Source organism: Ursus maritimus, unplaced genomic scaffold (assembly GCF_017311325.1).
Source record: "Ursus maritimus isolate PB19 unplaced genomic scaffold, ASM1731132v1 scaffold_21, whole genome shotgun sequence".
NCBI classification, from domain to species: Eukaryota; Metazoa; Chordata; class Mammalia; order Carnivora; family Ursidae; genus Ursus; species Ursus maritimus.
In genome coordinates this window covers 14,099,614-14,171,702 of record NW_024424564.1, presented here as the reverse complement: position 1 = coordinate 14,171,702, position 72,089 = coordinate 14,099,614, and the positions used below count along the sequence as shown (strand labels likewise).

Below are 72,089 nucleotides of genomic sequence, written 5' to 3'. Positions count from 1 at the left end.
CCTTCATACTTTGTATCCCTACCTCTACGTCTGTTCTTTGTTGAGCTGGTCTGTTCTGTTTGCCAAATGGAATCATATAGTATCTACCCTGTTGGGTCTGGTTTCTTCTACTAAACAAAATGTATTTGAAATCACCCATGTTGTTCCATATATAATTTGTTAATTAACATTGCTAAGTATTATTCCATTGTTTGTCTATCCATTCAGCCATTGAAAAACATTTTCAGTTTTCAGTGATTATTAATAATTATACTGTAAGCATTTATGTATAGATTTTAGTGTAAAAATAAGTTTTTATTCTCTTGGACAAATACGTAGGAGTAGGATTGCTGGGTAATAGGACAAATATAAGAAATTTCAAAACTGTTTTTCAAAATGGTTTGTTCCATTTGCATTCCCACCAGCAAAGTATCAGAGTTCCAATGTTCTACAACCTTACCAGCACTTCTGGTTTTGTAACTTAATTTTTTGTTTTTGTTTTTGATGTTCTAATATTTGTGTAGTGGCATGTCAGTGTGGATTTAACTTATACTTCCCTAATAACAGGTGTTGTGCATCTTTTCATATGCCTTCTTCCCATCCAGATACCTTCTTGGTGTGTCTACTCCAATTTTGGGCCCATTTGGGGGGAAGTGGAGGTTGTTTGATTTTTAATTGCTAACTTAGAAATTCCTTATATATTCTAATACATGTCCTTTGGCAGATACTTGTTTTGCAAATTTTTTTTCTCCTATTCTGTGGCTTGTCTTTTTCTTCCTTCACAATGTATGTTACAGAGCAAAATTTTTAAATTATGTTAAGGTTAATGTATCAGGGTTTTTTTTTTCCTTTATAGATTGTGGTTTTGGTATCTTATACAATAACTCCTTTTGCCTAACATGGATAACTAAAATTATCTCCTGTTTTTCTTCTAGAAATTTTATTGTTTTTCTTGTAACATTTAGGTCTATGTTAATTCTTGTATAAAGTGCAAAGTATGGGTTAAGTTTCATTTTATTCCATTAACACAATTTGGAAAAAGAAAACGAAAAGGAAACCGATCTTCTCTATATTGTCTTTTCACCTCTGTAGAAAAATTCAGGTGACTATATTTGTTTGAATATATTTCTTTTTTTTAAAGATTTTATTTATTTATTGGACAGAGAGAGAGCACAAGCCAGTGGGGAGGGGCAGGCAGAGGGAGAAGAGAAGCAGACTTCCCACTGTGCAGGGAACCTGATGCAGGGCTTGATCCCAGGACCCTGGGATCATGACCTGAGCAGAAGACAGACACTTAACCAACTGAACCACCTAGGCACCCCGTTTGAATTTATTTCTAAAAACTCTATTCCAGGGGCACTTCTATTCTTGTGGCACCTGAGCTCAGTTGGTTAAGTGTCTGCCTTTAGCTTAGGTCATGATCTCAGGGTCCTGGTTATCTAGCCCTACATCAGACTCCCTGCTCAGCGGAAAGTCTGCTTCTCCCTCCCCCCCCAAATAAATAAATAAATAAATAAAAATCTTTAAATATAAAATAAAACCCATATTCTGCTTCACTAATCTATGAGTCTATCATTTCACCAACAGCATAATATCTTGATTACTGTAGCAGTAGAAGTATTTAAGCTAGGTAGTATCAGTCATTCAACTATATTCTTTATCAAATTGTTTTGCTATCCTATTTCTTTTGCCCTTCTATACAAATTTTAGAATCAGTCCCTCAATGTCTACAACAAAATCATGCTGAGGTTTTTATTAGAAGTTCATCGATATCATAATAATATTGAATTTCCAATCTATGAACACATTCTATCTACTTAAGTATTCCTTATCTTATTTCATCAGTGTTTTGTAGGTTTTAGCATGTGCGTCCTGCACACATTTTGCTAAATTTATATCTAAATATTTTATTCATTACTATTGGTATTTTAATGGTAATTTTTTTTAATTCCAAAGTTTTGGTTTTATATAGAAATAAAGCTATTAAATACTGACCTTGTATAATATGATATTGCCAATCTGACTTAGTTTTAGAAGCTGTTTTATAGATTTCTTTGTGGAGAGATTTTATTTGTACACAAACATGTTATCTATGAATACAAATGGTTTTATTTCTTCCTTTCTAATCTGAATAGGTTCTGCTGCCCTATATTCAAGTTCACTGATTCTTTCCTTCACTATGTCAAGTGTACTGATGAACCTGTTGGAAGGCATTCTTCACCTGTATTACTCTGTTTTCCATTTCTAGTATATACCTTTGATTCTTTCTTTATAGTTTTCATCTCTCTGCTGAAGTGAATTGATCTTGCATGTTGTCCATATTCTCCATAAAGCCTTTTATACATTAATCATAATTATTTTAAATTTCCTCTTGAATAGTTTGAATATCCATGTCATAGTTCTTACCTCTTGACAGTGTGTTGTCTTTGCTTGCTTTTCTGTGTGCCTCATAATTTTTTGTATTCAAAGCCCGATAATCTATACAGGGCAGTAGATACTGATGTGTAGTTTTTATGATTGAAATTGATATGCCTTTCCTTATTTTAGCTCTTAGTGAGAGAGATTGAGCCAATTCAATTAATCAGTGAGCAGAGGTGGGGTTTGTCATTGCTATTTTTACCCTCAGTGCACCACAGGCTCCAAATTCCTCTAGTGGCATCATCTGTTTAAGGTGGGGACTGGTTCAGAGAGAGGTCTTTCTCAGTATCTATTCTGTCCTCAACCCAAATCGTCCTTTTGCACGGTACCTTAGAGAAGATCTATGTTCATATAATTCTTTTAGCAGTATTACAAGGCAACTTTTTCCTCAACATCGATGTTGTGTGTGGAAGGGGTGTTTGGGGGCATGTGACGGTTCTCTGTTGTAGTAATTAAGCCTAAGTTTTAGGCAGATGCTGCATCTCTGGTTTTGGATAGTGTGGCCCTTTTCAGAGCTCCTGCTTCTCTCCCAGGGGTAGTCTGAGACCAGCAAGTATTCCTGTCCCTCCCCAAAAGTAGAGATCTTTATTTCTCTTGCCTTCTTCTAGACACAAAGGCTTTTCAACAATGTCCAAAGGAACTGTTTGTTGACTCTCCTCCTCTCCCTAATTTAAGGCTTTGTTCTATAGAGAAGGTGGAGTTTTGTACCTTTCCCCACACTGCCTCTTCCCCTACCACCATCCTGTACCATGAGAGGCATCTTGTTAGGAGTCTTGATGAATTTTGTTTGTGCACATGCTGTGACGTTTGTGGAGAAGAGCAAGTGAATTGATTTCCCTTACATTTGCACCCCCAGGAGCTTTATATTGTCTTCCTCTTCCATACTTGGTCTTTTCAAACATTGTTAATGTTTCAAATATTGTTAACAGTGTTAGTTGAATTCTTCTTCCTGCTGTCCTGCTGCCTCATTTCACGGAAGCAAGAGATGTCCTTGAAAGAGCTTGTCTTTCCTTAAATTTCAAGTGAGCTGGTTACTCTGCAATTGCAACTTTCTAATGGTTTAAAGAAAGTTGTGAATTTGTAGTTTGACCAACTTTTCATTGTTGTTTGAAGGGTGGAAGCAATGATATTGCTAGCTTTCTTAATTCCAAATTGAAGCCAGAAATCTCAATATTTGCTTTTTAAAATGTTAAAATACACAGACACACATGTCTAAAATTTTATTAGGCATTACTTGCATACCTTCTTAAACAATATTGTATTAATTAAAACAGATTTTTCCATTATTTTAGGATGTCTCTGGTGTCATGAGATCTTAAGACAATTGTCAAGGACAGGAAAAAAAAAAAAGGAACAAGTAAAGAGATTGATGTTACTCAGGCTATTGAAATAGAAGCCATGCATCAGATCCTAAAATCAGAGTGTCTTTGCAAAGTGGTTTTGTCCTGGGCTTTTTCTAGGGAAGATGATATCACTATATGATTATGAAAATAAGTGACCTAAGTCATTAAGTATCAAGATAACGATTTCTGAAAATATAATATTAGCTAAAACAGTAGCCAATGTTTTTTTTAAAGTACTACAATATGATCGAGTTTTAGGAAACTATTATATTTTCTGTATGGGTGCAAACATATTTAATAAAAGTATTTTTAAATGGCAGAGAAAGGATACATGCTAACTTTGATAGCTGTTTCCTCTGGAAAAGAAGACAAATGGATACAGGACTAATATGCATAGAAATATGCATAACATTTTATTTTTGAAAAATAAATCTAAATCTAAATCAGAAAAATAAATCTGGCAAATATGTGTTTGTATTTATCCATTTTCTATTTTTTTTAGAATTCGTAAATATTTTAACTTGCCTTCTTTTCTTCTTCCTCCTCCTTTTTTCTCCTCCTCTTCTCTTTCTTCTCCTCCTGCATTCTTCCTCCTCCTCCTCCTTCTTTCTTCTTTTTCTTCTTCTTCTTCCTCCTTCTCCTTCTTCCTCCTCGTCCTCCTTTTTCTTCAAAATGAATGTCATTCACCTGAGTCCCAGATGCCGAAATTAGCTAGCAGCACATATAGCATATATGGGAGTCAATCTTATTTCCAGGTGATGCTGTATCTGCCATGGGGCTTGTTAAGAGCAGGAGATATGAGAAGGGATCCAGAACCATTCCATACCCTAATATATGGGATAGGAAAGTAAGAAAGCTGCAGGCCTGAAGAATTTTAAGGGCTTTATAGACTGCTGTCAAATGGGCAACTCTCTCAGTTATAGGCCCACAAAATCACATAGGGAAAAAATGTTTAGATATGCACCTTAGGGCACAGATGAAAGTGAACTAAGCTACAGGTGAGCGACACTACAGGGCCTATTAATGAACTAATGCTTTAAGTAGATTCTCCATCTCTGTCTGCATTTTGGCATGCAATAGACACCACTGAATGAACTAATGCTTTAAGTAGATACTCCATCTCTGTCTGCATTTTGGCGTGCAATAGACACCACTGATACATAATCCTTCCAAGATGCGTTAGGTATCCTGGACTGCCAGTCCGTAGCTCAACTGTTTACAACAATGAACTCACATGGGTCAACAGTGTGCAAGGTATTTACATGTGATTTACTCTTAGAAGTTTCCTTTCTCAAATGGAAGGGAAAGTGGAGTTACAATTAGATGTAGTGGGACTATGTTGTGTGTGTGACTATCATCCATCATATGTGATACAATAAAAAAAGATACCTGACGCTTGACTGAGGGTGGGAGAGAGGACAATAAGCTGAAGCAAAGTGTGTACATAGAGTAACTGGACTCAAAGGCCTCAAGTATATCATGTTGTAACTACCATGTATGCATCTGAAATACAAAAAAAATTAATGTAATATTAGCATTCGTTCAAGAATTCCCATGCAACAACAACAAAGAAAAAAACCCCACGTGATTCAACTGTAAAGAAATATCAATGATGTTTTAGCACATAAACCTGAAAATCTATACAATTTAATGTTAGAAATTGTTAAATCAGGAGGGAAATTCTTACAATAATGTTTTTGCTCAAAACCCTTTTGAAACTCTTTGAGAATAAAGTGTTTGTTTTGCATATCCTCAGACTTCTAGTTTCTCTTTATAGAATGGATTTCTTTTTTGTTTTTATCTGTATCACTTGTTAATTATGAAACATTTTAGGCATACGGGAAAAATGGAGAATAAGATAAGAAACATCTATATACTCATTGCAGACTAGAAACCTCTTTAATTCCCAGACTCTACCAGATGTCATCAAAATCATGATTTGGGCATTTAGATTCCCATAGATTTCTTTTTCATAGTGATCGTGTGTGTGTGTGTGTGTGTGTGTGTGTGTGCGCATGTGGTGAGAGCATCTAAAATCTACTCTTTTAGCAAAGGCTTTTTAAAAAATAGCCAAATATTTTTTAGTATAACTTAGGTAAATAAACCAGGATACTGACAATCTTATGTTACTCAAAATCTCAGGTAGCAATTTCAAAAGGGTCCACGAAGTTTTGATAAATAGAAACAGTTCTGGAAAACATGTATTAATTACCATGTTGGCTATGCCAAAGGGCACACTTTTAAATGTATTTTTCGGTATATATATTAAAAAAAAAAGAAAAAACAGAGTTTAGAACTTCATGACCACATATCTACTATCTAAGAGTCCAACAGAACTGCAGACAAAATTTTAGAGTTTCTCTTTCAGTATTTTCTACCTTTAAAAGAGTCAAAGCTTGCTTTATACATTATACATAAACCAATACAGAGATACGCTGCACAATGATTCCATTGGTGAAATAAATTCTGAATTATTATATATTCTCATATTCAGATACTCCTCTTGGTATAAAACTTTATAACATTTTTCTGTAACATCAAAGGTTTAATTTCTGTGCTACCTGATATATTAAAAATAATGTATTCCTTCCTTCTTTTAATCCAACTTCCTGGAAAGAAAAAATTGGAATGTCTTAATATATTAACTTTCTATTAAAATGCATACAGATTTCTCAGATGTGGGGAACCAATTTGACAGCCTTATGAACTTTATATCTACCAAAATGCCTCCTCCTATTTGACATAATAGCTTTAGGAGCCTGAATACTAGGATTGGAAGGAATCTGTCAATATATATTTTTCCATTTGAGTCATTTCCCTGTGGAAATCTACTTGGATCAAAGAGAAAACTTCCCATTTTAATGAATTTATCATCACCTTATCTTGATGGTAAATAGCAGCCTCTGAAATGAGTTTAGCAGGAATTACACTTTTACCTTTGGTCTGTGGCCAATGTTATTGACAAAATGATAACTATGCTTTTATCGTTTATTTCTATCTTTAACAGAGATATTTGAAGCTAGTTGGAAAAGCCAAATTTCCAGTTCAAGTTCACTCTGCACCTCAGCATCATCCTTTCAGAGTTCACGGAGATTATAAATATAAGAAGACTATAGTCGTAATCTGTCTCAATCCATAGTTACGATTGGCAGAAGGAATGCATAAATCTCCTTCACCTTTCGATGGAAGATTTCCCTTCAAGGACATGTGAGAATAGTGCAGGCAGCCTCGAACTGCTCTTAAATGCCCCATGCCTGGACAATCTTCTGCCTGGTCAACCTGACTGAGAACAGAAGGAATGGCAAAAATATAAACAGAAAAAAATACTGGCAAAGTAACAAGACACCTTAAATAGAGTTCATAAGAAGAACCCTAACTTTCATAATGTTTATCATTGTTTTCAATTTTTTCTGTATATCTGGGTTATAATGGATTACAAAGTAAATCGTGAGTTCAGCAAAAGAGCAGAACTAGTTGATGTCTAACTTGTGCACACCACTTGGCAAGAGAAAGTATAAAATTCTATTGATGCCCAGACAAATGAATTATTTTAGTTTCCAAATACTTTAATGACCTCCATGTTTTTTAACGATTCTGCTTAGTAACATTCAAATAATTCTATCCAGTAATTTTTTAATCTCCAAAGTGTGAAATAGACTTTTTGGAAAAAAAAAAAAATCTCCTTGCCTAGTATATAGCAGACACAAATATTTTTATTGAATAAATAAATTTATAAATTAAAGAAGATTCTACAATCATTCAGGCACTTCTCTCAGTGGTAAATTCTATTTCTTGACAAAATATTTGTACTTAATATTTCAATTTCCATTAACTGAACCGTTAAAAATTACTTTCCTTGGGCCACAATCTTTAGTGTAGTCTGCTAATAAGAGGGTAACTAAGATACAATTAATGACAACAAGGAGTCCCCAGACTGTTATTAAAGGCACACCTCACATTACTATGTATAACCTTCTGCTTTATGATCTTTTTATTGTAATTAAGACCCTCCACGGTAATGACCAATTCTTACATTTACAACTTACAATTGTGCAATGAATGTAAAAGATGCTGATGTTGACCATGATGACAAGCTAGGTCAATTGGTGCCAAGTCAAAGCAATCAATAGTGTTAAGAAAGCATGATGGGCTGGTCACGAGGTGGAGAACCCCTAGCTTTTCTGGATGCATAATCAGATTCAGTAAATCCATATGCATCTCAATCAAGCAACTATTACCACAAGAGCATTTTTTCTTTTTACAATATTTAAGAAAAAACATAACACAATCTGGTAAGTGCTATACCAGTGCTTCCATAATCGTTATAAACGCACGGAGAGAAATAAATTCTGCAGGTGTTGAACAGAGAAGAATTTCAGAAAACACGTAAAGTGGTGATAGAATTCAAAACTAGCAGTGTTTGTCAAATACGGTAAAACCCAAGAGGAATTTCCACTAGCAAAAACATGTTATGGACGGACATAAAACAGCAGGACAGTAAGACTTGAGAAGTTACTGCACTAACCCCCACTGAATTCTGCTGTTTTAAAAACCCAGGTACTTCACTTGAAAGATCCTTCAAACTCTGTAGCACAGTATCTATGTTGCTCTGTTCGGACTAGCTACATAAGGCCATTAGTTGATCACTAACTTTTCCTCTACACTCCTTCAGTTACACTTCCCAATAGGGCAACATGGCCAACGGCAGAAATTACCAGATGATGGTGCGTTATAACCTGAGCTGTGATCTCAGCAGTAGGAAGGGTAGAAATACAAAAGCCAGGGGAGCACTTGGAGTTATGGCCATCTATGCTCCGTCTGATGTGGCAGGTACTCCAAACTACTCCAGACTGGACAAGGGTCACTTTCTGTCACACTGCTGCACAAATCATTTCTGAGAGCAAAATTTTTCCTCTTTGCCCAACACAGAAAAATCTGATAAATGACCTAACCTGAGAAATTTGCTTAAGGTCTGTGCACATCAACAATTCTCTCCTGATGAAAATCTTACAGGCTTTCAACAGCATCCAGACAGATGATGGTGGTGGAGGTCAGCGGGGTGGGATGGGCAGCTTGATAATGAGAATCCACTGATCTCATTCAGTGGCTACCAATAGACCAAATAGATGTCTCTTGTGTGGAGAAGAATAAAGAGTAACAACAGGGAGAAGAAAGGAAAAGAAATATAAGAAAAGAACTTGAATCCTGTGATAAGAGTTTGCCCTCAAAATACTAGCAAAAAAAAAAAAAAAAAAGCCAAAATGTAGTCTGAACAGAATATCCGTGGTGTGACCTCTAGCTAGGGCAAGTAAAGGAGACAGAAGCAGAGAAAGGAGGAAGGATGTTTGCGCTCTGGTGTGGGGCAGGGAGAGGAGTGGTGTGAGAACAGAGTGGGCCATTATTTATGTCTTTGTCACTGCGAGTGCTCTGAGTTCGTGTCTCAGAACTTTGTGCACAGTGTCTGGTATTGGATGGTACATGTTTGAGCCTCCGCCCCAGAGCCTGAAGCAAAACAGCAAAGAAATACTCCTGCGAGAGATAGGCACAGAGGTCCGTGCCACTTTCTGTCTCTTGCATTATGATAGAGGAATGATCCGTGATGCTCTCTGAGGAAAGCAGAATAACTCTGCATAACAAGTTGGGGTCAAAGCTTTGAGATAATAGTTGGAAACAAAGCTTCGTGAGAAGGCTGAGGCCATCTCAGGGAAAAAGAGAGGAAAAGTCTGTATTCCCTTAATTCCTGTATCTGTTACAGAAGTGTTATCAAGATTACCCGGGATAATATGCTTTGTTTTTAAGTGCCGTCCTTCAACAATGTGGTGATAATATCCAGTGGCTCTATAAAGGGAGACAAAAGAAATGTTAGAAAGTCAGGGCATAGGTGGGCGTGGCCAACAAGTCCATTCAAATTGAAAGGCTATGAAAGGTTTTGGGGGCCTTGGTCAATGTCTTACTTTACTTGATAACAGTGTACTTCTAACTTACATGCATGGAAATATCTCTTGGTAGAACTAAAATCGAAGGACCTAGGAACCTCATTTAAATATTGTTACATATACCTCAGTTTAGTCCGATAGGGAATCAAAAGGTGTGGGCAATCCTTGCCACTTGACTTAGGCACCTCATCTGCTCCCCTGGCTTCATGAAGGCATAGAGAAAAGGTACTGTATGCTGTTGACCTCTGATATCTGACTGTGGGAATAAGCAATTGACACAGTACGAACTTGAAGAAAGTGAAAGAACTGCAGAAAACCGAAAAAAAGTTGGCCAACATGATCAGCCGTACCCTCGAGATGAGCGATGATGCACAAGGGGAAGAACTTGGAAAATACCTGTGATGCGCCATAGATTTGATTCAAAAAGAAGGGAGTTTTAGAAAAGATTCAAACTTCTTCATGATTTCACTATTGCATTTTTTGTAAACAAGCATGTCTTGATTAGGCATGAACTGACCTGGATAGGAAAACTTCTCCAGAAGTCACTTATAAGAAATGTACTTAAAGAATCTTAAGGTCCACATGTAGAGGGGGAAAAAAGGGGGGGGGATTATCACAGAAATAATTAAAATAGAAGACAACTTTCCAGATTCCCAGGGTTTCCCACACGGTGATGTAAACATTCAACCTGCAAACCTAAAGATGAAGAATTTGCTGTTATTTGTTCAAAACCTGAACAGGTGATGGTAAGGCAAATAGAGAGAGAGTCATGTCATCAAGAGATTAGAGCAGGTGACTGTCAGCAGGACTTTGCAGGCAAAACTCTGATTATTATGATCGTTTAGAAGAAATACCTTGGACATCTAAATTTCTAACTTACAAATTTAGTGATAATGGGTTGCTGTGAAAAAAAAGTCCCCAGAAAATGAGGAAACATTGCATTCATCAGAGAGCCTGAGGATTTAGAAAATTTACCTTCGCTTGGTTTTTAAATGAGAACCAAAATCATAAAAACAATGCCTAATGTTACCAGATGACATTGTTCAAGAGAACATTGATCCTCTCAGTTTCCTCTAGAAAAAGATATCAGCTTTCTGATGATGTTCCAAAACAGAAACAAGCCTTAATAACAGATGCTGTTTTCTTCAGCTTCAAACAGGTTTCACAGCCAAATATTATGAACTGGTTTAGTCGTCTGTGGGGACCTGGAAATTGCAATAATAAAAAGGCAATGGAGATAATTTTACAACCTAGAACAGTAGCACTGATACATTCATATACTGGAGTACATTAATTTAGAAGAGAAGGTTTAAAATTCACATAATAAACATTAAACATTAATTCTTAATTGTTTAAAATGTGTAATGTAGCTATATTACTTATAAAATCTAAATAACTAGGTTACATTTAGTCCAGAATATGTGGAAAGAATCTGTTTATGTAAAAATTTGACTATCTATTTTAAATGTATGTATAAATATGTTTTTATATGTCAGGGTTTATGATATTTAGGATCATAGGAAAGAAGGCTTTCAACTGATTTGTCAGGTTTTGTGCAATGCTTTAAAAAATAGGAACAAATAGCTTACTGTTTTGATGAAGGAAGATCGTGTGGATATTCCGTATTTATCAGAGACAGAGGACATATGTAAAGCCACTTTTACAGATTTTAAAAATATATATTTGCATCCCCGTTATCAAGCATTTAAGGAAAGTGAGCAAGAGCTATAATAATATGAAAACGTGTATTGCCCTAATTGATCCCAAATGCATTACAATTAAGAGAAAGTGTACTTGACACATGTTTGCACATATACCCAAAATACAGGAGGAGGCAGGGTGGAAGGAAGAAAGGGGAGGAGGAAGAGAGGAATGAAGAGGGTATTATTTTGGATAGAATACTCAAGAGAGCTGAGTAAAATCCCTGACACAAATACTGACATTTCAGAACACCTAATATAGATTATGATATAGAAAGTAAATCCTAAGCATGATGAATATTATTACAAGGCCTGTGTACTGGAGCAACCATCGTTTGTATCGGGAAATCTTCCACATACCAAGTCAGCAAAAGAGACGCAGTGGCTCATGGGGGAACACCCTGCCGCACAAACGTTCCATGGCTATACTAATCATGGGTCTTGCGTATCTCCTAAACGTTTATCTACTTGACACTTGGATGCGTTATTTATCTTAAACTTTGTTTCCTGTTTACCTTTCCGTTTTCTGCATGCTAGTCTATTCTAAAGTTCATGTTAACCTGAAGGCACTTCCATTTTTAATTTCCACCATTTAATTAATGTGACTACGCACACGTGTGTGTGAGGTGTGGCTTAAATGTTAATAACATATACTGGTCTGCTTGCTCATGAATTACAATGTAATATTGTAATCTCTAGTGGTCAAAGTCAAATGCGGCTTGTGCCTTTTTTTTTTTTTTTTTTTTTGACCTGAGAGAAGACAGCGCAATGTGTACTTGGCAATTTTACATATTTGCTACAAATTCATCCAGACCTTGTAGAGTCCAGAAGAGCATGTTGAGCTGGAAAATGTGCTTTTGTTTGTTGGTTTGTTTCAATTTAGCTCTACAAAAGAGCTACATTTGCATTCAAGCATAATCTATATGAAACAATTTTTTTCAGTTAAACACTTTATGGATGCATGCACTATATTATCTGATCACTATAAAAATACCTCTTATTTTGTATTTGTTTTGGTTTGTGAGGGAATTTAATTACAAAAACAACAATAATTTTCACCCTTTAAATATTTTATTGACTGCCATGTAGTCCATAGTTGCTCAAGGCATGTCTTTTGAACTTGGAAATTTTCAGGTCAGTAGTTATATTTGTGTTGTTGTATGTAAGATTTAAGAAGAATATTTCTCTGAGATGCCTGGGTGGCTTAGTTGGTTAAGCATCTGCCTTAGGCTCAGATCATGATCCCAGGACGCTGGGATCGGGTCCCTCATCGGGAGAGCCTACTTCTCCCCCTCCCTCTGCCTGCCACTCCCCCTGCTTGTCCTCGTACTCTTTCTCTCTCTCTCTGACAAATAAATAAATAAATAAAATCTTTAAAAAAGAAAAATATTTCTCCTATTTTTATTAAAAATAATATATATATAACCATTAAATAAAAAAGGTATAAATTTAAGAAAGCACCTAGTTGTATCCTCTGTAGACTTAAAAGTTAAGAACCATAAATGGGCGTATGAAAGCTGACATGATAAAGGCAATTCAACTAAAATAAAAAGCTATGTAGCTAATTTACAGTTTTATTTAAAAACTACATAAAATAAGGAAAGAAATAGGTAAATACAAAAGTTAACAAAGAAATATATGTAATAGAAGCAGTAAATATAATAATTGATGCTGTAGAAAATGGAATAAGTAATGTGGACGGAAAAAATAGACATAATTTCCTCAAGCGCATAAAGACTAAAGACATGAAAACAGTGTCAGAAATAAAAACAGAAAATTGGTGTATTTAAAGATCAAAATCAGTAATCCAATTTGTGGTGGAGAAATACTTCCCCAAGCTGATATGGCCCATGATTTCAGATCAATAGATCTTCAGCTGTCTGAGATTTGGCCATATTATCATAGGAAATGAGCCACTAGAAAAAGCTTAGGGAATGCATAGCCTCCTGTGACCTTACACACACACACACACATACACACACACACACACAGCCAAAACAGGAATATTTTGATTTGCTAATAATTTAAATTGTTGCAATAATGCTCAGGAGTAAAACTAGCTGTTAGTTGGCTTTCTCCTTTATACTATTTTCATCCAATTTTGTCCTCATGTCATACGTGATCATTATAAAAGAGAGTGCAACTTCCTGTCTTTTTCTCAGTCCTCAAATACTTTCTCTGAGATTGGAATTATCTATCACCCGAAATATTGTTTGAAATTTCCCATAAAATACCTGAGGGCAAATCTTTAACAACCATTTTTAGTTTTTTCTAAGGTTATTGTTCTAGCCAGATTTCTTATTTTTTCCGGGGTCAATTTTGGCAATATATAGTTTTCTTCAAAATTGTTTCAGTTTAAAAATTTTTTGGTATAAAGTTGTATACAGGGTTCTCTGGAAATGTTATTTTAATCTCCTCTGGACCTGTACTCCTGACCTCTTTTTCTCATTCCACGTTTTTTTTCCCCTTTGTGCCTCCTCTCTTTAGTTAGCTTTTGATCAAATTTGCCAAAGGCTTGTCTATCTTATTGATCTTTTCAAAGAACCAGCTTTTCTCTTTATTCGTCAGTTCTGCCGTTTTTATTTACTTGTTTGTTATTTCATTAATTTCTAGTTTTATAATTTATTCCTTTTCTTCCACTGTTCAGAAATGTATTTCATTGTTCTTTCACTATCTTTTTGAATTGAGGGTTTAGTTTATTTCTTTCTACTCTTCTTGTTTTCTAATAATTATATTAAAGGCTGTGTTTTCCTCTGTCACTTTGATTCTTTAGTTTTATATACAGTATCTCCCATGGAATGTGGAGAAAGTAAAAGCATAGTGATTCCATACTTGAACGCTGGAGCTAAGCTGCTTGATTTCACATCCTAGCTCTACTACACATTACGTATGTGAAAATTGGTACATTATTTAAACTCCCTGTGTCTCTAAGTGGGATTAATAATAGTACTAATCTCAGAGGGTTTTGGGGGGGATTAAATATTTGCCTGTAGCTGACACATTTAGAATGGCATCTATATACTGTAAGCACACAATAAATAGTAGGCATTATTTCTAATGTTGACATGGTCATATAGAGCTAAGTAGTTAATGATCTGTACTTTATCTGTAAACCAGTTACTTAGGAGTATAAATCAGATTTTTAATTTTTTTCATAATTGAGGGATATTTTCAGTTTTTGTAATTAGTGCTTTATGATCGCTGAGTTTGACTTGTATATTATCAACTTTTTGCATGTTTGAGTCTCTTCTTAAACACAGGCACTTTTAGTGAATACTGTATCATACCAATTTAAAAAAAATTACATTTGTTTGTTTTGTTTTGAGGATCTGCTGAGGCAAACAACCCATCGCTTAATACCTAGCACATGTCATGTGAAAGTAAAATGTAGGAGGTTTTAGAAAAAGTGTGGTTAATCACTCCACAGTCTCTTACTAGCTCGAGGCATCATTCACCATAGTAATTTCTTGTTTGTGTCCTGGCTGAGGTTTACCTCTTCAATTTTATTTGTTGTCTAACTTTCAGGAACTAGTCATATCTTCTGGTCCAGTGAGAGAGCCTATGTCTGTTGGGTAAGTTTGTTTTCTTGTTATCTAAGTGTTATAGTGTTTCTAGAGGTTTGATACAGGAGGGTAAGAATGAAGTATGTGTTCAGCTCACTATCTTGAGACGAAGTTACAATATGTATCACTGAAATGCAAAACGTTTAAATAGAAATTCAACAGAAAAGTAAAAAGGTCAAAGATTTCTTAGGTATGCTAGCTTAGAAAAAGAAGAAAAGGTTATTAATACTAACCCCAAAAGAGAATTTGAATTAGAAATAGTAAACAAAACACTGTGGGTAAATTCTTACTTTTGTGGTACTATTATACAGATTTTAACTGTTGTAAAATAGTCTCCAAATTAAAAAATACCAAACACATAAGAGAAAAATATTCGAAATATGAGGAGGAGGTGACAGAAGTGTTTGTATTGATAGACTTCTCAGGGCCTAGGAGATCAAGTTGGTTAAAAAAATTGACTATAAAGTATTTGAGATAATGACTTATAAAAGAGCTTTCATGTATATTTATTAAACTTTGATTTTTTACAAAATCGATGATATGTTTGCAAGCCTCCATTGCTTAATTATAAAAGTTGATCATATATATTGTGACAGGAAGTTAATGCATTTAAAAAAGCAAAACATGCACAGCTGACAATATTGGACCAAACTAAAAAATAAAACCTATTACTAATAAATATTCGGTACCAGCCATTGAGGACAAATTTTACTACCTCTCTCCACAAATGCCAACTGATACAAATTTCTGAAGTATGAAATAAATAATTTACTATATTATTATTATATTATTATTTTTACTTGACTGCATGTAGTTTTTTCAATCTGTCAAAAAAATTTTGTTCCTTCATCTTATTTATTTATTTATTTATTTATTTATAATTAAGTAGTGTCTACTCTGCCAAAGTGTGATCAACAATCATTTTACCTGTTACCTCAGGAAGTATGTGTGGAAACCTTACTATAGGATTTTATATTGAGTCCAGTAACATTTTTGTTTTACCTGTAGTTCAGTGCCCTGCACAGTTGTCCAGCTTGCCCACTCTGTCTTCCAGTTCTGGATATCAGAAATCACAGTCACTAGTGGGTTTTTTTGTTTGTTTGTTTTTAGAGGAGGGGCAGAGGGAGAGGGAGAAAATTTTAAGCAGGTTCCATACCCAGCACAGAGCCCAATGCGGCGCTTGATCTCAGAACCCTGAGATCATAACCTGAGCCAAGATGAAGAGTCAGATGCCTAACGAACTGAGCCACCCAGGTGCTCCCACCATTGGGTTTTTAAATCCTATTTCCCAGCTCCTCTTTAGAGCATGCTTGCCTCATCATTACTAACTGTTATCGGTTACACATACTGTTTTAAGGAATTCCCCTACATATGCATTGTGGACAGTTTAGCAGGTAATTGATATTTCCTCTTACTCTGTCATAATCCAGAGTGACCGATCTACTAGTTGACCAGTAAAGAGGCAGCGCAGCATGCACAGCAGGTAAACAGCCTCTAGAGGGAGAGTGAATAACTAAACATGAATGCTGGCTCCCTAACTGCTTGGGAGAGTTAGCTAAATGTATGAAGATCCAGAATTCAAGCATAAATTGCAAAGAACAACAGTATGTTCCTGGTGATATAGTGCATAGATTGTACAAGCTAATATGCACAAAATCCCTAGCGTACGAGTGACTAGGATATAATAAAATTCAATAAAAATTAGCTAGTATCACTGTTAGTTACATTTAGCACTCAGCAGTAATATCAGATTCAAATATTTTCTAAGTAATAATATACACATAGACTCTTCTGTATGGAATGCATAAATCAATTTTTTTACTGTGATTCATGTTTTATCTTTTAGTATGTAGAGCAAAATATAGAGTCGTGGTTTTTAAAGCAGCGTTGCTACTTATAATTGGAACCTCATAGTCAGAATACATCCTCCGATTTATGCTTCTTTCTTCTTTGAACATTTCTAATCAGAACATTTCCTAGCTCCTCTTCTTAGTTCAGGCTCCATTTCTGAAAAAAGAAGAAGCAAAAGAAAGTTTTCATAGTACTATTCCCCTTTTCAAATATATATGCATATGATCAACTTCCATGAGTGTGTTTGTGTGTGGAGGTGTATGTTTCCGTGTGTGTAAAAATACTAAGGCAGACTTTCAGACTCCTTAGGTGTGAGGTGTGCTCCATGGATGGAAGTACCTGGAAATGTTAACAGGACCTCTCCATACTAAACACGTATTTTAAAACAGAATTGTCCGTTTATTTTTAACAACTAAATCATCTATTCGGACAAGTAACGGTGTTTGTTGATTTTTTTATAGAAATAGTCCATTTCATTAAAAAATTGACTGATTTAGTGAAAACTTTGCTATCACACAGACTCGTTCTCTGTGTAAAAGCTGATGCTGACTGTAAATGGTTAACGTTTTACATAAAAATAAGCAATATCTCTGTTTTTCAGTAGCAGAATCGGTTCTGTTCATGTCCATTGCATTTGCTAATGCTCTAATTGTTACATTGGTAAGACCTTTTCATCCATTGTCTTTCACAGGTACAACCATTTGTTGGGTTTTCAAGGCATATATTTAACTAAAAATTCAAATGATATTATAATATTCCCTGTATACTTCTAAAATATAAGATAAAAGGTAATAATATACAAATGATGTAAAAAGACAAAATACCAAACTCTTCTTGGGAAATAATATGGGATGGTTTTTTGCACAGTTAACCAAAATGAGTTCACAGAAACATATTGGATTTGGGTATTACCAGTCAGGGTTCGTTTAGAGCAGCAGAACCCCTGAGAGATAATAGATGGCTCTTCTTTCTGTGCCTGGTGCTCAAGTTTGAAGTCTACAAGGTACGCAGTTAGGAAAAGAAAATGGAAAGTAGAGACAATGAGGAAAGTAGGGACAAACTGGAACCTATGAGGCTGAACGGGAATATGCAAGGTTAGACTGAAAACCTCTTCTGCCTCTGACCACTTAGACGTCTGCAGCTTTGATGTGCTGTTCTGCGGGAGAAGCTAGCACCCTTCATCTCAGATAAACCTACCCGCTGATGGGGAATGGGAGAAGCCGAAAGAGAAAATCTAGCCAGCTTCGTAGGCCTGGTGTTTTCATTTTCTAGAGCTGCTTTAACAAAGGACCACAAACTAAGTGGCTTAAAACAACAGAAATTTATTATCTCACAGTTCTGGAGGCTAAGAATTAAAATCAAGGTGTCAGCAGGGACATGCTCTTTCAGGAGGCTCTAGGAGAGTCCTCTTTTCGTGTTTCTTTTAGCTTCCCTCGTGTTCTTGGCTTGAAGCTGTCTCACATCTGTGTCTCTGTTTTCATGTCTTTCTGTCCTCACATCTTATAAGGACATCACTATTATTGAATAGAACCCACTCTAATCTAGTATGTTGTGACCAAATTTGATTTTATTTGCAAAGACCTATTTCCAAATAGGTCAATTCACAGATCTCTCTCTGGGGGACATAATTCTACCTGCATACCTGGGTTCTTCTTGACACTGAACAGTAAGATAGCAATAAACCAACAACAATAGGTGAGTTACAACAGTGCCTCTATCCTCTTGAGTATAAAGGGATAGGACTGATTCTCCATTTTTTTTTCCCATCCAAATCTTGTGTGAAATGTAAAAGTTGGAATGGGCCAATTCCAGCTCAGAATTGTGTAAACTTTCTCCGCTGATCTGCAGTCTCCCCTCAGTCTTCTATCCATGGCATATACATATGCTTGGAACCGCAAATTGACGGAACAGCTTTTCATTTTAATTGCTTAGAAGCTATTTTCTCCTCCTCTGTCAAGCTCTGAAAAGCTCCTTGAAAATTCCTGGTGGTAGTAGTTTTGTATCCTTTACTCTGAAGGTTTATCTTTTAGGAATCTCAGCTTAATATGGAGTGTATCCTTTTGGAGTTCCCACTTTGTAAGACCCAAGATGTTGACTTCTGTTCTCTCTAACACTCAGGGCCATTAAATCAGAATTTTTGCCTATCCGTTGATTGGTAAATATCTTTAGTGCAAAAGTGACTTCAGGATTCTACTTACCTCTCCTGGTTCCTAATTTCCTTAAGTAGATTTATTGTCTTGCTAGATCTTTTATAGTTAAAATGATTTTAAAATGCCTATTATCTAACTATTTTGATATTTTCAGCAGAACAACTCCCAATAATAGAGCCCACCATTTTCCTAGAAATAAAAGTCCCAATCTTTTTTTTTAAATACTAGACAGCATGATGTTAATGTTTATATGAATATATACATATAAAATATTCTAATGATGTTTCAATAAAGAAGAAAAGGATCAGCCCAACAACCCATTAAAATGAGTAAAGGATATGAGTGGGAAATTCAGTCAAGAAATCACAAAAGGCTCATAAACATATAAAAGGAAAAGCGTAGACAATTAGCAAGCATAGCGAGCCTCATCTCGACTTGAAGTAGGACACATAAGAGAAACATAGAGACAGACACTCTGTTCAATGATGTCTTCCTGAGAGGATATTTAAGCTGCTTTTTAGCATTTTTATCCTAGGAACACCATACTCAACTCATAAATTAATGATTTAAGTGCCACATGTTTAAAACATTACATTCTTACTTTCCTGTTCTTCCATGTGTCTTTTTCTCTGAGAATCTTGCTCACACAGCACTCAGAACTGTGTCCTTCGGGCCATTTCACAACGATCTCATTTTGCATCTGCATTTCCAGAAGTAAGATGTTAAAGCACAATCCATATACACAAGTATTTTTAAATGATCACCAATAATTTGTTTCTAGAAAATAATCTATTTGACCTAACAGCTTGTATATCCAGTAATGGAAAAATTACAAAATAACCAGGGGAAATTTTTAATTTCTCTTCCTGGAAAATATAGAAAGGGATTAAACTGATTTATGAACAAAATTAATATATTTGGGTGCAGTTCAAGGCCAATTGTTATACTGACTTTCATATAAGAATTTAAGATGCTAGCAACTGATTTTTAAGGCTTTTCTCAATTTCCTTTTTCAAAACAAAATCAACTGCAAAAAAGAGATACATAATTCAAATATCACATAATTTAAACAACAGCCTGCCCAAATTTTGTTACCTGGGGCTGCCACATTTTGGGGTCTACCGTTAGTTTCATTATTCATATATCATTAATGATAATCCCATTTCACAGAGGATGGAGAAAAATTTCAGTAAAGGAATGGGGACTTTTTTAACTTTTAAATTCTTTTACTTCATTTTTAAAAATGACTTTGATTTTGTGCTGTTTGTCCATTAGCACATTTGCAATTAAAAGAAAAATCAATGTTACTTTTCATTCTAATCACTTACCAGGAGAAAATGTTTTTCTCTCTGGGTCTTTCTCCGTTTGTAAAATAGAGAGTTTCTACTAGATCTCTAAATTTTTGAAGACACCAAGACATAATGATTTAAATGAAGAAAAAATAATACTCAGTTGTTTATTACTTCTATCCCATGTATTCTTAACACCTATTAATAATTGCCACATATAAGGTATCTTCTGCCAGCCACCAATTATTTTCATTCCCCTTAACTTTCAGACACGCTAATTAAATTCCTTGGGTAACAAATACTCCAGTGGATCATGTTAGTGACAAGTTGGATGCTCGTTTAACCACTTCTATGTCTTCAACTTGGAATTTCATAATATAAAGGCGGTGATATATCAAAAAATTGATTTGGCCACTCAGCTGTCTGTAATATTTAATTTCTAGAAATGTCTTAGAAAGCAACAAAATAAATTGTGGGATTATTTTTGTTGTTGTTCCTGTGTATAGGAATTCTATTGATGGTGAATTTGTGTTTTTAGCTAATTGAATTAAAACTGAAGTCCATGGAAAAATGTGAGTGTACAGGTAAAAAGTTGTCATAATTTTACTCAAGCAATTATTTTCACCAAAGAACAGTTATGGATTAAAATTATCTCAGCAGTACATCTTCTGAGTACAAAAAAGAAATATCAAAATGCTTTATAGTATGCATTTTAACAATAGGCATTCTCGCTACACCCCTATCACTCTGCAGGGCAGAAAAACAATCTAAAAAGAGAGGGCTCATGAAAAAGGAAACATCTATTCTCCTGGTAAACAGTAACGCTAGGAAAAAAAGCTCAATATCAGGTCTAAAAAAATCACAGCTTAAAAGCAGCAACCAAGGTGTCAGTAAAGACGGTGTTACAATATGTGAGTGGCCAGGCAATTAACAATGGCGATGAAAGCAACACGGAAGGTATTCTTTTCTAGATAATTCAAATTTGAAAAGGCAATGCAGGATAGCTGATAAAAAGGTTTCATTGTAGCTTCAGAGTTCAGAGTTCAAAGGTTCACCAGTGAGGAATGGAAAATAGAATCAGGAATACTGAACTTTTTTAAAGATGCAACTGGTTTGGAGTACAATCACAATATGCAAGGCCGGAAAAAAAAAAGTTCAAAGAGAGGCTCTAATAAGGCTTGGGCCCTGAGGGGTGAATGTGTTCCACATAGAAGATATAGTCATTTCTACCCCACTTTTTTTTTTCTAAACCCAGCCTCTTTCCCTTAGGTTGTAGAAGTAAAATTTTATCACTGTGAAAAGTATTAAAAACATACTTCCATATTCCAGAGATGGTCCGCACAACTCTGCTCATTGATCTGGTTACCAAAAAATACATCTGTATGGCATAACCCTAACCCAGCAGCAAACACCGGGAGAAGGCAGAAGCTGGAGAGGTTCAGGGGCAAGAGAAAAACTCAATACATGTAATGCAGTTTGATCTCTACCTCCACCGTGAGTCGCAGTTCTATGGAGAAAAATCAGTTTATTCCCACGACTTGCAAGTATGGAAAGGACAGAGAACGAGTGTGACTTCAAGGGTATAATACCCAACACACTTTGCTATGCTTATGTAAGAAGAAGGAGAAATAAGGAATAAAATTTCATTATCTCATGAAGGCTATGGAGACATGCTAGACAAAAAACTTTGCAATTCTACCATTGTTACTGAGTAATTTCAAGAAATGTTACATAAACATGTTTGATTTGGGCCAGGGGGGCTGGGGAGTTTTGAAGCTATCAGCCACTCTTCTTTGAGAATCCTCTCCCCCTTTTTTGGCCTCAGACTTAAGTTTAAAATGTTACAAGTAGGGATGCCTGGGTGGCTCAGTCAATTAAGCATCTGCCTTTGGCTCAGGTCATGATCCCACGGGGCTCCCTGTTCAGTGGGGAGCCTGCTTCTCCCTCTGCCTGGCACTCCCCCTACTTTTGCTCTCTCTGACAAATAAATAAGTCAAATCTAAAAATAAAAATAAATTACGAATATTAGAATGCTTTTAGTTGCAAAAACAGAAAGCCTCAATTAAAAATGAGTTAACTAATGGGAAATGCATTACTGCACTGAAAAATAAGCCCAGAAGTTTGGCAGGTTCCAGGCACAATATGTCAGGGCTCTGGTGCTGCTATTCTCTAATTTTCATTGTTCTGCTCTCCCACATATTGACTTATTCTCAAGCTGAGAGCAAGCATCTGCATGAGGACAAAAGTTCCATTCAGACTCCTAAGCATAGATAAGCTTTCTATTTCTGTGACTCTTTCTTAGAAGTTGGGTTTTTTTTTTTTTTTTTAAACAGAACACTCCTCTTCACATCTGATTTTCAAATGTAAACCCATCCTTAAAACCAATTCCTACTAAGAAGAGTGGATTAGATTAATTGTTTCAAATAGAGTAGATGTTGGAGAGTTAATCCCAGTGACCATTACTACACATACAATGATTTGATCTTTTTTTTTTAAAGATTTTATTTATTTATTTGACAGAGATAGAGACAGCCAGCGAGAGAGGGAATACAAGCAGGGGGAGTGGGAGAGGAAGAAGCAGGCTCATAGCAGAGGAGCCTGATGTGGGGCTCGATCCCATAACGACGGGATCACGCCCTGAGCTGAAGGCAGACGCTTAACCGCTGTGCCACCCGGGCGCCCCACAATGATTTGATCTTAACTCTAGAAGAAAGTGAACATTTACTTTTGAAGATAAATCACACCATAGCTATACAGTATAACTGGATGACTTAAATTCAGTTTACCAAAAGATCAAGTTTGAGATGGCAGATTTTCTTGGTTGGTGAGCAAAAACCATTGCATGACCCTTTTCTGAAAGAACTTTTATCTATGGCATGCTGTTCCATCAATTTAGAACACTCTTCCACCCACTCTTTGTAATTCTCAATTCTTATACTCTGGGTATAGGCTTAAATGATATCCTCCTCCGGGGAGTTCTATGTGTGTAGGTCTCCCTCCTGCCTCAATATTCCAGCAAAGCATCTTTTTTATTTCCTTCATAACACTTACCATCCTTTCTAAATTATGTATTTATGTGATTACCTTTTTTAAAAAAAGATTTTATTTATTTGATGGGGAGAGAGCGCAAGCAGGGGGAGCGGCAAGCAGAGGGAGAGGGAGAAGCAGACTCCCCGCTGAGCAGAGAGTCAGACGCAGGGCTCAATCCCAGAACCCTGGGATCATGACTTGAGCTGAAGGCAGACCCTTAACTGACTTAACCACCCAGGGGCTCCATTGGATTACCTTTTTAGTATTTATTTTCCCAGTGAGGTGCCAGTTTCCATAGGAGCAGAAACTAGGTCTGTTTTGCTAACTGCTATGGAATAATTCATACCACTGTGTGTAGCACATAAGTAGGCACTAATTAAACATGTGTTGAAAGAAAAGAGTAAATAAATATATTTACGTATGCATACGTGCATAAATATATATGTATAAATATGAAGAGTCCATAACATAAACCTTTCCATAATAGAGATTTAGCATATTATAAAAAGACATTTTAAATAGAGTCCATTAAGATGGTCTTTAATGGTACTGAGGTAATTATCATTTCAGGGGAAAATCTTATTTCATACAAAAACAACAACATATTTTATGTGAATTCAATAACTGACCTTTAAAAAATAACTATAAAAGATAAGGACTAGAAGAAAATAAAATACAGTCTTTTATTCATCTTTAAGAGGGCAAATAAAATCTTTCTAAGCAAGCCATGCAACCCATAAGGTATCAAATATTAGATTGGTTGATTTAATCACATAAAAGCCTAAGTCTTATATGTAGTGAAAAACATAATAAAAATGTGAGTCTGTATTTGTAGTATTTATTATTCTAGGCTTTCTAAGTTCTGATTTTCAAGAATCAGGAAAGGCTGATGTTTTCCCCTACTTCCCAGCAAACAAGTGGGTCCACGTGTTTCATGGAAAGTGGTAGGAGACATTAGGATTCTTGGATCAGAGATGTAAAACAGGTGATTACTAACAGCAATGGCAAATCCAGACTATCAGCAACTTCACTGTATTTCTCCAACTCCCAAATCCCACAGGCAACATGAAGAAGGCCATAGAAACCTGAACATGCAGTGTGGTACATTACAGGAAAGGAACTCTAAGATTAGGGAACACAAATTGTTATAAAGGACAGTAAATATACTTGCCCTTTGCTCCAAAGGAATACACTATCTTTCTTCTCCTGGAAGCAAACCTACCCTTTGCTAAGAAGAAAGTTTCTCTCTCTCTCTTCCAAGGCTGCTGACTATACAGATGTCCTTGAAGTAGTAGTCCAGAACACAGGGCAATCAATGCCTCGCCCACAAAGCAAAGAAATGCAAGAGATCTTTGGAGAATGATCTCTAATACTTATCCTTCCACTAAACTTTCTTCCTTTGTTCTTACAGATCAGATTTTTGCTCACAGAATTCCCCTGAAACTGCCCTTGTTAAGATCACCAATGATTAAGATGATTGCATAATTTTTTTTGAAATGATGACACTTAAGAATAAAAGAAACATTATAAATTAACCAAGACAACAGGTACAAATTGGCATTGGGAGTGCCACAAGCACATGAGGATGGATAGTCACCCTGCCAAAATTCTTCATAGGTTAAAACCAATGGTCAACTTATTTCTTGTACTTTACTTGACAAATAACCATAGATCATTTAGTTTCATCTCTTATTTTTCTGGACACTATATTCTAGATTGTTACTGATTGTTCCTTCCCCGTATACTTTACTTTTATCAACAACATTACTGTAGAAGTCCAGGCTTCAGTCACTAATCCAATTTCCTTTTCTATTTTCCCTCTTTTCTTTGTGATCTCACCCAGTCTCATGGTTTAATATACTATCTATATATCATTGATGAATAAATTTATATTCTCCGTACAGATCTTTCGTCCGAATTTCAGACTACTATATCCAACTACTTACTCAATATCTCCACTTAGAGTCTAATAGACTTATCAAACCATGAATTACTTGAATATAAATTCAACCAATGGTAAAAAGCTTGGCACAGAAAATCCAATATGTCAAGACAACTGCAGTCTTAGACTGGTACGTTAGCTATCATTCAAGCTTTGGGAAACTGCAAATCTGATGACTTACTCTTCTCTCTGCATTTAAGTCACTAACAAAAAAATGTTAAGCTATGTAGGACTATAATAAGTGAGCAAAAAGAGAATGGGATTTAGAGTTATAAAAGGAGCTTCAAATCCTAGCTCCCTTTCCTACCTCCTAGCTGTGGGATATTACTACATAGCTCAGAGAGTTGTTTTGATGTGTGCCTTACATTACACTGGGAGTAGCAGAAAGCTTGACAAAAAATGGCTTAAATAAGATTATATTTTTTAGGGAATAAAAATGCTGGAGATAGAGTTCAAGGCTGGTGGAACTGCCCAAAACATCATCTGCAATTCAGGCCTAGTTTATCTTTCCACTCCAGTTCCATATTGTATGATTTCATCAAAGATGACTGCTGTTCCTCCTCCTGGTATAAACTGTTGTCCTAGATGGGAAAAATGAGTAAGGGAACAGCTAAGGACAAAAAGCAAAATTTGATCTTCCCAGGGATTTGCCTTTGTTATTTCTAAAGTTAAATTTCTGAAAGGGAAACTTTCCCAAGAGACTCTCATCACATTGACCAGAACTGTACACATGACCATGACTAGATGTGACAGAGCCTGCTGATTCTGGAATTTTAGATGGAAACAGTAGAAACTTGAACAAAATTGTTGGAGTTATTTTAGTAAAAAGAAAGAAAGAAAGAAAGAAAGAAAGAAAGAAAGAAAGAAAGAAAAAAAGAAATTGATTTCAAGTAGCATGCCTGTCAAAAGAATTAATTGGCATAAGGTAGGCAAATGTACCCAGCATAGTTCTCGACATACAGTATGTAGCTCAGTATTTGTAGGTCTTATTGATGATAAACATTCTTTGAATACAGTTCTTCTGCTATTTTTAAATCTATCCCAGTGCTATCTTATCTAGTGTGTATTTCACTATTTTATTAGCAAGAATACCATAGGAGATTTGGATCCAAAACTTTGTTCCAAGTCTTTCAAGAGAGGAAGTTCTACGTGGAAAGAGCTAATTGCCTGATGCAAAGGATAGCAGATAGTAATAAGAATGTCAGGATGAATGACAGGGCATCAACCGAGAGCAAAAGGGGGCTGTGGGAAGTACCAACCATTGACATGATCTAAGATGTGACAGTAAATGAGTCAAGAGTTTTAGTTTCCTCCTCTCTCTACTTTGTGCTAATTCTATCCGTCTACAGTTCTTCTGTTCTCCACATGCTCACTAGGAGACGGAGAGTTCTGACCAAATTTAATAAAAGCTTTTAAGTGTAGTGAGCCCCTTGCAGTTAGATGATTTAAAAATGCAACACATTTTCATTGTGGAAAGCACTCTTTTTTTCCAACTTTCAACTGAGAGTTTGATAAAGTTTTCCTCAGCTTCAACTTGTAGTTTTTGTGCTTGTTATCTTTCAGCACAGCTTGGTCAATCACAAAGGCTCCCACTCCCTGCACAAAATTATACAACCATGGCAACTGCCCTTTGAAAAGGAAATATTGCCATAGGGGGAGGCAGCCAACTCACCCAGGCTCAACTAGTCCAGAAGTGCTAAGCAGCTGCAAAGAAGATCGGAAGGGAGATGGCTGGGGCTTAGGGCATTTTGAGAAATTAATTTGAGAGGCTTTCACTTTCTTCATGAACCCCTCTAGTTGAATACCGCTTTTCAGAGCATGGAGCTCCTGCCTGTGGAATTCTCTATGGCAGGGGGTCAGCACAGCCAATACATGGCTGCTTTTCAAAACAAGCTATACGCTATAGACAAAGGAACACCACCACCTGTTTGCCAGGACAGGAGAAACGCATCATGAGCTATGGGGTTAAAACAGCATCTCAGCAGGTCCCGAGTGAAGTTGTTTTTTCCTTAATCTATGGGGTGTTGCAGTGGGAACACCACTGAAAGGCTTTACTTCACCCTGAAATATGAGGTTTGAATTAATTCCATATGTACCCATTGAAGAGAATACATCAGTATTTACTCATTCGAAAAGGAAAAAAAGTTTCAGGAGAAAAATAATTCTGACATTTTTAATTTCTTATGGAGTTTCTGCCAATTATTTTTTAAGTCAAAGCTTAGTGTATAGGCCAAAGTTTGTTCCTTCCTACTCTTTTTACCATAAATAAAACTCATCTCATTCATTTTAGCACTTGAGAAATATTATTAGGTATTTAACTCATTTTATGTAAGACTTGCCCTAAGGAGTTGTATATAAAATAATTTTAAAGGAAATTATGGGTTAAAGAAATAACATTTTGAATTTTCTTATAAAGCAAAGGCTCTCTCCCTGATTTACATTTTTGTTGATAGACTCAGACTTTCATTATATGTGTATATGCGTATGTGTGTTTAGATAGTTCATGTATTTAATATGTACACATGTTTATGCTTATTTATATGCTATGAAGAACTTATGTATGAGTCATGAGAAGTATATGTGTGTATATAGTAATGGAAGCACTGTAATACAATTCTGTGAAACTGTTAACAGGCTTTTAATTTGTTTTGAAATTTTTCTTTTTTTCTAAATTAGTTTTAGAAAACATTGACAAGAGTTTTTAAAAGTTAGTTTGCATCAAAGTTTTACTACTAAAAGATCTATATAAGTCTATAATTTGTACATACTTACCCGTATTTCTTCGCACTTGTGCATTCATGGCATTATATAAACGTACTGGACGGTGGTAATAATGATCTGAAGACCTCGGATCCAGAATGGTCAAAAATGTAGACGTATTTATACTTATTTTTATTGACAAGGTGGAATGATTAATTTTTGAGCAATTCATTTCAGACACTAAGTTAGTTGCTTTCTGTACATTGTCTCCTTTAATTTAATGTTAGTATTTTAATTTGGTATACTTCTCACAGCATAGGCCTCTATCCATTTTAAAGATAAGAAAACCCACATTCGAAGAAGAAAATTAGCCTGCCAAAAGCAAACCCTAAAAGGGGAATCAAAGCTAAAGCTTAGATTTATGACTTCAGGTTCATTTTTTTTTTTTAGGGTAAAATATATTAGTGTTGCTCAGAAGTATTATAAAATATTTATATTAATATAAATAGATTACATCATCTTAGTGATAGATTAACCCAGAGATTACAAACGCTATCATTGGGTGGTAATATCTGAAATTTGTTTAATTCTGAAAAAGCAATTTAAGAAATTTATCAAAATTGGGGGGTGCCTGTGTGGCTCAGTCAGTTAAGCGTCTGCCTTTGGCTCAGGTCATGATCCCAGGGGTCCTGGGACCCAGCCCTGCGTTGCGCTCCCCGCTCAGCAGGGAGTCTGCTTCTCCCTCTCCGTCTGCCCCTCCTCCTGCTTCTGTGCTCTCTGTCTCTCTCATAAATAAATAAAATCTTTAAAAAAAAAGAAATATAACAAAGTCAAGAGTGCAAGGAGAGTGAGGGATATGTAAACTAGGTAAAATATTATCTCAAGTGTTAATTTCTCTTCTTTTTCCACATTTCCATACTTCTTGGTAATTTGCCTTTTCCATGGTTAGTCAGTCATCCACACTTCTGACATAAATTGAGATTATTTTAATAAGATAACCAGGAAGAATTAAGAGTCAATACTTAGTTTTTGACCTCCAAAATAGGATTGTCAAGCCCTTAAGAGAAACAGTGGTTTTGAACACTTAAACTTTATTTTAAAATATATTTCAGACATGCAAAAGGTATATAGAATAACAAAACAATATCTATTCACCATTCAGCGTAATAAATAAACTTCTTATAACTATAACTGTGGCTCTCCTTGAATCTCTCTCCAGCCAATCACGTTCTATTTCATCTCCTCTACCTGAATTTAGTCAAGAATCATTCCCATGCATTTTCTGCTTTAGTAATATAATCACAGAGTTCACAATTAAAAGTATAAATAGTATATGATTATAATTTATTCCCACCCCTGCCTTCATTTTTCATGGCTCCTTCTACTTCCTTATTCCCTCTCAAGCAACACTATTTTATTTTTTATATGGCTTTCCAGAATTTGACTCTATCATACATTTCCCTATACATTTCCTCCATGTGTATGTCTCTCTACAAGAAAATATAGTACCATTCTGTTCAGTTTTCAACTTTATGTAAATATTGTTGTACAATTTGGTTTTTTTACTCTAAATTTTTATACTCTAAATATTTATACTCTAAATCATCCACATTTTCATTTTTAAGTCTTGTTTACTCATTGTCTTTGCTCTATAGTAGTACCCCAGTACCCCAGTATAGTAGTACCCCAGTATGGCATACCCCAGCTATGCCATATTTTAAAATTCATTTTACCATGCACATTAAGCTGGTCTCAAGTTCTGTTCTTCTTTGTTTATTCAGTATTTTTTTCAGTCATGAATAATGCTGTGAAGATATTATTTTACAGGTCTCTGTACACATATGTGAGCATGTCTTTATGTTATATGCATACTGAAGAGAGGAATTACTGAATAACAGGGTCCGCCCACCTTTGCCTTCGCCAGATATTGTCAAATTGTTCTAAGGTGGTTTTGCCAATTTACAGCTACTACCAGCACTAGAGAGCATTTTTTTTACCTCACATTCTCAGCTATGCTTGCTATTGGCCAACTTTTAAATTTATACCATCTTGTTGCTATACAGTGAGTATAGCATTTTGCCATTTCTCCATTACTCCGATGATATGGCAAGTTTTCTTGGTGAGCAGCCACTATTTTACACTCATCTTATCATCTTCCACCTCCCAACACCCTGGGAATTTCCCTTACTTTTGGGAGCTCAGTTCTTCATTGAAAAAGATAAGAATTACTTGAAAACCACCATTTTGGGTGTGTTTGGTAGGGATGGATGCACTGTGATTAAAGTCAGGGAAGCCAGGGATGAGGAAACGGACCTGAACAGATTATGTGCAAAGACTGTAGTCCGCATGACGAGATGGCACAAACCATGTGGAAGCTTCCGGAAATGCAGGCTAGGTATCTCGCCCACAGTGGTAAGGGTTGTTTCTAAAAGAGCCCCAGCAGCTGTGCTTGAGTGCAACTGGAGAGTGGTGACATGCACCCCTGTTACACATCATGAAAGGAACTGTTGGGAGAGCTAATCATAAAAAGGCCAAGGAAAGATGAAAGCAAACAGAAGCCTTGTCTTCAACACTTAAACGGCTATTCCGTAAAGACTGGTATTGCTCTACAGGCAGCCATATGCGCTTAAAATACCAGGGAGACCTCACGATTTAGAAAAACTGTGGAAAGTGAGCTTTCAACAGGATGATAAATTCTCGCAAACCATAGATACTCAAGCAGTGACTGTAAGGACATCTGCATTCGGTTTCAGTCTTACTTAAGTCTTAGCCCAGCATTTTACAAATACAGAGTGCTGAGTAAATATTCATCAGTCAGCTAAGGAATGAACTTATTGACCTCCAAGTCCCTTCGGATCCATACGAATTTTGTATATACATCTAGAGTATTCGTTTTGTATGCACGACTATACTGCAAGTGATTTAAGAAAAAATAAAGTATTTAGGCTTTTATATAAGACTGTTAAAAGGCTTCTACAGAGGCTGTAGGATAAGACATTAATTCCTCTCCCATTTCATTGGAAAATGTTTTACCAACGAGGCAGGAACAGCTGAGGAGGTGGTTGAATACTGTTTTTGGTTTTTGTTGGTGTTTGGGTTTTTTTTCCCTGCAAATTTTAGAAAGCCATTCACAAGTTGGAGCAGCCAGGAGCTGGAGGCTGGAGAGAGTTGAGGTGTCCTGTAAGGAACCCAACCATGGGCAAAGGTGAGGTGTGGGAAACACTTCCACCTCCCCTTAAAAGAAATGAGAAGTATTATAATGAGACACCTGGAGTTTGAGAAACCTGATTTAGCCCAAAAGTACAAAGTTCAGGAGAGAAAAAGCCAGAAAGAGAGACACAGAGAGAGAGAGAGAGAGGCAGACAGACAAAGAGACAGAGAAAGAGAGAGAGAGGACAGAGAATTATTTTAGCTCCTGCCCAATATCTCCTGGAAGGAGGAGCATACCTTGACAGAAGGAGGCTCAGGGGAGGGTAAGGGACTGGCAGGAGGATGTACCCTGGGTGGGGAAAAGGACACCACAGATGAGAGCATTCCCCACATCCTCACCAGTGGCTGGTGGTATCTGAAGAGAAAGGGTCACCTTTGAAGACCTTTCATAGCCACATCTCTGCCGGTGGGGTAAGATAGACCTGCCCCTACCTCGGCCTTCCCCAGGCCACAGCTCCCGACATGGGTAGGTCAGAAGATATAGATAAGCAATTAGTTAAGGAGGTGTTATGAATAATGAAGAGGAGCTGGCACAGTAAAAAGTTAAAACAAAACAAAACAAAACTTCCCCACTGCTGTCTGGGCACCCTTCCCAACTGCACGTTGCCTGCCTTTAGCAGGCCTGAACTAAGGTTGAGGCAAAGATTTCACTTTGAAGTTCAGAGGTTTTATTATTATACTGGACAGGATATATGGAGCTGAGACTATCTGAAGGACTAAAGTGACCAGAGGGTTATTTTTTAAAATATTATTATTATCTTAGAATGAGCAGATAAGCTATCTAGGCTATCTGCCCAAATTTTATTGCATGAGAGGGCCCACAGATTGGGTTTGTAGAGACAATGACAAGCAGAAAATGTCTTTATGATTGCGCTTCTGGGTCTTATTTATTTGATGTGAAAGTTACAAGACCAAGGAATGAGTTCAGTACTTGGGGTCAAATAGGATTGGATTCTAATCCTACATCTGACAATTACTAACAGTGTAAACTTGAGTTCCTCGCTTAACCTCTCTGGGTCTCAAGATCCTTATCTGCAAAATGCCAACCGATTAAATGCAATTATGTATGTAAGGAAACTAACAGATTGATTGCCACATGGACAATGCTTGGTATATGTGCATTTCTTTCCCATAGCAAATAACAGAGTTCCAAGTACATTGATATGCTAAGTACCCGTGAACCTAATTCAATTCAGCCAAGCCCTTTTTCTTTTGTCATCTTCTTCATCATCATAAGGAAACAATATTGAGTTAATAGAAAGTAGATCAAATTGTGACCCTTAGGCCAAAACCAATTCACCAACTCCTTTTGTAAATAAAGTTTTATTGGAACATAACAACACTCATTCTTAATATATATTCTGTGGTTACATTCATCTAATGTGCTGGCATTTCATGAATGGTACTGGCAGTGTTGAGTACTTGTGACAAAAACCATATGGTATGTAAACCCAAATTCTTTTACTCTCTGACCCTTTACAGAGAAAATTTACCAAACACTGAGTTAAATATTGTGCTCTTATAAATATGCCATTTATTGAGATGATGCCTTTATAATCACTGTCTCATTTAATTTTTATAAAAACTTCATATTAATCTCCAATTCTCAGGGATTAATATAAAAATAAATAAAAGTAATCCTCATACAGAGTTCATCATCCTTTGTAGGGGAACGTGCAGAGATTTCCACTCCATACCATCACACATGGTGCCAGGGGCCCATCTTTATGGTTCCATCTCTGGAATGTGCTTCCTCCTCTATCATCACAGTAGAAGAAGCACTTAAGGAGGGTTACTTATTGGCTGTCAAGTTTTTTTATATGGAAATGTTACACATCACTTCCACTCATAGGCCATTACTCAGAACTAGTCACTCGGTGCCATATGGTCTCACCCAGTTTCACCAGTTGAGGCAGGGAAAGAACATGTATATTGGTGATCAATATGTTTTTGCCATGATGTAAATAACATTTTATAAAAGTTGTAAAGATTAGGCTACAGGGGATGAGAGAGACTAAGGAACTTGTGCAAGGCTGCCCAGCTAGTAAATGGTAGAGCCAAAACAAATCTAAGCCTTTAAGTCTCCACAGAGTACCGTATCTTATATCGGTATTCTTCTTTTCCCTACTACTCTTCATTGTCCCTCATTCCCCCAAGCAGTCCCTTTGTTTCTACTATCAAGCTGGTCTGTAACATGAAAGATATTTAATATTGTAGAGGTTCTCATCTGAGAGAAGATGACTTCCCCCCAGAATCTCCTCTTCTCTGTTTATCTACCTGGTTATACGTCTAGTTGACTTTGATAATTTAGAAAGCATCTGTTTACACTGCTAATGTTCATTTATTCAGCAAATATTTATCCAGTATGTACTCTGTACTCAGTACCCAGAGTCAAGTGGTAAATTGAACATAGCATAAATCTCTTTATAGATTATCTTATAATAAAATATCTTGGGAAAAATTCCAAAGTAAACAAAGATGCTTCATTATAAAATCTAGCTGAAGGAGGTTTCTTTAATATTAATAGTTATTCTCATGGACAAGTGTTCGTTTCTTCATGTTTCATTTCCCTGTTCTCTGTCTTTTCATAGATCTGTGTAACGTACTTGAGAAACTTGGGGTTTTCTTCCTGCCTCCAGATAAATGTGACCAGATAATCCAAACAGGGTCTAATCTTGTGGGTTTTGGTGGTGGTGGTGGTTTATGTCTAAAACAAAACAAAAGCACTTGTTTTAACCTGCAATTCTTCTACATCCATACAGTCAGAATATTTTTAATAATGTTTTTGGAGAAAAAGTTTAGAAGGAAGAAAAGTATGGCTTAGCACATATTTCAGGTGATTTTTATTTTGTTTTAGTTTTTAATTGAACAGCAATGACCAAAAAAATACAAAATTTAAATTTAAAAAAATGATGTAAAATTTCAAAATATAAGTAGAAATGAGCATGTAGCTTATAATATTAATGTCCTAATGTAACAGAATAGATATAAAAATATGAATTGCCTAAGTTTGTATTTTATATTACTCTGTCTTATTTTCTGTGTTTAATAATATAAAAAATTCACTTCAAAAATATTAGACCTAACTGATAGGAAGCAGAGAGGAGCAATAGTTAAGTGCAGGGGTTTAAGCCCTCTTCCTGTCTTTCTTTGTGAACCTTGTCCGTAAAAGCTCAGAGAATCTATCAAAGAAACAGTGACTAGGTCTTGCTGAAAAAGTTCCTTAGGCGTATCATTCAAAATTAGATACGCTTTTTCTCCCATACCACTATTCTTGTCCAGAACTTGAAGTAGGCAGCTTTCAGGCCTACTGCATTGTCCAAATTGTAATAAACAAATGACATCCTTGTTCATGAGAATCTGTTCTAATTGGGAGGCCCCACCTTTACATGCACCTTTACCATGCAAGCCTCGGGGGAAAGTAATTAAATTTAATAGTCTCTATGAGTTCTAAACAAAGACATACAATAGATACAATGATGATGATAAAATTCAGGTATTTATAGAAACCAATATTTTGGAAATTCAAGTGTAATCTCATATTTATGGTGTTCCTTTCTGGAGGTTTAATAATACTTTGTCGTTGGAATGATATTTTTTCCCCTATTTTGGAATTTTAATAAGTAATTATTTATTCACTATTCTCTTTCTCTCAGTCCCTGGAATAAGATACCACTGTAGTGAATATATATTTTCCATAGTTATCTTTCTAAACTCAAAATTGATTTCATTATTTGCTTCAATAAGCAACACAAGGGTACTCTACTAACTACCCAAAAATGTGAAACAATGGAAATGGTCACCTAGTGGGAAAGAGGTGCTTGTAAATAATTCACAAATTTTGCAAACACACATATCTGAAATATTTTTAAGTTTTCAGTTTTTACAATGAATATAGGATGTGAACATACAGCTTCCAGAAAAGGATATACGATGGCATTTAAGCGCAAATAAACATAAAACGATCTCAACCTCACTAAACAGATAAATGTAAACTGAAGCCCCACTGATACTCCATTTTTTCACTCATATTAGCTAAGATTAAAAATTGTTAAATGCTGTATTTTGACACTTTTTTTTTGCAATAGGCTCTCTCACATGTTGCTTGTGAAAATGTAAACTGGTTGATCCTCTTTGGAGGGTAATTATAGCCGTTTGTTAAGTTATTAATCCATGTATCTTTTAACCAAAAAATAAACTTCTAGTAATCATTTCATAGATGTGTTCAAAGTTATATTCATTTTAGTGCTGTTTGTAGTGATTGAAAGCAATAAAAAAAGGACACAGCCTCAAGTACCTATCACTAGGGACTGGTTAAATTATGGAGTACCATGCAGCTCTTAAGTTTTATGTGCTAATACAGAATAATCAATAAGGGGAATGTTGAGCGATGAAAGAAGGAGCAAAACAGTGTGTTTCGAAAGCCTGCCCAAGTGTATTTAAATACTTAAACAAAAACATATAAGGATATGCTGGATATTTCAAATACTGAGGGGACAAACAGTTGCTTTGTGGATAGTAATTGGCTTGGGAAAAAAGATGGGAGAAAATCTTACTTTTCGGTGTATGTGAGCATTTATAATTTGCGTGCATTGCCTATTTAAAAAATGATTAAGAAAACAGTAATTTGGGAAACTGTTGTTGAACTGTAATGTAAGAATTATAGACAAGATGCTTCAGTTATTGCTTTCTGTAAGAAACAAATATTGATATGTTGTGAGACTTTGAAATTTATATTCAATATAAATCAATTTTATCTTATTTCAAGTAAATTTATGCTATTAATGAGCCTAAATAATTGTAAAATGTGGTTCTTGCTATTCTCTATCCTGTTCCTATCTTTTCTATGGATTCTAGTATTTGATTTTAGATAATGATGCTTCTTCTGAAATTAATCTTGTGCCTTTAATTATTCAAGTCTCCAGCCTTGCCGAAATCATTCTAATTATACTCATTGCTCAACAGTATTAGTAAAAATTACATTTAAGTTCAAAATAATTTAAATGGAGTCCTAAATATTCCTACAAGTGTTTAGCTATTTTTATATTTTCACCTCTTGAGATTAAAAAAATAAAAGTAAAAAAGATTTAATGTAGCCAATATCATTGTCTTAACTTAAATGATCCTGTGTTTTTATCTCTAATGCAATGCCATAGAAGGTAGATTAAAATTAGCTTTGTCTCTCTTTTTTGATTTGTTAAATCCCACCTCTCGTATTACCTCCTCATTTACACTTTTAAAAATTTTATGATGCTCGTATTCTTTTATTATCTGTTAGGTTAATCAGCGGACAAGATTTTATGTACGTTTTCTAGTGCATTGCCCTTGAGAAATGAAGATTATTATTCATTCTGAATAAATAAATACCATGTAAGTTTGTAATAGATTTCAGACAACATGAACTGCCACCTAAGATAATCTGTCTACTAGATTATGCTATGTATTTTCCCAAATAGATTTTATACATATATATGCAGAATAATATGATGTATTATTAAAAATAACATGTGGCATTTGGAAAACTAAGAAAAAACCCATTATAGTGTCTATTAAATTATTTAATAAATAATTTCAAGACTAAGCTCTTATATTTAACATTGCTTTGGGTGGGAGGTGAGGACCCAGGCTAGCCTGAAAAATAGGAATTAGAAACAGGAACAATACATACACCTCTTTCATGAGTGAGACTTGAAATTTGGTTTAGGTTAGATAAATTAAATTACTTTGGCCTGGGCTACATCTCCCCCACACAGCAATATTACTCCCCAGAGTCTCTTTTCTACAGCTGTATATGTGATTTGCAGTGATGGCGTTCAAAGACTGTGTACCAGTTCTCCCCTCTATACCATATACAGTAAAGGAACAAGGCACAGCAAAGAATAAGTGTCCAGCTTATATATGAATCTTCATTGAAATTTCTGTTTGTGACTGTTCAAAAATTCTTTACCATAAATTTTCTGGAATGAGCACACTTCGAAAAAAATCTTTATTAAAGTTTCTCTTAGCAGGAAATAAATTCTCTTCTGTGACCTTTGCAAAGCAATGTGAAAGCTTTATTTTTCATGTTAGTGATGCAAGGGAACAATCATGAAATGCAAAGCCCAGTCATCATTCACACCCTAGGTTAAGGTATGTGCACTGTGTCCCCCAAAGAGCTCTTTGATGGCTGAAACATTGTCCCCATAATACAATGCCTCCACGAATTTTGTTAAACTGTCAATTCTGAGGGGTGCCTGGGTGGCTCAGTCGTTAAGCGTCTGCCTTCGGCTCAGGGCGTGATCCCGGCGTTCTGGGATCGAGCCCCACATCAGGCTCTTCCGCTGGGAGCCTGCTTCTTCCTCTCTCACTCCCCATGCTTGTGTTCCCTCTCTCGCTGTCTGTCTCTCTCTCTGTCAAATAATAAAATCTTTAAAAAAAAAAAACTGTCAATTCTGAGCCCGTGCTATAAGGGATCTTAAGGAAAGATTGAGCAGTACAACAAACATGGATACCGACAATAATTTTGAAGTGGAAGAGAAACCAGTAGTGATACTTAAAACACATAGAAATTCCCTATACCTTTTTTTATTTGAACATGACGAGACAAGATTAGCATCTAAAGTAAGCCTTTCCTTTAAGAAGATGGAAATGTTGTCTTGCACCAAACCCTTCAAAAAGTCAAAACATCCAAACTAAAGTTTAAATAGGTCAGCATTTTTTTTTATCCATTCAGAATTGAGGAAAACTCAACTACTTCTATCATTTTTTACCCAGAATTTATTTTACTTTGAGAAACTTGCTAATGACCCTACAAGCTAGCATGCATCGTCCATGTTGCAGGCTTGTAACTGGAAAAGCTGGCTGATATTTTGAAAGTCTGCTCCCTTTTGAATCCTGTGGGCCCTAAAGTAAAATTGAAAAAAGCATGTTCAAGACAATACCACTGGTCATATTGCCATGATGCTTATTTCTTAAATCCAGAGAGCATGATTTTTGATATTTTTATCTCATGGAGTGAGGTCTTCTCACATAAAAAGAATATGATTCATTACCTTTCTAGCTGAAGGTCATCAGTGATAATTCAAGAATTTCTGTAGGGAAGCAGTTATGGAAGAGGGTCTAGTGGCTACAGGTCTGAGTTACATAATGAACAAGTGAGATTGATTTTCATTGTAATCTCATACAGAGCAGAGGTAATAGAAAGTGCGGGTGAGCACCTGAACCTCTGACCGCTTTTCTCCTAAGTTGATGTGAGCTCCAAACCTCAGTCTGTGTTGAGAACATCACAACCTAACCAGAATACAAAGATTGTAGAAACTGCAACTTCTGGCTATGGATCTAGACCCCTTAACATGCCAAACACCAGTAGCAAATCTCTTACCCCTTTTCCTCCAAGAGGTATTTGCATCGGAAAGTTTTTGCAAGTCTCTCGTCAGGTATCTTACAAAGCGTAATGACAAATTGTCCAATGTGGCTCAAAATTAAGATGAATTAGTAATGTGATGAAGAGCCTCCAAACATCACATTTTATTGAAGTTATTTTGTCCAGTTTCACAATTTCGCAGAGAGCGAGAGAGTGAGGGAGGTAAAATAGCTAATATCATGTGTAAAATACCAATTCCATATTTTAGGCAGAATGCTTTAGTAGCTCAAAATGGCGAGTAGAGTCCAAGTTATAAATGTAAAAAAGAAAGCAGTTTCCTAACAAATCTTGCAGATTATCCTGAGGACCCACAAGACATTTTTTGCTTTTCATCACTCATTTGAGATAGAAATAAGCTACTTTTTAATCTTAGGTGTAGTTCCTTTTGGGAAACAGACTCTGAGCTGGATATTTTCATGAAGGTGGTTTCTTAGAGAGTGTTCTTCATAGCGATGCCTGTGAGAGAGTTAAAAAAGCAGGACGTGTCAGAGAAAAAATTGTGATATGGTTATAACAGGGCCTCAGCCAATCCCATGGAGCTCAAGACAAGTAGTCGTTCAGAGCCCCAAGTTGAAGCAAAAAGGTATGAAGGTCTAGCCTCTTGCATGTATAAATCACTGGATGTGGTGTCCCAGAGAAGGGAAAGGACCCTGGACAAGGCTTTTTACTTTGTTTGAGGGCATTTCCTGGAAGGGAACTCAGCTGTAAGTTCTTGGCAGGCAACACTCCTAGCAATATGAATGACCGTCTCAGTCTGAAGAGACATCTACATTTTTCTCCATATAAAACTAAAGTCATGCAGCTTTTGATAATGAAAACCCATCAGTCACCAGTTTTTAATATCGGCCACACATTAATGTGTATATAGGGTTAATATTTTCAGATTATTGTCTATGAACATAGCACATCTTGAATATTCATGAAGGTTCATGTGTGTTTATTATTCACAGAATGGACTGTTTACCATCTTTGATTTCTTATTTGAGGAGTTCAAAATGTAGATTTTTGACACAACACACAGTTGCAAATAGAATCTGTGTCAGTGCCACTGTCACGGATGAAAAGAAAGGACTTTCCTTTTGTAGTTCTACTTTTCAATCAATATTTGTTTAGGGCTCGGATGAAAGGGGTTCTGTGAACAGGTCGCAAGCTTTTGTGCCGACATAAATTCTATTTGCAACTGTGTGTTGTGCCAAGTCTACACCACCTCACAGCTGGACTCTTAAAATAGCCTGTCAGCGGGTTCCTCAGCAGCCTGTCTTCATCTCTTGGAATCCATTCTTTATGTAGGAGCCAGTAAAAATTGGCTAAAATGCAAATCATACCACCTCATTCCCCTGCTTAAAACCCTTCTGTGGCTCCTCATTGCACTCTGAACATATTCCAAAGTCCTTGCCATTGCCTAAAACATGCTCGTGATTGGAATCCTACCTGCTCCTCTCAAATTCCTCGAAGTCAACCACTGAGCTTACTAAGACAAAGGAACACTGGCCTCAGTTGGGTCTGTATAAAATAACAAACTCTTCTGACATCGGGCCTTTGCATTCTGTGTCGCTTGTACCTAGAATACTCTTCTCTCTGACTCGTGGCAGTTGATACCCTCATTCTTTAATGAGGCTATTCAAAGAGAGCCGTGTGTTGCCCTCCCTTCCTTCCTGGGCTTCTCCTGCCTCTCCATGTAGCTGCCCACACCTTCCAAGCTGATTGATTTCTCTCCATAACATTTTCGTCACAACTATCCATTGTTATCTTGTTCATGAATTTGATAGTGTTTATTTTCTATCACTCCCATAAAAAAATGCACACTGCATGTTTTGTTCCTTCCAATTTTAATAATCCGTAAGATCTATTCCGGATATTAAGTGAACGTAGACAGTACATAGAGGAACAGGATGTGAAATGAGAGTTAGACAAGAGCTGGACTAGAGGTGTGTTAGGCCATGTTAAGATTCTGGAACAAGGAAAAGCATTGTTAGGATTTTAAGAGTATGTTCTTGAGGAAAAGAAAAGATATGAATATGAGTCTCCATCTGACACAATCACCATGTTCACAACATACACGTTTCCTTGTGTTCAGATGTTTATTTAAATGGTGATTATTAAATTGTCTTCTTATTGTTGATCAACACTAATATCACCTAGCTTTTTGAAACATTTATGCTGAATCAGTCCTTGCAAAAACTTTTCTATGTGCTTATAACATATTTGTAAAATATTCATATAAAACTTTGTCTTGGTTCCAAGAAGAATCACTTTATGACCGTGCTATTTAAAATAACACTTCTCCAGTCCCTCCCTGAACTCTACCCTCTTTAATTTTCATGGTGCTTTTCCTGGTCATATCTATGTATTTATTTACTTGTTAATTGCGTGACTATATCTGGCCAAGGCTGTCTTGTATTCCCCTTTATCTCTGTTCCTGGAATAAGACTTAGAAAATAGAAAGTGCTCCACAAATATTTGTCAAATGAATGAATGAATCTGTTAATCTAGGGAATTCACAAATGTGGAAGTTGCTACTTCCCAGTGAAGCTGAATAAATGAGATCTCTTAGTCACTACAATCCTTTCACTCTGAAAAGGTCATAAAATTAATCTTTTCTTTAATTATCTGTATTTATGTATGCAAAATGCTGCCTAATCCAAGGGGTTCATCCTTTACTGGTAAGTAATAAAGCCCTTTTACAATCTATTCTATAGCCAAAATAAATAATGAGTATCTAATTGTTAATTGATAATAGTTGCCTGGTGGTTATCTAGTTATCCTACTTATGTGAGTTCTACTTTTTTAATGGACTATTATTTACTCTTTCAAAGAAATAAATAAGTTATATATGTATATAATACAACATTATATTATATATATTATATATAAAATTATATACATTATATATATATATATATATATATATATATATATATATATATATATATATAATTAGAGAGAAACTGAGGGAGAGATTTTTGTCGTTTTCATTCACTAAGTATTCCCAGTGCCTAGAATAATACCTAGTATACATGACAGTCACTCAATAAATATTTGTTGAATTAATAAATTAACATGATTTATACTTAGTCAGTAAAGGAAAGCCTTCTCTAAAGGAGATATCCACCCATATACTCTTTTTCTTTAGATTTTATTTTTTATCATGGATTTTTATCCACATTCTTTTACCAAGCATATCAGGGAAGAAAGAGCACCAGATTAGGAGTCAGGACCATCATATTTCTGGTTAAGTACTCTCCTTATACAACTGTGTCCAAATCCTTTAATGTTATGGGATTCATTTTTCTGAATTATCAAAATAACAAAAGAACTTACTTGACTCTCTAAGGTTCCCTAAATATAAAATGATATGTTTCTTCAACTTTTACCACTAAAATACATTTTAATATACATCTGTTTTTAGAGACAATTTAAAGCCCAGTATATATTTTTGTCTCTATTCAAGTATTATCAATAAGAAAGTTTCTCAATTATTTGAAGCCCTTTTCCTGAATTCTCCCAGACAAGCAAGGACTATATGGTATCTCCCTATTTGCATAATGAAGGGATCATAACTGTACTAAGGTTGTTAATTCTAATAACTGGGAGGATTAGACGACTTGACTTACAACTGAAGAGTCTTGTGCTGCTGAACAGAGAAGGAACCAGGTAAACCTCCCTGAGCCACACTCTGTTCTGTATTGAAGAGCTCACTCCCAATAACTATTGTGAAGGCCAGTGATACATGGATATTGTGTTAGGTAATATAGTATTTATCTCATTTTAGAAGGGAATTTTGAGGAAATTAATGCTATTAGCCAAGATTGGTTACATTACTTAGCAACATTTTATTCAGTATAGAATTACCAACACCTTGGCAAATGAGTTAGAATGGAATGTGTTACATTGTACTATTTAAGTTAGTAAGGGCTCTGTTAAGAAGAGCTGTCAATAGAAAATTATATTCCTTATTATCTAAAAAAAAATCTAATGAAAGAACCAGTACACAAAGTAAGAATAGTTTTCTTTTACATCTCAAATAAAAAATAATTACATTTTTAATCTTTTTTTATCTCTATGATGTGATCTATGAGGCTGCCAGGAGAGGCACTGTGACTACATTCTCTATGACAGAGGGCAGAGTAAGATCAAATAGTCATGTGGTTTCTTCTGTGAAGCTTTCTGGGATGTTCCAAAATCTTTGGGGGGATTATTGTGTTTTGTCACCCTAAACAATCTCTGCTTCCTTTTTCTTCTTCCCCAAATGCGAGTATTTGAATCATTTAAGTGGATCATTTCCAGTTATTTACCTATAGAATTGTGTTTAGGGACCCACCTTAGCACCCATGACAGTGGGAAAATGAAATCATATTCAGCTCTGAAGTACATATTAGTTTAAGACGATCATGGCAGTCTGATTCTCTCTACCAATACATTAGTTTATGAATAGGCATTGGATATGTGTCTGGCCCCTTCATTTTTCATTCATCTCTTCAACAATCATTTTTTAATGACTAGCGCTCTTCAAGGCATTGAGAATATAGGCAGTTACAAGAAGAGATACACATCACTGCTCTCCACAGAGCTTAGATTTTAGAGGAAAGAGACAAAACAAACATCAATCGTATCTCAGGGAGTGAACAGTGCTATGAAGAAAAATAAAATCAGGTAAAGTGATAGAAATGTAGGGAGGAAGCACACTGTTTTCAATAAATGAGATTGGCAAAGGCTTCCATGTAAAGTGACATAGAAATTGGGACTGAAAAGTCAGGTGAAAGAAATTAGAATACAATTAGATACCACTTTAATAACAGTAATGACTGTGTGATCTTAAGAGACAAGAATATATTGGGGAGCCTGGTTGGCTCAGTCGGTTAAGCATCCAAGTCTTGATTTCAGCTCAGAGCCCACATTGGGCTCTCTGCTGAGTGGGAGTCTGCTTGAGATTCTCTCTCTCCTTCTCCCATAATCCCCCTTTAAAATAATACATAGGTGCAGCTGGGTGGCTCAGTTGGTTAAACCTCAGACTCTCAGTTTCAGCTCAGCTCATGATCTCGTGGGTCATGGGATCAAGTCCCACGTTGGACTATATGCTCAGTAGAGAATCAATCTGCTCAAAGATTGTCTCCCTTTTCCCTTCCCCCGAATCACAGGCTCTCTCTCTTTCTCTCTCTCTCAAATAAATAAATAAATCTTTAAAAAAGAAATAATTAAATAAATCTGTTTTTTAAAAAAAGAGACAAGAGTATATGAGGAGAAGTTGGATTCTGTCATGTCCAGTGATCTTTACATTTAGCTAACAAAGATATTTGCATATCCCAAGAGACAGCAGAAAAGGAGACTAACTCAAATGATATAACCATTTGGATGGAAGTTATAGACTCTAATCTCACTGAAAAATTAATGATGATATTATTAAAAAATAGGGGAATGTCTCTACATGATCACATTTTCCTCTATATCATGAAGTCCTTGCTATGGACTGTGAACAGATTTCATTAAATTTCAGTCACTTCAGGCTTCCAAACTGAGAGAGTGACCTCAAAAATTATTGGGAAAGATATTTCCGAAGATTGTTTTCTTAGTGTGTAGTCATCTTTGAAACCTCAATAGATTTATAATTAAGTTTAGAAATGTTTGCAACAATAAAATAAAGCCCATTCTATTAATACTTTATATTAAGAAATCTGTGCGTATTTTGTAATGCAAATATTTGGTTGTAGAAGTAATATTAGAGAGAATTTGGCCTATTAGAGTGACAAGTCTATTCTCTGACTTGTTTTAATATTTAAACCTCACTATATTTATAAGAACTGCTTTATTTTGGAAGTGTGTGTTATTTAAAGTAAATAAACATAGTACTTGAGCAAAATAAATATATAAAATTTGTAAATACAGTTGAAATATTTAAAGAAACTTAACTAAGATAATAAAAGGGAACAGATATTAATAATGTTCTTTTAAAAATAATCATTAAAATTACTAGACTTACAAACAGAATAATCAAATATGTAAGCTGGATTTATTAAGAATGTGATATTAAGAGAGCAATAACTTTAATAAATTGAGCATTTATTTTAAAACTAAAATAAATCTCTGACTAATATTTGGTGTGCAAAAAAAGGACCTATGTGAGCAAAATAAAACTTGTATTTTTCATTAAAGTGACTTTTGAGCAGAGGTCTGAATACAGTGGGGGAATTAATCACAGAGAAAGGATATCCCTCGCAAAAGGAATAGTAGGTACAGAGGCCCTGGAGCAGGAAGCTTGATGTTTGAGGCCAAGCGTGATGCCTAGATTTGCTGCGGCCATCTCGCTCCCAGACCGAAGGGTGAAGCCTGAGAGAAGAGCTCAGAGCCTGGGATCAATGTGAGGTGGAAACCGTGTCCTGGCATACTCTCCCCAGCTGCTTTCTTCTTTCTTACTCCTAGGTAAGGTAACAAATGCCCGTATTTTTTTTTTAAGATTTTTATTCATTTATTTGAGAGACAGAGAGGGAGAGCACGAGCAGGGGGAGGGGCAGAGGAAGAGGGAGAAGTAGGTTCCCCACAGAGCAGGGAGCCCAACTGGGGACTGGATCCCAGGAGCCCGGGGTGACGACCAGAGCAGAAGGCAGGTTCCCAACCAACTGAGCCACCCAGGTGCCCCCAAATGCTCTTATTTTTTAAGTACTTTGAATTTGCAGTTACTGTTGCTTGCCGGTGAAAGCATCCCAAACAATTCAAGTTACTATTTACATTCCTTTAATATTCTTCAAGTTGCCGAACAATGAGCAAGCAGTCTTTACTAGGTAGATTCACTAGGGAGCTTTATTTTCAAGTAGATATTCATTTGTAGGTTAAGATGTTTTATCTGGAGTAATGACACACATATTTGCCATTTCAATTTTATCTATTGTCTCTCTCAGCTTCATTCAATCTCAAGTGAAGTTCTTATCCTCAGTTTATAGAGAAAAAGACAGACTTACAGAGGTTAAAACCCTCAAACATGAGCGCCGGGGGTCTGGGAGCCATGCTCATTGCTATTTTCATTTTCAACTAACTGTTAAAAACTAGTCTTTGGCATAAGACCACAGGCACACTAAAATTCTAAAGTCATAAATTCCAAGTGATGAATCTCCAATAAGAGAATTTTTGGCAAGCTAATAGAAGAAGTGATTTGATGGAGCGGCCTTCTATATCGAGTTCCTTGAATAGAACCACATTCGTAGCTTCATCTATTCAAAAGCTTAACTTGGTGTTGGAGGAGCCAGGAGCTTGTGGAGAGTTGGAAAGACAATGTCTATCATTTAGTGGCAGAGTATTGGGATTCCGTTTCCCTATTACTAAACTGTTATGGGGGGTAATATATATATATATATATATATTGCCTGGCACATGACAGCAGCTCAGATGCCCTTTAGAATGAATTGCTCTTTCAAAACTTCATAAGGAATCACAAAGGTATTTTGTTAGAATGTTATTTTTTTAGAATATTTATCAACCCATCATCCAGAGCTTTGAAATTGCATAGGAAAATTAAAACCTCAATACAAAAGATTTACTAATATGCTTAGCACATCCTTTGTCCTTACCTCCTATTACCTTTATCTTTGTCTGGCCCACCTATACCTTCATTACTCATCTCTGTTCGATTCTGACTGGCATTTGTTAACATATAATAATACAATGAAAATAAAATGATTTCACAGAATCTTTGAACGTGATATCAGACAGCAGGATCCAGCAGTTAGTGAGTTAAAGGCAAAAAGGATAAACAAAACAAAACAATACAATGGGATGATGATATAGAATAGAGCATTCCTGGGGCGCCTGGGTGGCGCAGCGGTTAAGCGTCTGCCTTCGGCTCAGGGCGTGATCCTGCCATTGTGGGATCGAGCCCCACATCAGGCTCCTCTGCTGGGAGCCTGCTTCTTCCTCTCCCACTCCCCCTGCTTGTGTTCCCTCTCTCGCTGGCTGTCTCTATCTCTGTCAAATAAATAAATAAAATCTTTAAAAAAAAAAAAAAACTTCCTAAGGGGAAGTATTAAGATATTAAAGGATTAAAACAAGACCTTGGGAAAATCAATTAAACTCTCAAATACTTTTACAAAAATGAACCTACTTATAGTCAGACCGAGAAAGTCCAGAAAAAGCAAAGGGTTCCATGACATCATAATATCACCATGTATTTTTATAGAAAATGTCACTTGATTCATTTGTTATTTATTTTTTAAGAAGGTAGTACATAATGGCAATTATGAGACATTTCATTAAATATAAGATGAAATAAATTTGTAAAAAATTTCAAGATGTAAGAATCTAATTTTTTTCACAATTTCCTGTGAAAAGTTTCTTCCTCTTTTAAATGATTTCACTTTGTGTTCTTTGCCTTCATTAAATTATCTTCTTATGATAGAATTTCCTATAAAACAGTACCCTGACAGTCTGAGTCCCAGATTATAAAACCAGACTGAAGGTGTTAAAGAAAAAAATGCATTAATTAGGTGGCAGATGAGTCAGTAATGGAAGCATCATAGCCTAAGGAGGGTCACAGAAGCAGAGTCACTGATGCTGGTCCTTTTCTACTGCTTAAGGAGGGAGCAGATATTGTTTAACGGCCGGTGTGGATTCCCCATTCCAGCCGTTACCTTGGGCAGTGGCTTCATTCAGTCATTTAGTCAATGGTTATTAAACGTTCACAGAGTCAGGTAGGAGTCTATCGGTGACAGAGGACTGTGGGAAAACTAGCAGTCCTCATGCAGCTTATGTTCTAGTAGATGAGACAGACAATAAAATGACGCATAAGGTAATTATGTACTATGTTTGCTACTAATAGGTACCGTGAGGGGAAAAAAAAAAAAGAAGTAAAATAGGTTCAGGGTACCTGAAATGTTGGGTGGGGCCAATTGGACATTTTAGATATGAGCAAGGAAAAACTTCAATGAGATAATGATTTTGGAGTCAAAACTGGAAAGAAGAGCAGGAAACAGCCATGAGATGTCTAGGAGAAGGGCGTTCCTAAAAGCGAGAACAGCAAGTGCAAAGGCTTGGCAGTGGGACTGTGTCCGAGGTTTTCTAGCGCTGATAGCAATGCAGAGTGGCTGGAGGTGAGGAACATCCAGGAGAGGAATGGGAGATACTACTGAAGAGGTAACAGGCAGCCAACTGCCTTAAGTTTTGCTTCCTTTTCTGCACAATAGGTATAAAAAAGATACTCTCTGCCCAGGATGGTTGTAAACATTCCATGATAATTCTTGCAAAGTACTTAGCACAATGCTTGCCACATTATGAGTGTTTAATAAATGTTGGTTCTTGTTTATTTCGTAGGAATGGCGCCAAAGGGCTGTCTATGCCTGATGCCACTGAACATTTGAATCATTTAACTGACTCTCTTTACCCTGACTCCATGACTTCTTGGAAACCATTGGATTATAATTTCATTTCCTGCATGGTTTTGCCTGCAGGCGAGTTACGCCAGTTTTACTAATGTAGGTGTTCCACATTAGATGCCAGCAAGAGTTCCCTTTCTAAATTGACAAATTTTCAACTTTGCCACTATGAGCCTTATTAATGTGAGTTTACCCTTGAGAGACAGATCTACTCTCACTCATTTTACTTGCAAAAGCGGGTTTCTAATTCAGGTCACCAGATTTTCTACCACAGAAAATTCCCGGAGGTGATTCAGCTCAGTGATGCAGCCTCCAGGAAAGCCAGCGAGACTCTTGGCAGCATTCACCTCACCTCCTTTTCTGCTTGCATGTTGCAGATATCTGATTGCCATTTACCCTTACTCAATACTGTCATATATATCATCGCTTGGCATCCTTTACATAATTTTGTGAGTGTGCAAAACAGCTGCTACCGCTCTTATTTTATAAATGCAGAACTGAGATTTGAAGGGATAAAGAGACAGACCCAGGTTCTAAGCCCAGATATTCAAACCCTTCAACACATGCTCCTTCAACTATTGAAAATAAGAACACCTTGGTTTTTGTCTCATATTGCCCACTTGGGCAACTTGGGGTTTCAGTTTCCCTAGGGAGTTGGACTAAATGACCTATAATATCCTTTCTAATATAAATATCCTAGAATTCTAAGGTCATAGTGAAATAAGCTAATGAATAGATCATGTGGGGCAGAAATTCAACTAGACCAGGAATTAACAAAAGCACGGTGCACTGGGTGTTATACACAAATAATGAATCATGGAACATTGCATCAAAAACTGGGATGTACTGTATGGTGACTAACATAACATAATAAAAAATTATTATAAAAAAAGAATATAAATACATGTTAAATATGAACAGAAACACCCCTGCTGTATGTAGCTTATGTATATAGCAAGATGAGGAGGTGGGAGGAACAGGGGAAGACAGATCCTCAACATTTATTTTTGACAAAGGATCCCAGGCATACTGACAGCCACTTGTTTCTTATGATTTTCCCTTGGAGTTATTTCACAGGAAATTAATACAGTAACAAAATGTACTAATTAATACGTTAACCAAATTAATTAATAAAACGAATACTCCTCAGCCAAAGGGAAATTCAACAAAACCTACCTGAACACTCCAAAAGTATCATTTTTCAAAAACACTTTCGATTTCTTTTTTGGAAATTACATATGTTCTGAGGTACATAATCTTGCCCATTTTTTAATTACTCCATACGATAGTGTTATCCTCTTAAGATGCCGCCATGAAACCCACAATGGTGGTCTGTTTGTGTTGAAAACTCCTGTCTGGTATCTCCTGGTTCACTGATCTGTGTTTTTATTGGACATGTTGGAGAAGTCTTGAGAGCTTTCGCAGCCCCAGCCCCCCAGCGATTTTCTAGCTTCTCATCTTAAAAGGGAACTGTGCTGCATCATACAAAATCACCCTCACTAGTGCAGTGAAGAGGCAGACAGAAGGAGGGCAGGCAGCTCACCTCAACATATTTTTCAGAATATGATCTGGAAAATTGCCTGTCTAGTTTTTTAAAATTTTCCTAATGAACATATACCAGCCATTTGAATACCGTAGAGATTTCAAGAAACTACAATTTTCCTGCTCCACACCACACTGATACTTCAGTTAAATGCATGCATTTGGGGTAAGATAATTGAAAGATAGCAAATTAATTGCATTTGTTTCAAACCAACATAAGAAACTCTTTAGTATCCTATGCATTAAAATGTCATTTCTCACAGCAAGTATACTACTGCAATTAAAATCAGGTTAGGACCCTCTTATTGTAGTAGGGAGAGGGAAGAAAGAGGATCATTATTCCTTAGAGAACATATACTTCCATATCTGTACATAAAGCAGCCTTGTCTTTTGGTAGCAGGCTTTTAGTTATATCCCAGGGAGAGAGTGACTTACATTGATTATTTACTGGTGGAATGCTGAGCGTATAAAAGAACATGATTCATTCCACTACAAAGAATAACAGCATTAATGCCTGTTTGTGTTGGCATTTAAAGATTTCCTCCCTCCCCTTCCTAGGATGCAAGATTCATTAAAGCATCATTTTAGAATTCTTGACTTGGGATAATCAAGACATATTTTAAAGCATTCATATAATAAATGAGCCTATGGAAGCTATAGAAACTAAATTAGTCATATCACTGGATTCTACCGGTCCATCTACTTCTGTGGTTTACTGAGAACGCAAGCTTAAATTTGGCTTCAATTCAAATTCGTATACGTTACTTTAATATTTTCACTGCAACTGAATATCCATAGATGCTATTATACCTGGAATTCGTCATTGCTCTCTTTGTTATTCAAATTAGCAAAAGCTATTTCCCATTGAATTTCCTTTGACATGAGTGACTAATAAGTTTAAGATAAATATGAACAAAAGTAGGTACACTAAAGTAAAATACGTGAAGCAAATTTTAAAAGTTTAATGATTTCATTTGTTTTTCATAATGATAAATAAGAGAATAACAAAATGATAAAACAAAAATGTCACATGAAGACTAGAAAACATAAGAAGGAAAAGGAAATGGTAGATACAGAAATGTCTGTGTAGGGGCGCCTGGGTGGCACAGCGGTTAAGCGTCTGCCTTCGGCTCAGGGCGTGATCCCGACATTCTGGGATCGAGCCCCACATCAGGCTCCTCCGCTGGGAGCCTGCTTCTTCCTCTCCCACTCCCCCTGCTTGTGTTCCCTCTCCTACTGGCTGTCTCTATCTCTGTCGAATAAATAAATAAAATCTTTTAAAAAAAAAAAAAAAGAAATGTCTGTGTAGCCACAGAAGATGTAAGTGACCTAATAAATCTTACTTGCTTGTATCCAGATGACAGGAGACCGCGTGGGAGTTGGACTCAATGGGAAACTGGGTAGGTAGTGTTAGTAACTGCGATACCTCTATTCAAACCTTATTTTCGGTACTTTTAGAGATACCGAAAGGGTGTATCCCAGTGTCCAGTGCAAACCTATCACAGAAGGAGCTCAACTGAAATGAGCATTGAATGTCACCTCCTCTTCTCTTCCACAGGGAGGACAGCAAGTGAGGTGTCCTCTGAAAATGCCACTAGATAAAAAGGAAAAGAATCACAGAATCATAGAATTCAAATTTATAGTTGATGAAGTTTATTTGGAACACCTTCCTAAAGGTGAGAAGTACAATTATTTGGTTAAGCAAAGAGAGAGAGTTGACTATCACTTTTTTTTTTTTTTTAATTTCAATATTTAACTCAACTTTTTGGACCTGGAGGACACCAATCCTGCTTTTCTACCAAGGCTTCCTAAATTTTTTGGAATTGAATTCTATCATTGTTTGTTAGATTATCTTTCTCTAAGAATAATCATTTGTAAAGCCTATTACAAGTTCTTAGAGAATTAAACATATTTGTTTTGAATATTTGCATTTTTTTAAGGCACCTGAAGAATCACAAAACCAAGATTAGGATTCACTGCTTTACTACGTTGAGACATTTAAAAATTCCGTACCGAGGATAAACAACTAATTCTTTTCTACTTATCACTCCGATAGACTCTTGCTTTCCATTGCAAATATGTTTGTAAGCACTAGGTATTTAGTTCTAGTCTGTAGGCTTTCCTAGGGATATTGTTTTTAGAAGACTGAAATAAAATGATCCCTGATTTTCCTGTCATTAAAAGCCTCTGTTCACACACCGTAAGCCCAAAGGGAATGAAACCAACTAAAGAGAAATGCGTGCTACACAGGGAGCTTTAGCTTGTGCTCTGGTCATCTAGACAAGATTTATGCCACAGTTGACTTACACCATGTACTTAGTTAAGATAGGAATTGCTACATTACAGTTTATAGTATCTCCAGTAACTCTGAAAGATGTTCTTTTTAAAACACGACTGTACACTAATCGGGCCATTACTGTTTTTGTTGTATATTACTTTTCACGAGGTATTCTTTTTTTCTTTTTTTAACAAAATGCAGATATTTTTTCCCCAAAGTTTTAATAATCCAAATCCTTCAACAGAATCATTTCATAGACCCTCTAAAATTTTATATTCTAAACATGGTTTGTCACTGGTATGTACCAAGTGCTAGGTATGCTGCAGAAAAAGCCAGAAATTAATAAAACCTGGGCCATGTCCTCAAAGAGCTTACAGTCTCTTTGAACGTAAGTACAGAGAAGTAACCGTGTAGTTATTTCATGATGTGATCACGACAGTAAGTACGGTGTGCTATGGAGTGAATGGGAACATCAGAAAGAGTTGTGCATTAATCTCAGAGGCCTTCTGAGAAGGTTTATTGATAGGAGTGAGCTGTGACAAGGAGAGTGAAGAATATTTCTGAAACATGGAAGGACATATACAAAGGCCCAGAAGGAGTGAGGAGCGTGGCTATCTGAGGGGTCATGAGTAGTTCAGGTTCGCTGGGGCCTAGAGCATGATATGGAAATGCCATAGATGAGGTTGCACAGTTAAGACAGACCCACATCTTAAAGGATCCAAATGTTATACTGAGGGTTTTGCATTAGACACTTCTTACGAGCCCCTGTAGATCCATTTGGGCAGATATCTCTCTGGGACCCCCAGTCATTTTTTTTTTTTTTCCAACTGAGCTGCTACTCCAGAGACCTACTATGGAGAGCTTTATGCAGGCCCACACAAACACGTTCAGTTTCAAGCCTTCACTGTGTGCTTCTAGACTCATATGTCAGGGGCAATAGAAGCATGAGTTCAATTCACAGAACCTGCTTGCTGTCTCTGCATGTGCAACCCAGAAACGTGGGTAAGCTTAGGCCCATCATTCAAGGACAAGAGTACAAAGGGATGTGTCCTTCCGTGTATCTAAATACGCTAAGTATGAAGAATTGGAAATTAACCTAACAAGCTGTTAAATAAAATATGTTCCATCATTCTACCTTGATAGCAATCTAAAAGACCAGTTTGAAATTAAATTTTTCAGGATCTTTGTAGTTTATGTATCAGTTATCTTTTACTTTCATAACAAATTCCCCCAAACTTATCTTACAACAAGCATTTGTTATCTCTCACTATGGATGAGAAATTCAGAGGCAGCTTAGCCAAGTGGTTCTGGCTCAGGGTCTGTCATGAAGTTGTAGTCAAGGTGTCAGCCAGAGCTGCAGTCATCTGAAGGCTTGACTGGGGCTGGAGGATACACTGGTAAGATGGTACACTCTCGTGGCTATTAGCAGAAGTCCTCAATTCCTTGCTGGGTTTTGGCAAGAGGACTCAGTTCCTTGCCACAGGGCTACTTGAGTGTTCTTACAGTATGCTAGTGGCTTCTCCCAGAACAAATGATCCAAGTAAAGGAGCAAGGAGGAAGCTACAATGCATTTTATGTATTGATCTTTGAAGCCACACACCATCACTTCTACCACATTCTATTGATTAAAAGTGAGAATGGAGAAGTACCAAAGAATTTGTGAATTTTTTGAATTTTCAATAACCACAACAGAAAAACAGGGAGACTTCACCCACGATCATGAGCCCCTCCCATTCTTTCTCTACAATTGGCTTGGTCCTACACCACAAATGGTGTCATATGTGTTCATATATGAACACCCAAATCTCACATTGAATCTTGGTCCACACACCCTACTAACAGCTGCTTCTTGGCCAATTCTCAGACTTAGAGGTAAAGATGCTATCTAGACACTAGCCCTAATTCCAGGACAAACTAGGAAAGGAGACCTGTGCAAGCCTTGGAAGAATCCTAGGAGCTACTGGAGCAGAGAATTCCAGGGACCCAAGTACCTGAAATGTATTCTAAAAAGATAGTCACGTATTCTGCATGGGCAAGTATTCTGGGTGGTCAAGTGCCCCAAGTACTATAGACTTCTCAACTTTTGGTGAAGGTGCAGCCAGGGAACGATGCAAATGATGTGCACTCTATAAAATTCAGGGCCCAGAAAAGGTCCCTTTATGCTATAACTAAGAGCAGTTCTGGGACAAACTTTGACCAATGGAATACAGAAGGTGGAGGACAAGTTTTCCTCCCTTTATTCCCTTGGAAGACTAACCTTGAAATCCCCAATTCATACAGCCTCTGAAATCCAAGAAGTTAAGATACTAAATGGTAGTTAGCTTTCCCTCTGTAAAAGAGAAAATATAGGCCCAAAATAGCATCCTTAGATTAAGTCAGAAAACCAAGACTTAATACCTACCTGCCATTTCAACCCCCCTATGAATATAACATTTAACCAGTCAACATGGAATTTCCTGGTCAATACTAGGAAATTTACTGATAGACTCCTTCCACTCTCCTTAGGAGGGCAACCTTACCTAAACAATTCATTGCTTGCTAATCAGTTGCTTTCTTCCTTTTTTTTTTTTTTCCTTCCCAATCTCTGCCTTTAAAAAGCTTTATTTTGTTTAGCTCAGTGGAGCTCCCCTCTCATTGCTAGATGGGATGTTGCCCAATTCATGAATCACTTAATAAAGCCAATCAGATCTTCAAATTTGCTAGGTTGAATTTTGTTTTTTAACAACCCTTACGTTGGGTCTCCTTTCTTCCTCCACTTTACTCTTCTTTTTCCTCACTTGAGCTCACCTACAGTTGCATTCCTTAATAATATTATAGCAGATTACTCTAGCCTTGGGCTCTGCTTTCTAAGGCCCCGAGCTAGATATGTTTTAAGCAGAGGAACAGCATAATCGGATTTTTTTTTCTGATGGGTAAATGCATTCATTCGTCCATTTAACAAATATTTCCTGAGTACTTTATAGAATAAAGGCAATGTTCAAGGTACTGAGAATAAATAAACAAGACAGATGTGGTCCTGCCTTCATGAAGCATATAAGATGTGGGAGGGAAGAGGTGGCCAGAGACGTTAACTGGCAGTTATGATAGAATGTGGTGTGTGCTGCAGTGGAAAATGCATAGCTCTGTTGGAGAGCATAAGGAGGACACCTAATCCATTCTTCTAGGCAGATGGCAAGTTTCCCAGAGGAAATAAGAAAGACTCTTGGTTGTAAAACCTGGCCATCAATGACCATGTTCCTCCATTACTCACAGGTATTCCCCTTCACCTTTTCCATCCATATTTACTGCGTGTTATAATTTCTAATGAGCCAAGTTCTCTATCTTCCATCTTGTATCTTCGATCTGAAATATTTATGTGCTGCCCCAAATCCCCACAGACTAATTTCAACTTGGTCTCTAGAATGCCAATAGAAGATTCTAGAAAAATGGAGAAAGGTCATGCCATAAAGGAATTTGGGTGATAATGTAAGGTGTTTGGACTTTACACAGAAGGAAGAATGAATTAGATTAGACTTGCAGTTTAGAAAGAGTATTCTGGCTGCAGTATAGTGGATGGAATGCAGTGAGGTAAGCCTGGAGGCAGAGAGAGCAGTTGAGAGCCTGGAACAATATGCCAGGTGAGAGAGAATATTGGCAGTGGGGAAGTGAGCTAAGATGAGGTTAATGATCACACCTGGTTTGTACCTTTGGAATTTGATTAGATGTTGGGTTATTTAATGAGGTTTGCATTGCTAGATGAAGTATTTTTGTTTGCTAAATCTGGGAATCCTAACTGAGGGAGGGAACACAAGAGAAAGAATTAGTTTCTGAGAAATTCTGAAAGAAGTTGGTATCATCTCCGCCACCATTCTAAGATACAAAGATCCCTAGGAACTGACTTCAGGTTAGAAAAATGGAGAGTTTGGGGTTATAATTACTAATTTCTTTGCGTTTTAGCCAACTGAGGACAAAAAAAGAGCCAACAAAAGATTAAAATATCATTTCTGTTTATTTTATGGAATAGTATAGTATAGTACGTAGTAACTCCAAGAGTATAGACACCCTAGGGAAAGTGGCTAAGGCCTGCAGCTCCCACCAAAAAAAAATCGGTCTGCTTATCTAATTTTTCACTCCCTGGACAAATTACCAGAAGCTAAGGATGGCAGAACAGAACAAAAAAAGAAATGTGGAGAAGGTGCTTCAGCCCTGCCCTGTCTCCCTCCTAGGCTTTATAGTACATAATAATAATAGTAAAATCAGCAATAACATACTCCTTTTATTCAAGCCACTGTAGCCAAGGTGTTTGTAAGAGAACGTCTCCCTGACCAGTATAGATCATTATAAAGAGATAATGATTGAAGCCCTAGCAGTAGATGACTTGACCCAGAGTTACAGAGTAAGATAAGAGGACCCAAGGCAGAATCACAGAGAAACTAATATTTAAGGAACAAGAGCCTAAAGGAAAAATATTATTAAAAAGGAAACAGAGATGTAAGAGAAAGATAGTCAAAAGTGCCACTGCTGGATCCAAAAATGAGAGTATTAATATGAATTGGAGAAGGTACCACAGAGTCCCACGATGCAGAGAGCTCAAGAAAGAAAATTCAAAGCCACCATTTAAATGTATCAATTAGTAGTTCTCCAATAACCTTGGAAAAGCCAGTTTCAGTGAAATATAAGCAGTGGAAGCCACTTCACATCAGGCGAAGGGGTGAGGGAATGGTGAGGAAATGGAAATGAGAGTGGGCATATCTCTTTCAAATGTTTTTCTAGGAAGGGGAAAAAGAAATCAGTAGCTGTTGGGCAATGTGGGCTTGCTGAGGATTTTAAAAACAGTCATTGTCGTCAGTGGTGGTGTTGCTTATTGTTTATTTCAAGGTATTTCAGTACTAATGGAAAGGGTTATAAGCAGATGAGACACTCGCCACCCCCCCCCCACCTATTAGAAAGCAAAGTGTTGGTGTTGATGTCACTCTGTTCTAAGCTGCCACAGGAAGTTGAAGATTTCCCTTTCTCTAAGACATACGAGGTAAAGACATCTGAAAAGAATAATGAGGAAGTTAAAGAAATGAGCTGTGTAAAAAAAAAAATGAGTCTTGAAAGAAAATCTTGAAAAATCTACTGTGAAATGGAAGTTAAATTTCTGGGTACAGTTGAGATGCCGATTAAAACTGGAGAACACAGGGGTGCCTGGATGACTCAGTTGGTTAAGTCTCAGCTCTTGGTTTCGGCTGAGGTCATGATCTCAGGGTTGTGAGATCCGCTCACAGCATGGTGCGAGGTCTGCTTGACTTTCTCTCCCTCTGCCCCCCCATTGTGTGCACTCCTGCGCTCTCTCTCTAAAATAAATAAATAAATCTTTAAAAAAATTGGAGAACACAAAATTATAACAGCAACTATCCATATGATTATAAAATTTTCTTTATCAGTAAATACTCTCCTGAATACAGAGAAGAGATGATTGGACTTACCTGCATTGGGGTTCTGCAGTCCTGGCTGGATGGCAGAACAATGGGGTAATCATATTGAGAATCTTAGAGGCAAGGAGTAGTTGGCACGATGGACTGTACTGTGTATATTGGAAAGGAAGGACTAGGTCAAGGGGTGTGGCTGATAACAGAGAAGTTGAGAGCTGGTGCTATGTGATTCACAGTGCACTGAAAGAATAGATGCAGTGGGATTAAAGCAAGTGAGAAAAGAAGACATATAAAAGTGTGATCAGGAAGGTGGAAATTTTTATGTACGAAATACAACTTAATATAAAAAAAGAAGAAGAAAAGAAACATCTTCCTAACAGTCCAGAAGCAGGCTATGGTTGTCCAGGGATTGAGCAAATCTTTATCCTGCTTTCTACTTATGATTAATTAAAAATTTATTATGTGATTTTTCGTAATAGTGACAAGTGAGAAGATTTGAAGTATATCTGGGCTACGGACCCAAACAGTGAAGGAAGTAATTTCCCAGAAGGATTCAGTTACTAATTTACTGATTGTATTTCACAGGTTTTTCTTGAGGTACCTAATTTTTGATTAAATGATTATTTCTCCAGTTGACTTGCGCATGTGCACAGGTTCACGTTAAGCATTCATGAATGATCAATTTTTGGCTTTGTATAACCTTGAAACGGCTTTTTTGGCACCCTGTGGACAAAACTGCCACATGATTTTTGACTTGGATGTTTTATTGTCATAGAATGACAGCCTCAGAACTCTCTCCCCAACCTGTGCTTTCCCCCAACACTTTCTTCTAATTACTGATAAGCATAATCACACAGAAGAGCAATTGGAGCCCAGCAAGACTGTTGCTCCTTCTATCAAACCAAGTTCACCTAGGAATAATTGCTGTTCTGACAACTGCTATCGCTTCCCTTAACCCCCTACAGTGACCTCTCTAGCATCTAACTTCTCCAGCATCACCAAAATGTATTCTCTTTCCGTGAGAAAATCATTGATTTGTGAACATGCAGCCAATCTAAGCTTGTCTGCAAGTCAGGCAGTAGGATGGCTTCATTTTCACTTCTTACATACCAACATTTTATCAACGCAGTCGCATTGAGCCCTACAAATTATGTCAGGGAGGAAGAGCCACAGGATATGCCTTCCTGGCTTTTTTTTTTTTTTTCCCCTGCCTCTCTTGCTTTGGGAATTCACAGATTAAAAGTAAACAATATGTGGGCATCCTACTTGTAAAAATCAGTCACTCTTTTCATAAAGAAGCTAAAGGGATTAGTACTGATGCTTGGTTAGTTATACTTCAGCAAACAATTAAACGAACATTTGTCGAGCATTTAAACCCACTTTCGAAGATTTCTTTCATTCTCTGAGGGTATTGGCTTGTTGCCAACAGGTTTAAGTTCCAGACATCAGACATTCCAAATTTCACAATAGTGTTGAATTGGCAAATGCTTCAGTTTCTTATCAGATGTAGAAGCCTAAATTGTAGAGACTAAGTATTAGCTTTTTTAAGTATTTGTATTCCATAGAAAATGTCTACACTTTATCAGCTAAGTTTTATCCACCGTTTTGCATGTCAGAGTGAAATTCATCTACATTTCTGCTCTTGTCAGAGATTTTCAAGTATTAAGTGAGAACAAATTTAAAATAGTTTAATTCTATGTCTGATTTGGTGCTTAGAAAATTCTATTCTTTCAGTCGACATGTCCCACAGTTCACCCTTGAAAATGTGGGTATTAGAGGTACCAACCCCCATGCAGTCAAAAATCCAGGTCTAACTTTCAAGTCCCCAAAACTTAACTACTAATAGCCTACTGTCAATTAGCACCTATTTTGTGTGTCCTACATATTATTTACAGTATTCTTATAATAAAAGTAAGCTAGAGAAGAGAAAATGTTATCAAGATAAATACATTTACAGTACTGTACTATGAAACAATCCATATGTAAGTGGACCGGTGCAGGTCAAGCCCATGTTCAAGGGTCAACTGTGTTTAGTGTTTCCTTGTACTATTTCTCACTTTGCTATTTTACCTGCTTAGCAGCCATGTCAAAGAATGTTTATTTGAATTTTTTCATCTGAAGTTAATCAAAGGAAATCATTTAGCCCATTTGTTAAAATATATTAAAAAAAACCACACAACCTAGTTTTATAATAACAACTTATAAGACTGTGGAGTTTCCATATCGAAGACCATAGCTGTTCACTGATATTTCACCCTAAATGATCTGAGACAGCATTTTTGCAGCATCAAAGGACTGCATCAAATAATGAGTCCACCCTTCTGTTTGGGACTAAGGAAGATTTTTGTTTTTTAATCAAAGAGAATACATCATATTATATGTACTTGAATTAGCAGGTTATTTTAAGGTACTTCCCTTTAATTCCCATAAGAAAATCACCCCATTTTTCACTTTTATAGAGATCAGCATTCTCTAAAATACTCATTTGGTAAAAATCTACAAATGAAAGGAGTAAAAAATTGAAATCTCGATCAGCCTAAATGGGGAAAACAAGGCTCGCTTTCCCAATTCTGAGTCACTTTGCAAAGCAAATAGATAGGGCTCAAGCTCACTCTCTGTGCGCCCTTGCAGTCTCCGTGCACCTGGGGCGATACCACAGAGCTTTCAATCAATAGCCTCCCAGATTCCAGGAACAATTACTTTATTCTCACGGGTCTGTAAGAGGGTGAAAGGTCTTTAAGATCTCCAACTCTTGAGTATGATGTGAATTCATAAAGCTTCCATCTGTGGTAGGTTGTGACTCAGCTGGCTCTTTGTTTATCAATTATCCATTTAAAGATGCAAACTAGAAGACAACACAATGCAAACCAAGTAACTCAAATGAATCAGCCAGTTTGCCCAAATCTTTCCCTGGGAAAATGCACATTGGTGAAATCAGCAACACAGACTGACTGTTTTTAACCTTACATCCTTAAATCTATGTAAGCACTGAATAGGAATTAAAACTGTCACTGTAGTGCATTAAGAGACGCTTTTAAATTGTGTGTGAAGTCAGAGTCTGGATGCATCTCTAAAGGAAACGCAGACCATTAGAAAATGCTCTCACTTCAGAGAATACAAGTAGCATATTCCCAATTTTGTCATTTGGCAGAAGGATGAAATATTTTCTTCTCTTCTTAAATAGCAAGGAAAACCTAAACATTTTTCTCAGAACAAAACAGGTAGAGACCATTGTAAATTTTGTTTCTATTAGAAAAGAGCTTGCAAGAATCAGACATCAGATATTTTGAATGACTCTATAGTATTATAATATCCATATAAAATTTATACATTACCCAGTTCTTTTAAAAGCATTAATAAACATTATATACTTTGGGGGGGGGGGTGCGGGGGGAGCTGTTTCCAGAAATGCGCTTCATATAAAAACACATCATCTGCAATGTTCTATGATCTTGCCATCACAGTTAACTAAATGAGACACAGGGTTTAATCTATACTGGAATTTTATTTGATCACAATTGCTATTTATAGATAGCTAGTGAAGTTTTTGTACTTTATTATACAAAAGCATTTATTTCAGGACAACATACAGAAATGTGCTTACTTAATATGCTCATACGCGAATAGGTACCTCCTTGTAAAGTTGCTGCAATGTTTTCCCTAAGAGAGCAAGCATTCTCCTCCCCACCCTTCATCCTCTGAAAAAGCTAAGGTTCTTCCCTAACCATCTCCACATCCCACTCATATAATAGAACCCTGAGTGACTCAGTGAGTTCCTTCCTTACCAAAAGTAATCCATGACATCACTGATGTCCCAAAGAAGCATTAGGAAAGAGTGTTAAAAAGATGGAGCTGCTAAATATTTAATCCTGACTAATAGCTGCACTAGGGTAAAACAATTAGCAAATTTATTAGTCAGGGTTCAATCTACATGTCTATTTTTAAAGATAAATCCTTGTGAGAGTATAACTTATGTGTTCATTACAAAGGTCAGGGTATGGGAGTGGTGGCAAAATAAGCTTTCACCGGTAGAATGCAAGATTGTGAAACTCTAAAACGTCTGCATAGATCGGAAACAGTTTTCGAGCTACTAGTGAACTTGATCAAATTGGTGTGTTTTAATGAAAACAAATGGTTTGCTTCAGTAACAAAAAGCGTGAATAGAATCATCACTCATGACCATCTTTGTTATTCTCTCCCAGTTTAGACACTTATGAATGGTTTGACCTTTATAGTTGATGTTTTATTGTCCTAATATCTATAACTCCAGAATAGCAATATATTCAATAAACCAGATCAAATGAGGGGGGTTTTTGCCTGCTAGTCTTTAATATTAACATTATCTTTTAGTAAATATACCGTTCTAACGAACTGTTGAATATAAGGATGGAACTATACAGTCTTTTCAGTATAGCAGATACAAATAAATTAATCCCTTGAATTGCATCATTTTTCACAAAAATGGGATCATGAGGAGCATCTATTGAAATAACAGCATCATGTTATCGGGAGACCAAACCTCTAGGCATGTAAGTGTGGACCCTGGCAATTATACGTAGAAAGACAACGTGCATATAACAATAGGGAGATTATTCGAAGTACACAGCTTTCAAATGTCTTCCTCAGGATTTTCATTGTCCTAGAATCACAACTATTACAGCTGTAGGGACCTGAAGACAATGGGCTGTGCACAGGTTTATTGATCTAAGAAGAAATTTTGCTCTGCTCAGGGTGCCTGTATAACCCCATGGAGATAAGAGGTTTCCCTTTGGAAAATAGTTTCTTCAGTGACTAACACTGCACCTGGAATCAAAGGCGTTTCCTATTGACACTGCCTGAGAGGATGACACAGGCTGAATCAAAAAGTAGAAGGTATGAGGGAAGGCAGGCAAATGGGAAGATGGCTACAGTCCCAGGAGCGCCTGCGCCTGGGAGGCAACCCTGTCCCAGCCAACGGGTGATTCCTGCCCAACACTTAACCTAGGAAATGAGGGTAGGAGCTCATGGAGTCAGACTCGCACACTGTAGACATGAAATGGTGCTTTTCGAAATAGGGAAGTGAAGTTAAAGGATAACTTATCGGGTAAAAAACAAACATTAAATTCGAAAAAAAAAAGTTAAATTATGTAATTTCTTTTTCTTCCACAACAAAATGAAGCTTTTTGGAAGGAGTATGCTAATGAGCCTCTTGACCAATAAATGAAATTGCATTTTACTGAGAAACAGAAAACATAAGGTTTACTCTTCACTGCATCATTTAAATTGCAGGGCAAAAATAAAATGATTCATTTTCAAGTGTGTAAGACAGATAGCTGAAAGCTCTACTAAACATAAAAAAATATAATATATTTGAATTATATTCACTGTCAAGGGAGTGTTGTCTGGAAGTTTCATATGTTAAATATGAGTTTAATTTGAGCATTTCCATTTTTCCAATTTAGGTTGAGATAAGTGCTCTTATGACAACTTATGTTAATGAAGCTAAACCCCAAAGAGTTTATTCAATGAACCGAGAAGCAGTGAGTATCTCCATGAGGGAGATGATGTCATAAGCAACACTGATTGCTATTGCTTTCTCTGGTGTCTGGAATATTACTGGTTATTTGTCTAAGTGCATAATAATTTTTAGCATTTCTGAATTATTTATTATATGAATGTTGACTTCCACAGATACCTATTATGAGAAATAGCATAGGATTTCACAGCAATAATCTGAAATCACACTGGAAATTGATACACATATGCTGATTTACATGGCTTCTAATACATTATCTCTTGTTGCCTTTGAACATTCCATTTCTTTTTTTTTTTTTTTAAGATTTTATTTATTTATTTGACAGAGATAGAGACAGCCAGTGAGAGCGGAAACACAAGCAGGGGAGTGGGAGAGGAAGAAGCAGGCTCATAGCGGAGGAGCCTGATGTGGGGCTCGATCCCAGAACGCCCTGAGCCGAAGGCAGACGCTTAACTGCTGTGCCACCCAGGCGCCCCATGAACATCCATTTCTATAAGTAATATAATATACTCAGAAACCATAAAACCAGTGACAGCTGTACTGGAGAGTCAGCCTATTGAAACACTGATCCACATTGCGTGCCCTCAGAATCAACTGCGAGATGCTAGGTCACAAAGTCACAGTTCTCTTGATCCTCATGCAAGTGAGAACTTGACAAGAAAATAAGTTTTGCCAAGTGATGATATGATTTAACAATATATATGTTATATTATACATACATAAAATATGACATAAGAAACTTAAGGGCCACCTGATACAACTTGGTGGTAAATCTCCAATTTTGTTTTTGACAGTAAGGACATAGATGTCTCAAAGTAGAAGAGAACGTGGTATCTTAAGGATGACTTTGGAGCATAAAAAGAGAGTATTTGATAGTTCAGACAAGCAAGTAATAGCAGAGAGAAGCACTTAAATCTATTGGTATTCGTTTTCTTAATTTTATTTTGCATCTATATTTGCTCTCCACCTTCCCCAACAAGCTTTCAACTTTTCCTTGAGAAACAAATCTAATACATCTATTTGGGGTCAGAAAAGAGAACATAATTTCCATTAGGAGAAAAAATGGGCTAGAGCAGGGAAATAGTTTTCAACGAGGTTTCTTATTTTCTACTTCAGCTTCTAAAAAAAAAAAAATTGCTCTTTTTTGTTACCTGCTTTTCCGCCAGAGAAGAGTGATCTTTAGCCACTTACAGATTTAAGGGTTAAGGTAAAACCAATGTCCCCTCCCAAGGCAAAAGCCAGCAGCTGGTTTTCCGGGCAGCTCAGTGATGCTGCTGTAGGCTTCCTACCTCATGAGAGCGCAGTGAATCCTGACAGCTCCTACGCCCCCTGGGTCTGCAGAGCTTTCATCTCTGCCTTGGTTTCTCTGTGAGCCACTCGTGTGAACTGTTCCGTTCTGTACCAGGAACCTGCACTTGGGGGGTTTGGCCTCCCTGCTTGTTCGGGCAGAACTAACAAAAGTAAGACCATTTTGTAGATTTTGACAGTTTTTAGACATCTAGCTGTGAATGCTTAAGCTGTAAAACTGAATGTGTGTGCCGGCCCTGCACAGTCCAAATCAGAACTGCTTCTCCAAATTATCATTAAGACACCAGGATTTTCTAGTGAACTGTATTCTTCTTAAAATCTGGATAGTTTATCTTTTGAGAGTTGATGGCTGCTTTTATTTAGTAAAAATAATTTCTTTTCTGTCACATTATTCAAGGTAATAAATACTCTATGGCAGAAACTGCTCCTAAGGGAAGCCTGTTTAAACCCAATTGGGGAAATGCGGAACTTTATATATTCAAAAGCTCTCTATCATCCAATGTTGCACTGTCTTGGCTGATTCCTAAAAAAAGTGCTAGGCCAAAGTCTACTTGGGAGCATGTCACTTTTTATGTATTGATTAGGAAATTTGGGTATTTTGCCAAACTTTGATATGTTTTTTAAATATCAGACTTAACAGAATGTAAATCTTCCCAGGCAGGCTGAAAGATGAAAATGTACAATTCATACTTCCTAAATCCCCTTAGTTTGCAGGTTTTCTGGTCATAAACTATTCCTTGCTGACCTTTATGCTTTCACCCTGGGTGTAAATGGACAGTGAACTGAAAAATCCACGCTCTCCATGACATAAATTAATTGTACACATAGGAGTGAAAAATTCATAGATCATTATAGGTTGCTTCTCCTTCACATCCCATGTGAATTGGTACTTTTGATTACAAAGTTGTGAATAACGTATTCCAGAAATTTAAAGAAATACAAAATCAAGTACTCAACTCGGATAATCAGATCACCAACCCGTTAAAACAATAAGCATGCATGTTTATAGCAGTATAGAGGTTAAAACTAAAAGCAAATAAATGTCATTGAAAGGGACCCTCCACTCTCTGAGTTAATTGCCTAGTATCTCCTTTAGTCTTGTTTTCACAAAATTTTGAAAATCACAAGGGTGAAATAAAGCATAATAGGGTGAGCACTACTAGAAGCCAAGCCCAGGACTGAGGATCTTTCAACCATTCGCAAATGCAGAGTGACCTTATTCCCGTTTTACAATTTTCCAGTGTGAATATGGAGCTGTTATTTGTGGCAGAAAAATTCACTTTCTATCAATTTAGGATTTTATAGTTGCAAAGAACCTGAGAGGTCACCTAATCTAACAGCAATTCCTCAATTCTATACAACAATATAAAATAGGCAGAATAGTTGCACTCCTTAGAATAACAGAGTATATCATGTTATTCTTAGATTTATGACATATTAAAAATTATCTTTAAAGCTCAACATAATGGCTCTAGTCCTTTATTAAAGTAAACAAAATTTTTCTGACATTCTGGAAATCAAAATTTATTGGTCAAAAATGAGGTATCCTATTCACGTGGATGAATGAACGTGTACAGCTACCAAAGAAAATAACTAAAAATAAATTAAAGAAAGAAATAAGGAAGGGCGAAATTTTTTAGCTTAAAACATAGAGTAAAGATTAAATAATTTTACATTATGGTACCGACATACATATAGACAGATAAATGATTAATGGAATAGTACAGAAAATACAGAAATAGATTTTATACAATGTAATATAATTGAAAGGAGGAAATAAAAATTGAAATTTATGATATGAAACTGTTTCCAAGAATTGAGGTTAGTGATATAATTACATGGAATATGTTAGATGACAAAAATTCAACCCAGTGACTTTTAAAGATCTAATTGACTTTATTAATTGAATCACGAATTAGGCAGTATCCTGTCTAGCAAGCAGAGGGGAGCTTCAAATGGATACAGAACAAGAAAGGGTTTTTGGAGATACAGAGGGAATGGATAAAAGGAAATTATCAGCAAAGAATCCACTGTTTTAGGCAAGGTCACACTCCTAAAAGGAACAGAAGAAGTCTATCAGTAAATTTTCTAGTGGTGACCAGAAAATTCCCATGTTGACTGGTTAAAGGTTACATTTCTAGGGAGTTGAAACTGCATTTAGGTTAGATATTAAGTCTTAGTTTACTGACTTAGGGCTTACTTACTGACCTAAGTGACGCCAGTTTGGGCCTGTGTTGTTGTTGTTGTTGTTGTTGTTGTTGTTGTTGTTGTTGTTGCTTTTTAAATATTTTTAATAAGAGAAGAATATATAACTATCTCATACATATTCGCAAAAGTATTAACCAATTTTAAATTACCATTCCAGTTATTACTGCTGTATAACAGATCATCTCTGAAGTTAGAGGCATAAAACTCCCCAATATTTGGGGCTTAATTGGGAAGACTGGACAGCAGACTGTGGCTCATCAGGGGATGGAATTATCTGGGCATCTCTATGACCATGTCCGACTCTTGACTGAGACCTATTAACCCCGATGTGTGGCTTCTTCAGATGGCCTGGGTTTCCTCATAGTATGGCAACCTCAGGGTGGTTGGACTTCTTACATGGAGGCTCAAAGCTAAAAATCAAGTGGTCCAGCAGATAAGGCAGAATCTCCATTGACTTCTATGACCTAGTCTCACAACTCACATAGCTATGTTTTTGCCATTCTTTATTTTGAAATAGTCACAAGCCTGCCCAGATTCAACAGCAAGGGATGTAGATTGCTACTGTTTGATGGGAGGGTAGCAAAGTCATATTGTAGAGAACACATGGCTTGGGTGGTATTGTTGTGGCCATCTTTGGAAACTACAGTCTGAAGCAATATCAACAAGAGAAGTGGAAGTGGGAACAGACATCTGTCATACTTTTGGAGTGTTAAAAACAGTAGAAAGACTAAAGCTGTGTCTATGTGTGTTCAAAGATCCGTTCTACTGCTAGAAATGTGCTCAATTGAAATGCATTTACCAAAAGACATGCACGAGAATGTTCCTAGAAACCCTATTTTTAATAGTCCAAAATTGGATGTTCCTTTTGAGAAATAGCTTCTGGATTGGTATTGGGCCTTTAGTAAAGACTGAACACTTATCCTCAGAACACCAAATGACAGAAACTTGTGCTGATCACATTGAACCGGGACTTGTCGGATCCATTAATCCATAAGGCTGGTCATGTGTAGGCAGAGCCCAAGAAAACAGAAATGGTAAATATGGCATATGTGGGTCTGAAAGGTACAAGTAGTCGGCATGAGTAGGTCGCTCAGATTCCTGTGATACGTACTCTCACTGCATTGCTGCCACCTTTCAGCCCCTATCTGTGGCCTCATGGGAGTTCCCTATGACCAGTGAGAGAAAAATATGGTTTGGTTTGCAAATGTCTTTGCCATATAAATAAGATGGTACCAGCTTAAAGTGTTTACTACTGACTTACATCCCAGCTCAAGGGTGATTCTGAAAAACAGTAGCAGAGAGAACCCCTGCTTACCCCGAGAGATTTTGAGTATAAATCTGGAAGTAATTTTTGCCTGGCAAGAAAGATAATCAAAACCGTGTTATGCTTATTCATAAACATTCACTAACTAAACAACATCTACTGCTGAGTAGGCTCTCAGTAAGGAATATCCAGTCAGTCAGCCCTGTTCCCGGTCACCCTGCTCAGTGGGCCATACACAAAATAGCAGTGCAGCAGAAAAGGTGTTGTGAATGGGCTCAACAGCGTGCACTTCTCACCAAAGCTGATTTATCTTCTACCACTGATGAGTATGTAACCTGCCAAAAGCAAAGGTCAAAACCTGCCACCCCTATTTTTTTCCCAGGGGGACCAGCCAGCTACCTGATGGCAGCTTGCTAACTTTGAAAACTTGTTTTCTGGGGGCAGCAGTAATATGTCCTCCCTAGAAAAACACCTATTCTGGGTACAGATTTGCTTTCACTGCCTTCCATGTTTCTGCCACCATCATCACTCACAGATTTATGGAATGCTTTATTTACCATCATAATGTACTACATAAATATTGCTTCTACACAGGAAATGTGGTAAAGGTTTTAAGACCATGGGATTTACTGATCTCGCCTACTATCTCATTGCCCAAAGACAAGTGAGCTGATAGAAAAATGGAATACATTTCTCAAAACTATGAGAGTGCCAGCTTAAAGAAAACACAGAATTGGAGTGCTGTCCTACTGGATGCAAAATACACTTTGAGTCATCAAGAACTGTATGGTGCCATTTCTCCCACAGGCAGAGCACAAAGGTCTTTGAACCAACGGCTGGAAATAGGAGGGGCTCCTATCACAATTGGACCTATTAAATCACTTCAGAGGTTCTAGATTCCCATCCCTGTAACCATGGATTCTGCTGGTTCAAAAATCCTAGTTCTCATGGGAGGAAGGCTTTCACTAGGGGGGCATAACAATGTTTCCATTACACTGGAAACGGAGACAACCATTTTGGACTCCCCTTGCTACACGACCAGCAGGCTAAAAGGAAAATGAACTATTGTGAGGTTAGGGTAATTAATAACGTGGGTAATTCTATTACCAGGGAGAAATAAGGTTGCTGCTGTATGAGAAGGAAGATTATGTCTGAAACTCAAAATATTCTTCAGGACAGCTCTACTACTTCCAGTCAACCAGGGACATTTAATGGAAGACCGCAGAAGTTAGATAAAGGCAGGAGTACTGAGGACTCTGAACTTCAGGGTCCCACTTCCAGGTAAAGAACATGCCCCTTCCCATCAAGATAAACTGGCTTCTTACTATATTCAAAATTGGAAATTCCTGTAGAGGACTGAGTGGTGAGAAGAAGGAAGAAGCCAATGTATGTCTTCCAGAACTCTCTGTTTCCGGTGCTTCTCTGAAAGTTGTTTTTTCTTTTTCATCGGGTCCAGTACCCACTAAGCAATATCTGTGGTATATGCACTTTCTGCTCTCAAATTACGATGATACCCTTTGTTGCTCTATCTTGGTAGGTTATGGGGATTTTCCTACTATCGCTAATCTCTGAATTGATACACTAATCACTGTTTGGCTTTTAAGGTCTGTTAACATTTTGGAACTAGTTCCCCATATTAAATTTCACCTGTTAAAGTATCTGGCATGACCTGCCTTTTCCTTTCTAAAACTTGACAGATAAAGAATTAGAGGTAACAGAGCTCTTATATTTCTTAAGCAAAAAAACCTCATTTCTTCAACTTTATGCAGTGCCTTGAAGTTGGTATCCACTGTCTCTTAATATGATCAGTACTTTTTCACATTTTTTAAATGATCCTTTTGTGTTTGTTGGCTTTGTAGGGGATACAGAAGGGGCAGCAAGGTGAGTGGTAGGAATCAGAAACCAAAACCTAACCTCAAATCCAGCCTTTAAAAGTGATTATAAAGACTGCAGTGACACAGAAAAGTGCATAAGATATAATGCTTAGTGGAATGAAAAAATAATCAAAAAGTTAAACATACAGACAGTATAATTCCTACTAAAGAACTGGAATCATACCCCATATGCAGGAAAAAAATCTAAGTGGAAATATACCAAAATACCATAGCAGTAGAATTATGGATTTTATTTGGTACTTTGATTGCTTTTCAAATTCTTTTCTAGTGACTGTATTAATTTTATAAAATATTCATATCAAAATACAATGATAAAGGCATTCAGCTTTTCAATATTTTCAAACCTATAATATACCTGAATTTATTTTCATAAGTATCTTTGTTCTATTATTTTAATTTTCTTTAAAAAGAGCATAAGTTACAGGTATATTTAGTCACATTGGTTAAAAAAATTCATTTGAAATACTTTATTTTCACAAAATTTGAATAAATTCTCAAAAAAACAGTGCTTCAATAAGCATAAGGGTTCATATATCCCTTCAAATTAGTATCTTCATATTCTTTGGGTAAATACCCAGTAATGCAATTACCGATCATAGGGTAGTTCTATTTTTAAGTTTTTGAGAAAGCTCCGTACTGTTTTCCACAGTGGCTGCACCAGTTTGCATTCCCACCAACAGTGCGTGAGGGTGCGCTTTTCTCCACCTCCAGGCCAGCACTGGTTTCTTGAGTTTTTTTATTTTAACCATTCTGACAGGCAGGAGGTGATATCTCATTGTAGTTTTGATTTACATTTCCTTGATGAGGTATGATGTTGAGCCTCTTTTCATGTGTCTGTTGGCCGTCTGCCTGTCTTCTTTGGAAATGTCTGTTCTTGTCTTTTGCCCATTTTGTACCTAGATTATTTGTATTTTGGGTATTGAGTTGTATCAGTTATTTATGTATTTTGAATACCAATCTTTATTGGATGTGTCATTTGCAAATATCTTCTACCAGGCAGTAGGCTGTTTTTTAGTTTTGTTGATTGTTTCCTTCACTCTGCAGAAGCTTTTTATTTTGATGTAGTCCCAATAGTTTATTTTTGCTTTTGTTCCCTAAAATTGAAGTTAAATTTTAAATTATCTTTCTGAGAACTCCATTTTCTGAAACTATTTTAGTTGACTTGAACAGTTTAAGATTTTGACTTTTTTAAACACTTTTTCATCCCAGAGGATTTTATATAATCATATCTAAATTGAAAACAGCATATTAAACACACATTGTTGGGAAAAAGGATTATTGAAGAAATATAATGCCAAGATAAAGACAATGAATATCCTTATTAGGTGCATAGTAAGTAGTAATTGCCAATACCTTGTGATTTATGTAGATATTACTTCTTTTCTTTTGGTCCTGTGTGCTTACTTTATACTTTGCATTTTTTTTGTAATTTTTTTTTTGGCTATTAAAAATAATTAGTATCTTGAACCTTATATTAGAATCTGAGCTGACTGCCTGGAGTATATACTGATACATTTTTGCTGTGTTCATGGCTAGTTGAGTATTTTCAAATATAATTTTCAGAAGAAACAAAATATATTTCAAATTGAAAAAATATGCTCCATGTTACATATAAGTGAATTAACATTTTGCTATCTATTGCTGAATAACAAACCACTCCCAGTATTAGTAAGGTAAAACAGCAACTGTTGGTGAGAAATTTAGGTGAGGCACTGTGGAGACAGATTCTCTCTTTTCCGTGGTATCTGGGACCCAGGTAGGGGAATAATAGACTTTATCTCATATTAACATCTATATATTTTTTTAATCTCTACAGATAGTTCTTAAGATCATGTGGCTTTGGGATTTACTGTTCTAGGCTCAAACTCCAAACAAACTGAAAAAAAAAAATCACAGATTATATTTCACAAAGCATTTCTTTTGAGCCTACTTAATTTGCTATCTAAATGATATCCATAGATTCATGAGTAAGGCTTTGCCAACAAAAACAATAACGTACAGATTATAAATCTTTCAGAATACAAAATGAGGACAGATGTTGACTTCCACACTCACCACCCAGACCAAACTGGCAATTACCAACAGCTGGCTCAGAGTGCTACAGGTTTTCAGAGGGAAGACTTCTGTATGTATGTGTATGTGTTTGAGCAAATATTTATTCCTGGAGATTTACTTTCATTGCAACTGCTTATTCCCAATAAGTGGTTGTCCCAATTTAAAGGTGGAGGGGCTGTAGGAACGAAGAGTGTCAGACCCTGAGAACGTGATAGCAGAAAGGTAAAGTATTTGTAGCTTTGAATAATGATGATCTAATGAAAGATACTAAGGACAAGGTTGTCCACAATATTGTTTGGTGATCATTAACGAATCACATTATCTTCCCCTTCTCTCTGTAGCAGTCAGTCTCCTGAAGCAAACTACATGGTAAATTCTTTTGACAAAAGGCAATTCCTTTTCTCCATTTCCTCCTTAACTCTGTAATGAAATCCTAATGAGTAGTAAAGGTTTCTGTGAGTAGTACAATAATCATCCATTGTATTACTGATTGAAAAGAACTTGCTGCATATTCAGAGAGATATAAAGGACCTGATTTTCAAACAAATAGTTTTGATAGGCAGATTCAGGACAAATCTAAATTGTATTTAATTACGCTACTGTGCAGTGTTCCTATAACAGTTTTTCACATGTCAAGTTAATATCTTTAATATCTTTAAGAACTACTTTAATGTGTAGAGTCTATTTCCTGATTAGCTACATCCATTTTAATACTATTTCTACATATCAGTACTCTGGGAATAATGACATAATGGTAGT

At 36.5% G+C, this 72,089-nt stretch overlaps 1 long non-coding RNA gene across 1 annotated transcript; it reads right to left on the bottom strand.

The window, feature by feature from the left end:
- Nucleotides 1-16,840: 16,840 nt before the first annotated feature.
- Nucleotides 16,841-57,238, bottom strand: LOC103656893. Its single transcript, XR_566731.2, has 3 exons — nt 57,140-57,238; nt 19,542-19,640; nt 16,841-16,946 (listed from the first exon to the last, which is right to left on the bottom strand). It is a non-coding gene; the product is annotated as an uncharacterized LOC103656893 (long non-coding RNA).
- Nucleotides 57,239-72,089: the final 14,851 nt, after the last annotated feature.